The sequence below is a fragment of the Physella acuta genome, unplaced genomic scaffold, assembly GCF_028476545.2.
Source record: "Physella acuta isolate Inbredline_101_S28 unplaced genomic scaffold, ASM2847654v3 ptg000045l, whole genome shotgun sequence".
In the NCBI taxonomy this organism is placed as follows: Eukaryota; Metazoa; Mollusca; class Gastropoda; family Physidae; genus Physella; species Physella acuta.
Window position 1 is genome coordinate 1 of NW_026731565.1, and position 54,560 is coordinate 54,560.

Consider the following 54,560-nt stretch of genomic DNA (forward strand, 5'->3'; position numbering starts at 1 on the left):
TATTTGCTGTAACAAAACTCTATTGTTACTAGATCTGTTTACATTAAGAAAAAAATTGATTGTTCCTAGATCTATTTGGGCGTCGGTGTCACAGTCAGATGAGTCATGAACACGAATTGAACGTTACCGCCCCTAAATGACGTCACGCAAATGGCGGTACTGGGGTGGATTGACGATCTACAGTTGAGAGGCGGGGCTTGGCCGGTCATGTGACGTGCTCACATTTTTGTCAATTAGTACGTGGTGCGGTTAAATTTTGTGACGTAATTTTTAGGACGGTTTTGTCATTTTGTGGCGTCAAGATGGGGGGGGGGGGGAGGAGGTCTGTGGTGTTATGTTACGACTGTACCCAACCAAAATCTGCGTAGTATCAAACCTATTTTTAAAGAGCCAGATGTAGTGTTAACCTCAGCACTTTGCTTCGCGTGGAATGATCAGCATACAAAATAATTTAAAAATATAGTGTAGTACAACTGTTCCTTGGCAAATGAATCAACAAGGCCAGACGTGCTTTCAACTCAGTACGTGCTATACGCAACTTCACAACGTTGTTACTCCTGAGCAAGACAAGAATCTTCAGCACAAACGTTAATTAAGCCGGTATTGCTTGATGGCTCTCTGACCTATGGCCCGAAGACTTGGAGGATTTTTATATCCCCCCCCCTCCCCTCCGTCACACATCGTCACTAAAAGCCAGACCCCCTCCCTAAAATGACATCACACCTCAGCCTACACCCCCCCCCCCCCTAAAAATTGCTGTTGAATTTTTCTTAAAACATCGATATTTTTCCAAAATCTTGTCAGAACTCTGTCAACATACAGTATTTTGATCGATTCCTGTTACAATTTATTAAAACTGTTTTTTCTACCATAACGGCTAAAACTCTTTTTCTAACATTGCTTTTCTATAATGCAGCAAAAGTGTGACGTCACAACATCTAACCCGCCCCCCCCTCCCCCCTCATCACACACCGTCACAAACTTAAGGACCACCCCTCCCCCTTCGAATGTGACGTCTTTTATGGGTGACCCTTACTACAGATTTTTAAAATAAGATGGTCAGACAAAATATTAAATCAACACCTGTGGCAAAATACAAACAACAGTCAATAGATAAGGATATCAAGGCCAGTAAATGGGGATGGATTGGACGCACACTAAGAAGGGAAGACGACAATATTGTAAAGAATGATAAGGACTGGAATCCCCAGGAAAAAAGAAAAGTGGGTCGGCCAAAGAGATCGTGGAGAAGAACGGTAGAGGAAGAGACAAAGACAGCTGGGTTCACGTGGGCACAGGTAAGGGGAGCAGCCCAAAACAGAGTTCGGTGGAGAGGTGTGACTGCAGCACTTTGCTCCCCCAGGGGCCACAAAGGGGAAAAATGATGATGATGCTAAATGGCTTAGAAATCTGAAAGGTTACCATGTTAAATACCAACAGACTTCAGTCGTTAAAAAACAGACATCTACGAGAAATACTTAAGATAAGTTGGCCAGGCAAAGTGTCCAACGAAGACCTGTGGCAAACATTTAACAAATAGCCGTATGAAAGGGATATTGAAGCGACACCCCGCACCTAAAAATAATAAACCGGAGTGACAATAAGCAGATAAAATTTGAATTAATTAGGTCTTACTATGTAACACAGCAAGCAGTTGTTGTTACATATGAAGGAGATGACGTGCGTGACCAAATAATAATGTAATATAGTGACAGACACACAGGTAAATGGCCAAAGTTTGGTGGAGGTGTAATCCATCAAGTACATAGGTACCATCCTATCTAATAAGTGGTACCATCCTATCTAATAAGTGGTGCCATCCTATCTAATAAGTGGTACCATCCTTTCTATAAAAGGTACCATTCTATCTAATAAGTGGTACAATCTTATCAATTAAGTTGTACCTTCCTATCTAATACATGGTATCATCCAATCTAATAAGTGGTACCATCCTTTATAATAAGTGGTACCATTCTATAAATTAAGTGGTACCATCCTATCTAATAATTTGTACCATCCTATCCAATAAGTGGTACCATCCTATCCAATAAGTGGTACCATCCTATCTAATAAGTGGTGCCATCATATCTAATACGTGGTACCATCATATCTAATACGTGGTACCATCCTATTTAATAAGTTTATACCATCCTATCCAATAAGTGGTAAGATTCTATCAATTAAGTAGTACCATCCTATCTAATAAGTGGTACCATTCTAACTAATAAATAGTACCATCCTAGCTAATAAGTAGTACCATCCTATCTAATAAGTTGTACCATACCATCTAATAAGAGGTACAATCCTATCTAATAAGTAGTACCATCATATCTGATAAGTGGTACCACCCTATGTTATAAGTGGTACCATTCTATAAATTAAGTGGTACCATCCTATCTAATAATTTGTATCATCCTATACAATAAGTGGTAAGATTCTATCAATTAAGTAATACCATCCTATCTAATAAGTGGTACCATCCTATCTAATAAGTGGTAACATCTTATGTAATAAGTGGTACCACCCTATGTAATAAGTGGTACCATTCTATGTAATAAGTAGAACCATCCTATCTAATAAGTGGTACTATCCTGTCTAGTAAGCGGTACTATCCTATCTATAAGCGGTACCATTCTATCTAATAAGTGGTACCATCATATCTAATACGTGGTATTATCCTATGTAATAAGTGGAACCATCCTATCTAATAAGTTGTACCATCCTATACAATAAGTGGTAAGATTCTATCAATTAAGTAATACCATCCTATCTAATAAGTGGTACCATTCTAACTAATAAATAGTACCATCCTATCTAATAATTGGTACCATCGTATCTAATAAACGGTACCACCCTATCCAATAAGTGGTACCATCCTATCTACTAAGTGGTACCATCATATCTAATACGTGCTAACATCCTATCTTATAAATGGTATCATCCAATCTAATTAGTGGTACCATCCTATCTAAAAAGTGGTAACATCTTATGTAATAAGTGGTACCATCCTATGTAATAAGTGGTACCCTTCTATGTAATAAGTTTTACAATCCTATGTAATAAGTGGTACCATCCTATTTAATAACATGTACCATCCTACCTAATATGTGGTACCATCCTATCAAATAAGTTGTATTATCCTATCTTATAAGAGGTACCATTCTATCTAATAAGTGGTACCATTATATCTTATAAGTGGTATCACTACATCTAATAAGTGGTACCCTCCTATCTAATAAGTGGTACCATCCTATCTAATAAATGGTACCATCCTATCTAACAACCAATTATTTAGATCTCAGATCCACCAATTATTTAGATCTTAGATCCACCAATTATTTAGATCTTAGATCCACCAATTATTTAGATCTCAGACCCACCAATTATTTAGATCTTAGACCCACCAATTATTTAGATCTCTGATCCACCAATTATTTAGATCTCAGATCCACCAATTATTTAGATCTCAGATCCACCAATTATTTAGATCTTAGATCCACCAATTATTTAGATCTTAGATCCACCAATTATTTAGATCTTAGACCCACCAATTATTTAGATCTCTGATCCACCAATTATTTAGATCTCAGATCCACCAATTATTTAGATCTCAGATCCACCAATTATTTAGATCTCAGATCCACCAATTATTTAGATCTCTGATCCACCAATTATTTAGATCTTAGACCCACCAATTATTTAGATCTCTGATCCACCAATTATTTAGATCTTAGACCCACCAATTATTTAGATCTCTGATCCACCAATTATTTAGATCTTAGACCCACCAATTATTTAGATCTCAGACCCACCAATTATTTAGATCTCAGACCCACCAATTATTTAGATCTCAGACCCACCAATTATTTAGATCTCTGATCCACCAATTATTTAGATCTTAGACCCACCAATTATTTAGATCTCTGATCCACCAATTATTTAGATCTTAGACCCACCAATTATTTAGATCTCTGATCCACCAATTATTTAGATCTTAGACCCACCAATTATTTAGATCTCTGATCCACCAATTATTTAGATCTCAGACCCACCAATTATTTAGATCTCAGACCCACAAACTATTTAGATCTCAGACCCACCAATTATTTAGATCTTAGATCCACCAATTATTTAGATCTTAGATCCACCAATTATTTAGATCTTAGATCCACCAATTATTTAGATCTTAGACCCACCAATTATTTAGATCTCAGATCCACCAATTATTTAGATCTCAGACCCACCAATTATTTAGATCTCAGACCCACCAATTATTTAGATCTCTGATCCACCAATTATTTAGATCTTAGACCCACCAATTATTTAGATCTCTGATCCACCAATTATTTAGATCTTAGACCCACCAATTATTTAGATCTCTGATCCACCAATTATTTAGATCTTAGACCCACCAATTATTTAGATCTCTGATCCACCAATTATTTAGATCTCAGACCCACCAATTATTTAGATCTCAGACCCACAAACTATTTAGATCTCAGACCCACCAATTATTTAGATCTTAGATCCACCAATTATTTAGATCTTAGATCCACCAATTATTTAGATCTTAGATCCACCAATTATTTAGATCTTAGACCCACCAATTATTTATATCTCAGATCCACCAATTATTTAGATCTCAGATCCACCAATTATTTAGATCTCAGATCCACCAATTATTTAGATCTCAGATCCACCAATTATTTAGATCTCTGATCCACCAATTATTTAGATCTTAGACCCACCAATTATTTAGATCTCTGATCCACCAATTATTTAGATCTTAGACCCACCAATTATTTAGATCTCAGATCCACCAATTATTTAGATCTCAGATCCACCAATTATTTAGATCTCAGATCCACCAATTATTTAGATCTCAGATCCACCAATTATTTAGATCTCTGATCCACCAATTATTTAGATCTTAGACCCACCAATTATTTAGATCTCTGATCCACCAATTATTTAGATCTTAGACCCACCAATTATTTAGATCTCTGATCCACCAATTATTTAGATCTTAGACCCACCAATTATTTAGATCTTAGATCCACCAATTATTTAGATCTTAGACCCACCAATTATTTAGATCTCAGATCCACCAATTATTTAGATCTCAGATCCACCAATTATTTAGATCTCAGATCCACCAATTATTTAGATCTCAGATCCACCAATTATTTAGATCTCTGATCCACCAATTATTTAGATCTTAGACCCACCAATTATTTAGATCTCTGATCCACCAATTATTTAGATCTTAGACCCACCAATTATTTAGATCTCTGATCCACCAATTATTTAGATCTCTGATCCACCAATTATTTAGATCTCAGACCCACCAATTATTTAGATCTCAGACCCACCAATTATCCACCACCTTGACACCAAAGTTTGGTTTGGCTTGACGCCCTTTAGCCCTCCATATAACTTTAACTCAATGTTGACAATTTAGATTGATTAGAGTAAGCATTTTTTTAAAATAAAATTGTTGACCATTATCTCGATTTAGCTGAAAAAAACACAACTCACTTTCAGCTGAGTGACCAACATTTAGATATAACTCAGTGACCATCAATGTTATTTAGCTGAGTGATTGCCACTTCAAATCAGCTCAGTAACCAATAATATGATCTAGCTGAAAGATCACCAATTAGATATTTTGAATGAGCACCAATTAAAAAACAACAATTATCGCAATATAGTATGTATGTATGTATGATATATATATATATATAAATATATATAATATATATATATATATATATATATATATATAATATATATATATATATATATATATAATATATATATATATATATATATACAGAATGTGTCAATTGAATAACTCACGTTGTTATATGCTGTACTACAAAAGCCTTATTCTCAACTTTCTTGAGATCTGAATCTACATGTTGAAAGACCTGCTACTCAGTCCGTGGGGTAAGATGTGCACTTGGGTGTCTGGGGGCAGGTAGGTGATTTCATGTCACAAAATGGCGGAAAAGGGGTAGGTGACGGGAGCAGAGGAGGGGGGGGGGCTGCTTGATTTATGTTTATGTGTCTGTCCTGCTTGAAATGGGTCTTTAAATCCGAGACAAAGGGGAAACTTAGCTAAGATTTTATTTCGTCTGATCACTGTCTTGGGTCGTTGTCGTGGACAGGTAGAAGACAAGACTAGGGGGGTCATACTGCGTCATGTGACTGTAGAGGGGAGGGGGGGGGGGGGTCATACTGCGTCATGTGACTGTAGGGGGGGGAGGGGGGTCATACTGTGTCATGTGACTGTAGAAGACAAGACTAGGGGGGGGGGGGTCATACTGCGTCATGTGACTGTAGGGGGGAGCTGGGGGGGGGGGTCATACTGCGTCATGTGACTGTATAAGACAAGACTAGGGGGTCATACTGAGTCATGTGACTGTAGGGGGGAGCTGGGGGGGGTCATACTGCGTCATGTGAGTGTAGAAGACAAGACTAGGGGGGGTCATACTGAGTCATGTGACTGTAGAATACAAGACTAGGAGGGTCATACTGCGTCATGTGACTGTAGAAGACAAGACTATGGGGGTCATACTGTGTCATGTGACTGTAGAAGACAAGACTAATGGGGGGGGGGGGTCATACTGCGTCACGTGACTGTAGAAGACAAGACTAGGGGGGGGGGGGTCATACTGCGTCATGTGACTGTAGAAGACAAGACTAGGGGGGTCATACTGCGTCATGTGACTGTAGAAGACAAGACTATGGGGGGGGGGTCATACTGCGTCATGTGACTGTAGAAGACAAGACTATGGGGGGGGGGGGGGGGGGTCATACTGTGTCATATGACTGTAGAAGACAAGACTATGGGGGGGGGGGGTCATACTGTGTCATGTGACTGTACAAGGCAAGACTATGGGGGGGGGGGGGGGGTCATACTGTGTCATATGACTGTAGAAGACAAGACTATGGGGGGGGGGTCATACTGCGTCATGTGACTGTAGAAGACAAGACTATGGGGGGGGGGGGTCATACTGTGTTATATGACTTTAGAAGACAAGACTATGGGGTGGTCATACTGTGTCATATGACTGTAGAAGACAAGACTATGAGGGGGTCATACTGTGTCATATGACTGTAGAAGACAAGACTATGGACTGCGTCATGTGACTGTGTCCAAGAACAGCACACTTACAGTATTTGACTGACAAAATGACATCTTGACTATATACCTGGACAGTACCTGTTGACCTTGATATACCTGGACAGTACCTGTTGACCTTGATATACCTGGACAGTACCTGTTGACCTTGATATACCTGGACAGTACATGTTGACCTTGATATACCTTGATATACCTGGACAGTTCCTGTTGACCTTGATATACCTGGACTGTACCTTTTGACCTTGATATACCTGGACTGTACCTGTTGACCTTGATATACACGGACAGTATATTTTGACCTTGATATACCTGGACAGTACATGTTGACCTTGAATACCTGGACAGTACATGTTGACCTTGATATACCTTGATATACCTGGACAGTTCCTGTTGACCATGATATACCTGGACTGTACCTGTTGACCTTGATATACCTGGACAGTACCTGTTGACCTTGATATACCTGGTATGTACATCTTGACCTTGATATACCTGGACTGTACCTGTTGACCTTGATAAACCTGGACAGTACATGTTGACCTTGATATACCTGGACAGTATATGTTGACCTTGATATACCTGGACAGTACCTGTTGACCTTGATATACCTGGACAGTACATGTTGACCTTGATATACCTGGACAGTACATGTTGACCTTGATATACCTGGACAGTACATGTTGACCTTGATATACCTGGACTGTACCTGTTGACCTTGATATACCTGGACTGTACCTGTTGACCTTGATATACCTGGACAGTACATGTTGATCTTGATATACCTGGACAGTACCAGTTGACCTAGATATACCTGGACAGTACGTGTTGACTTTATATACCTGGACAGTACCTGTTGACGTGACTTACTCACAAAGGTCTGGGCTGCAGATAAATCCTGATTGCCCCCCCCTCTTCTCGCCCCCCCCCTGCTCGCTCACTTCACCTGGATCAATCGAATAGGTGGTATTGTGTAGGCTGTGAGAAAAGAAATAAATTGAGTTTCATGTTGGAGGGGAGGGAAGCGCTTAAAGACAGGGGATATAACTTTAACGTTTTTTTAAAACTCATTTTTTAAACTTTCACTTCAACAACCAGCCAACGCTATACGGTCCCAAATACTGTTTCTCTAAGCTGTGCGATCGCGCAGTAGTTATAAACCTGTACCACAGCCATTTTGTAAACAACGACGTATACCCTTGTGTAAATACTTCTGAGTACCGCGCACACAAAATACACGTTACACAGGAGCATTTGCTCCTTAAGGAGAATGTTGGTTTCAAAGCGGTGGGGTTTCAGTTTGTCCATTTAGGGCTCGTCTAAAACTTACCTCAACTTGTTTTGACCTCTCTTGCCTCCCTCCGCCTCCCCATCCTCACATCGTCACGAAAATCCCGACCCTCACCCCTAAATGAGATCACACCTAAGCCAATGACCCCCCCCCCCCTCGTTTATTAAAACATCGAATATTTTGAATACATTATCTGTTCTTTGTCAACATTGAGTAAATCAATTAATTTCTACAACACTTTACTATAAAAGCATTTTCAAAACGCGAAAATTAATTAATTTCTATTAAAAAAAACGCTAAATTCCGACCCTTCAGCCCCCTCTCCCCCCCCCCCCCCTGCCGCACACACACACACACACACACACACACCTAAGAGTGTGACATCGTTAAAGGGCGATCCGACCCCTATTGTTAAGGTAACGTTTAGCCTAGAACCAGCTCTGTTAATCAAGGTCAAAAAAAAGTTCTTTGAATGCATAGAAACGGTTCTCAATTAAGTCGATCGTCGCTTATGTTGGAACTCGTAAATAGGTGACGTTTCTTAACTGTTGGAACCCTGGTCTCTCTGTAAAACCCAACCTCCGGCAGCGTTCTACTGTAACCTGCCTATTGGACAACTCCTGTCCATTCGTCATCAGATTTCTCCAGGATAACTATAAGGAAATTTTAAGGTTTTTTAGGTACAACAATTAGACTTCAATGAAAATATTTAAAACATTGAAATCTTAGTTTATAAACATTTAGGGCCTCATCAAAATTTTTGTTTCAAATAGATGAATAGTCTAGTTGAACTGAAAAATTCTGAACCAAATTATAGTCTAGTTGAACTGAGAGAGTCTAAATCAAACTATAATTTTGTTGAACTGAGACAGTCTAAAACAAATTATAGTCTAGTTGAAGTGAAACATTCTAAACCCAATTATATTCTATTTGAAGTGAGAAAGTCTAAAACAAATTATAGTCTAGTTGATCTGAGAAAGTCTAAACTCGGTTTTCTTCAAATGGTCAAGTGTAATTTTTTCTTCTTTGTGGTCGGCATGGGGGGTGGGGTGGTGTGTGTAAAGGAGGTTGCGGGGTGAAATTTCAGGTAAGGTGCGGGTGAGGTGTGATTGGTTGGGGGAGGTAGGCGGCGGGCTGTGCGTATATCTTTCTATCGGTTTATTTTGCGAGGCATGTTTTGAATTTTAATTCGTGTTTAGCACGCGAGCATACTTAAGGTTAGGGTAACAAAACATTCTTGCTAAACATTTTTATAACATGTCAACTCTCATTTGAGTGTCCTACCCATTTAATACCATAGCAACCATATTTAACTTTAACAGTTTGTTTTCTTTTTTAATTTCGATAAGTCTTTCTTAATCACGAAAAACCACATAGAAGAAAACTCAGTTTTAAAAAAAAACATGAACAACTAAATAAATAAAAAATACGTAACTACTTAAGCTTTAGTAACATAGTAAAGTGAATGTTTGTAATCTTTTGTCGAACGATATAAGTGATTAGTTCATTCAATCATGCTAGTAAGTAGTAGTAAAGTTTCCTTTCAAACCTTACGGTCTATAGGGCAAATGAAGTAGAGTTCAGTTGTTTCTGTGAAAAATTAGAGACGATCTACTGACTTGAACCAGGATTCGAACACGAGACTTACGAGCTAACAGCCCAGCTGTCTAACCCTAGACCACTCCGTCACCAAATATGCTAAGGGTCTGTCTAAAACATTTGTATTGCAATGTGTCGGACTTGGTGAAAATAAAGTTAAAAAAAACAACAACACCAAAGACATATATTTTAAAAAATGTTAAAATACACCTACACACACTAAACGCAAAAAACAGCAGATATATATATATATATATATATATATATATATATATATATATATATATATATATATATATATATATATATATATATTTATTTATTTATTTATTTATTTATATATTTTGAAGGTAAATTTTGAAGGTAAATACACTGTTTCTTGCTTTGCATTATCCTATTTAATGTTATAAAAAATATTTGTAATGTAATAATATTTGTAATGTATAAATACACTTTTCTTATTTTAAAAAGTGTAACAAAAAAAAATGGGAGATGAAACGGATTAATAGCATTTCAATTAATTTCAATGGAGAAAATCGCCTTGAGTTTCGAGCAATATGGATACGAGCAATGCTACGGAACGAAGTATACTCTAGCTACCACTGTAATCGAAATAAATTATGTTTTCCCCAACTATTTACAAGTAGTAAACGGCTTTGTTAAATGGTTAAATTTTCTGTACAAAAAATGTTAAAACGATTTAGCTATAAAAACCTAAAAAAAAAAATGGAGAAATTACTTTCAAACGTTCCCCGCCAGAGAGTTTTATAAAGAAAATATATACTTTTACCAGCGTCCGTCCCCAGCAAAATTGTGTGCCCCCCCCCTTCCCCCCCCCCCCCCCCCCCCCCCCCCCCCCCCGCTTCTCCCCGTTGTTGAAAAGGTTGGTGGCGCTTTTTACCACTCACTATCCCGTAACGGTTTTCATTATGTCGCCACATACTTGATGTAGAAAACGGTTTAAATCAGTGTGGAAAGCCTTGTAGCCGTTTATTTTCTGAACTTCGACGGTTTATAAGACGCTAGTTTAAAAATAAGCTTTTTAAATTTGTTACTACCCGTTATGGCGTCCCTTTAGGGTTGGCGCCCGATGGGGCACCACACCCGCCCTTCCCTAGCTGCGTCTCTACAGCCATGTGTGTTAAATTTAAAGAGACGAAAATAAACAACCACAGGACTAGAACAAAATGGTATGCCAATAGGAGAGGTGGTCTTTCCCTGGCGACGTTCACTACTAGCTAAATATATCTGGTATAACATTATATATAATTATAAATGTAAATTAAATTATATCACGTGCAAACGGAGTGTGGCTTGTTGGAGGATACACGGGTTCAATGACACGTGACTGGTCAATAGGAAGTCAGGACTGTCCCACATTAAAGGAGTGTGGGATTGGGGGGACGCGGCGGAGGATACACGGGTTCAATGACACGTGATTGGTCAATAGGAAGTCAGGACCTGTCCCACATTAAAGGAGCGTGGGATTGGGGGGACGCGGCGGAGGATACACGGGTTCAATGACACGTGATTGGTCAATAGGAAGTCAGGACCTGTCCCACATTAAAGGAGTGTGGGATTGGGGGGACGCGGCGGAGGATACACGGGTTCAATGACACGTGATTGGTCAATAGGAAGTCAGGACCTGTCCCACATTAAAGGAGTGTGGGATTGGGGGGACGCGGCGGAGGATACACGGGTTCAATGACACGTGATTGGTCAATAGGAAGTCAGGACCTGTACCATATTAAAGGAGTGTGGGATTGGGGGGACGCGGCGGAGGATACACGGGTTCAATGACACGTGTCTGTTCAATATGAGGCTATTTGAGGGGACGGCGTGGTCTAATGATGGTCACATGCAATGTTTCTTCCAGACCTTTTTCTCCGGGGGGGGGGGGGGGGGGGAAGGGTGGGAGCACTTGAAATATTCGGGGGAGGGGAGCGGTAGACTTTCTTCGGGAGGGCGGACACTGTTAAAAGCAGTAGCGTAGCGAGGGGGGGGGGGGCGGGGGGGGTATATGTCCCCGGGCGCCGACCTTAGGGGGGGGGGGGCGCCAAATTAAAAGTTTTGAGGGGGGGGGGTGCAAATGAAAAGCTCGAGGGGGGGGAGTGCAAATCGAAAGTTGTTTGAGGGGAGGGGGGTGCAAATCGAAAATTTGCTCCCAATGGGGCGCCAAATTGAAAGTATGTCCCCCGGGCGCCGGGAAGGGTCGCTACGCCTCTGGTTAAAAGTATATATTATCTATATATATAAATATATAAATTTCATTTCGTTCGGGGGGGGGGGGGGGGGGGGGAAGGGCGGTAAAAATTTTTCGGGGGCCGAAGAGATGCCTGGAAGAAACTCTGGTCACATGTTATTTATTGAAGGTTTTTTAATGCTCTAATAACTAATATAAAACCTAGGAAATTATTCATTTCAATCTAGTAGTGTAAAGCTGAAATGGGACATCGTTGTCTAATAATGATCACATTTGGTTTATAGAAAACGTTGTTATAAAATTCTCTATAAATTGAATATAAAACCTAGTGAATTATTCTTTTCAATCTAGTAGTGTGAAGCTGAAATAGGACTGCGTAGTGAAATGGTAAGAGCTAACGACTGCTAATCCGAAATTCTCCGGAGTATCGACTCGAGTCTGTATGACGTCCCAGAGTCCACCCAGCTCCTATGGGTACCTGACTCACGTCAGGGAAAACTAAGGCGGTCAGAAATAGTGCTGACCACGCTATCCCTCGATGTCATTAAAACAGATGAACTCTACTTCACCCGCCCGGTATGTCTTCTGTCGACGAACGGAAAAAGATGAATATGAAGCTGTTTGGAATACAATAATAGACGTGGCCTAAAACGTCACCACTTTAAGTTACAGCCTTGATCAAGTGGACGTTGACAGCAGTGTTTCTTCCAGACTTTTTTCTCCGGAGGGGCACATGAAATTTTCGTGGGGCGGTAGACTTTCTTCGGGGGGGGGGGGGGGGCGGACACTGTTAAAAGTATATATTTTCTATATAAATTATATAAATTTCATTTCGTTCGGGGGGGGGGGCGGTAAAAAAAATTCGGGGGGGGGGGGGGGGGGGGGGGCTTCACCCCCACTGGAAGAAACTCTGGTTGACAGGTTGTGGATACGAGTTTTTAAAAACTTTAATGGGCTTGTGAGGCAGGGGAGGGGGGGGGGGGTGTGCACTGTCCAGTGTTTCTTCCAGACTTTTTTCTCCGGGGGGGGGGGGGGGGCACTTGAAATTTTCGGGGGGGGCGGAAGACTTTCTTCGGGGGGGCGGACACTGTTAAAAGTATATATTTTCTATATAAATTATATAAATTTCATTTCGTTCGGGGGGGCGGTAAAAAATTTTCGGGGGGGGGGGGGGGGGGGGGGCTAAGCCCCCCCGAAGAGATGCCTGGAAGAAACTCTGGCACTGTCTGAAACAAACTTAATTTATTGATTTAAACTGAACGAGCCGGCCCGCGGCATAACATACGCCGCTATTTAGTTGTTTCTAATTTTCAATAATTCATAATTTGTGAATTCGACAGTACCAACGCTGACACTGAAAATATTTCTTTAAAACACTATAAGTAGCTCGTTAAGGACCATACCCCCCCCTTTCTTCCCTCCCCCCCCCCCCTCCTCCCCCCCCCCCTACGTTTAAAATCGTTGGCTCTGCTTGTAAACATTTAGAGTGAACACAGCTCACTAAAACCATGTAGGGGTGGGGAGGTAGGGAGAGCGTTTGCAGCTTGTTTTCTAACGGCTCGAAGAAGAGAATTATATATATAGATTGTCCTGTGTGCTTCACGCATATCAACGGGTGGTTGTACGTGTTCATTGCTGGTGGCCAGATTTTTCCAGCACTACTAGCCATGCCAGGTATTAGACTTCATGATTGAGGCAAAAATTTTGCAGCACTACTAGCCATGCCAGGTGTTAGATTGCCTGATTGTGGCCAGATTTTTCCAGCACTGCTAGCCATGCCAGGTATTAGATTGCCTGATTCAATATTTAACCAAGATATCCAAGTTGCCAGGCACGTTTTTTTTTTGTTGAGTGGAAGTAAAGGTTATAGAAGAAAGGCTTGTCTTTTTTTATAGAGGGTAAAAACTTTGGAGAGTTATTTCCCTTAAGAGTTCTCTAACTTCATAGGGGAGAATTAAAGCTGGTATTTAAATGAATCTTTTTCAGGTCAAGTTGGACGATTGGAAACTACTTACGTTCATTACTTCTTCCATTATTTCTCATAAATTTAAAAAAATTACAAATAAATTAAATTTTACATATTTAATAAATAATTTTAGTCACCCCCTTTAATTTTCTTATATGCTGTTAGAGTCATCAGTATTATTTACAAACCCAGAATTTGAACAAGGTACTTTAAAAAGCTGGATGAGCTCAAATATATTATACAGACTTGACCTGAAGTCTAAAAAAATTGTGTGTTCCACTGACAGCCAACCTGACATCCTAAATCAGGTAATTTATAGAATCAATCACATACAATTTAAACAAAACAAGTGACTGTTATAAATTAGAATAAATCACATACAATTAAAACAAAACAAGAGACTTTGTTACAAACTTTACACTAGTATTTATTTCAACGGACATCCTAAGGTGGCTCTTTGTTGATCTGGCCGTTAGAGACTAGAAAGTCGTAGAGCTTCCTGGTTTTGTTGACATCAATCTTGATGAGAGTTCTAGCCTGGGCTAGTCGCAGGAATCCACTCTTTGCACACTCAGATATTAGAAGTTTGGAGAACTCCAGGTACGCATCAGGGACCAAACGAGCTTCTGAACAGAGCTGTAGATTCGTGGAAAAATGGTTTAGCTAAACAGTCAAATATCTTGCAAGAAAGTAAAAAATTCTATATTTAATATATGTTCTCAACAAGGTTTGGTGCCAGCGAAGTGATCAAAATTATGCATTCAAAACAAAATTTAAAAAAAAGACTGAGTTTATCAAGCAACCCAAATATTTCTGTTTGGTGTAAAATAAACAAACATAAACAAGACTGCTACAAGAGTTAAAATACTGAGTCCACCCAGCTGTGAAGGGTGCCTGACAAAGCCAAGAGGGGGGTAGTAGTAATGATCACAATATATTCCGTTCATAAAGTGAGAATCAGAAAACCATAAACAGACGGAGTGGCCTAGCTGTAGAGAGTTGGACTGATAATCTGTAAATCTCAAGTTCGAATCCGTGTTCAAGATAGTAGACAGTCCCTGAGTCCACCCTACTCTGATGGGTAAGTAAAGGCAGCTGGGCGTAGTGCTGACCACACTATCCCTTCATATGCCAAGAGGTCACACAAAAAGGTGAACTCTACTTCACTTGCCCCATAGACCGTCAGGCTTGAAAGGGAACTTACTTATTGAACAGATGATTACTAATTCTCCTATCTCGCTAACCTTCAGGTCTAAAAGTAAACTTTACTTTAAAAAGCAAGAAACAGATGATTAAATTTTTTTCTTTTTACCCTCAGGTAAAAGTATACTTTACTTTAAAAAACAAGAAACAGATGGTTACTTGTTTTTCTATCATATTAACCTTCAGGTCTAAAAGTATACAATCAAAACAGGAGCTGTATACCTCTTTCTCTGCCTCGTTAAGTTTGTCATACCCAGGTAAGCCATCAATCTGAAGACGCTGGGCAGTTCTTTTGTTTAAAGGTGGAATGGCCATGTTCAGACCTTTGTTGGATCCTTCTTTGGCCGCTTGCTTGGCCAGCCAGTTTTGGAAAAACATTTCGTCCTGGAATAAATAAAGGTACATCTACAAGCATCAACACAGATTTATTAATTCAGTTTCAAACTAGCCAACAAAATATTTGCATGTCAGATAAAAATCACATATTCCCTCTTGGCTGAAATTTGTTACCCAGAACAACAGATAAAAAATAGTCACTAGTCAAAATTGTATGATTTATTTAAACAGTATTAGTATAACTGTGTATTTTAAGCTATAGCAAGTGTTTTCAAACACAAATACTATCTTTTTAGTAATATTATAATTTTTTAAAGAACATGAGAAATACAAACACAAAATAACTGCTATTGTACTTAAGTAAACAATAAAGTTAAGAAAATGAAAAAACAAGTTAATAAAAAGTCTAGTGACAATTTAAGTGCAATTTCCTTAATTAATTTGTTAAAAAATGTGAAAAAATGATTAGGCCTAGCGAAACAAAACCTTGTAATTGTAACTCCCTATCACTCTCATATAAATTATAAATAAATTAATAGGGTACAAAAATAACGTTTGAATTAATAAGTAAAAAAAAAAGACAACTATATTAACCTATATCAACAGAAATAGTTTTATTTTAACGAGTAGGCCTACAAGATGCTCAGTTTAAAAAAGTAGTAAATATCATCCTAGGCCTACACGATGCTGAGTTTAAATGTTCTTAATTAATTTTTTGTGACCGAACGAAAGGATATTTTTGAAAACTTTCTTCGGCAAAATTGTTCTAAATTATGGCAGGAATCGATTGGTAAATGTTTCAAGTCGCTAAGTGGTCTGGTTGCAGAGATATGGACCAAAAACTGCATTTGTTCGAGGTTTTTTGGCTTTTCTGGGAAATCCAGGAAGGAATTCCGGGATACTTTTGGCCCACAATCATCCTTGGAACTTGCTTAACATATTTGCTTTTGGAACTAGTCCTCGATATTGCTTCGTTGAGGAGATACGACTTAAAGCTGCGGACACGCTGCGGACACACATCCATCCAGAAATGACGAGTTAATAATCGCAATTGTCCGTATGGAAATTGCGCTAAAAAGGATGTAATACATTGAGTGACAGCAATTGACCAGTTTAGATGAAAACCAAGCACATGAAATTCACACGAGTTCTAACCTTGACATGATTAAGAATGTCCGTCAAGAGATTCTTCCTTGCCCTGGTGTCTTCCCTCCTTTGTTTAAGTACATAGTATTGTTTTACAGATCGCAGCTTCGTAATCCCGTGACGCCTGTACTCCTGCAGGCGAGATATCTCTGATTTTAGCTGTTTCTCATCTACAGAGATAGAACACAACCACAGAAACAAGATTATCAACCAATTTACTTCAACATGAATATCCCTGATTTTAGCTGTTTCTCATCTACAGAGATAGAACACAACTACAGAAACAAAATTATCAACTAATTTACTTTAACATTAATATCTCTGATTTCAGCTGTTTCTCATCTACAGAGATAGAACACAACCACAGAAAGAAAATTATCATCTAATTTACTTTAACATTAATATCTCTGATTTTAGCTGTTTCTCATCTACAGAGATAGAACACAACCACAGAAACAAAATTATCAACTAATTTACTTCAACATTAATATCTCTGATTTCAGCTGTTTCTCATCTACAGAGATAGAACACAACCACAGAAAGAAAATTATCATCTAATTTACTTTAACATTAATATCTCTGATTTTAGCTGTTTCTCATCTACAGAGATAGAACACAACCACAGAAACAAAATTATCAACTAATTTACTTCAACATTAATATCTCTGATTTCAGCTGTTTCTCATCTACAGAGATAGAACACAACCACAGAAAGAAAATTATCATCTAATTTACTTTAACATTAATATCTCTGATTTTAGCTGTTGCTCATCTACAGAGATAGAACACAACTATAGAAACAAAATTATCAACTAATTTACTTTAACATTGGCTTGATGAAAATAAACATGCCGTAAGAGGATTTTTAAACATTAAAAAATTTAGGGAGTTTATTTATAAAAATTAACAGTTAAATAAAATTTCAATATAAATTTTAATTTTAGAAACAAATTTTGGATTATGGGCTCAATATGCTTAAGATAAGATTAATAATTAGGTCAATCTGGTTAGTTGATTTTTGACTTGATTTCTATGTGAAAATGTGAAAATCTAAAAAAACCATGGGCAGAATTTTTTAATGTGCTGTGGGAATATAAAAGCAGTCTGGAATACAACGCTTATCCAATGTTCAGGTGTAAAACTATCATTTAAAAAAGTTAATTAAAAAGCATTAATCGTAACATAAAGAAAAGAAAACTATTATCTTATAAGTTAAAAAACAAACAACTTACACAACAAACTTTCCAAATATTTGTCAAACTGGACACAAGGGAAAAGTTTCATGAATGGTCGAAAACAATCCAAAGCAAAGTTGAAATCATAGCGCCGTCTGAAATAGACTACAAATAAAGAAACAGTAAGTCTCCTTTTGCCCAACACTGACAAAAACTGGTAGGATTTGATGGACATTAAGTGACAGCTTAACAGGTCAAACTATTCATAACAAAAAAACTTATTGAACAAGTTGATCAGCTAGCTTATGAAACATTTTATTTTACATGTGTAAAAAATTGATTCTACTCATTTGAACAATGCTATAGAAAAAAAATACAAATATAGTAACATTTGTCTATAGAAAAAAAATCACAACAGTGGTTAAATAGTATGTGCACAATAAAAAATTACAGGCAAGTAAACCAATACTTTGCATAAGCATCAATGGTTTAAATAAGGATTATTTGCTTGTACAATTTCAAGTAGAATGTGATAAAATTTTAAGTAGGATTTGATAAAGTTTTAAGTAGAATGTGATAAAATTTTAAGTAGGATGTGATAAAATTTTAAGTAGAATGTGATAAAATTTTAAGTAGGATGTGATAAAATTTTAAGTAGGATTTGATAAAATTTTAAGTAGAATGTAAGTAGGATGTGATAAAATTTTAAGTAGGATGTGATAAAATTTTAAGTAGGATGTGATAAAATTTCAAGTAGAATGTGATAAAATTTTAAGTAGGATGTGATAAAATTTTAAGTAGAATGTGATAAAATTTTAAGTAGGATGTGATAAAATTTTAAGTAGAATGTGATAAAATTTTAAGTAGAATGTGATAAAATTTTAAGTAAGATGTGATAAAATTTTAAGTAGAATGTGATAAAATTTCAAGTAGGATGTGATAAAATTTTAAGTAGAATATGATAAAATTTTAAGTAGGATGTGATAAAATTTTAAGTACAATGTGATAAAACTTTAAGTAGGATTTGGTACAAAATTTAAAAAGTATGCCAGGCAACATATTTATTGTCAAAATAGAATAACTAGCTCATGAAAATGTGTGGCCCGATTAAGTTATTTAGAGAATACATCAAGTTTCTAACAAAGCGGTAGAGAGCTAGACTGCTAACCAGAGAGTCTCGAATTCAACTCCGAGTTTAAGTCCGTAGAACATCCCTGAGTGCACCCTAACTCACATTATGTAAACAAAAACGGCTGGGCTATCCTTCATATGCCTAGGTCTTTGAAGCAGATGAACTCTACTACATCTGCCCCATGTGTCTTGGGCCCATCTATGGCCAAATTATTATTTAAAAGAAAAAGTACGTCTCAATGTGAAGAGACATTTTACACAAGAAATATTTTATCAGCTCAATTCTGATGTTCAAATAGGAATGGCCTTTTACTTACAGGTTAATAGTACCCAAGTTCTAAAAAATGTAAGCTTATTAAAGGTTGTAAACTACTTACCATACCATTTTCTTAAGTTGATCAAGCCGTAATCTCTGATGATTCTGTGAAATAAAATAAATTACACTTTAAAATGTCAAAATTTGACTCCTTACAATATATTGAAAATCTGTAACAAAAAGTGCAATCTATTTCCTTAATCTCATGTAAATCAATATTACTGATGAGATTTAGTTAATATTTTCCTAATAATATAAAACACAATACAAAAAATAACTAAAAAGAAACGCATGCCGATTCTTAAATTTTACTAAGGTATTCAATATATAATATAGGGACCCACATTTTTCTTTTAGTTATTTGAATATTTATTTAAAGAAAATAATTAATTTCTTCTTTTTAGTGCAGAATTACATAAAAGCTTGTTAAAACAATTTTTATAAAAAAATGTTCAACATATTTAAAATTTCTATACACTAGAACAGCAGGACTAAAAAGGATTGCATATTAAATGAATGTGATGCGTGTATAGTAACCTTGAAAATTAGTTCTTCATATAGGAAACTAATTAATAATTTAAAAATTAATTTGCATCTAATTAAGTCAAATGTTTCGTAACATTGCATTTTCATCGGGTCTTGCCCTATATATAAATTTGTGAAAGAATTTCTCCTTTAGAAGTGGTTGAAATTTTGCTCGCTCGTTTGGACCCATGACAAGGACAAAAGCACCACAGATAGACAGAGGACGCAAGTTAAATAAAAGCTTGTAAAAAACAGCATCAACTTACTTTTTTCTTCTCTGTCGCTCTAATAGGCTATTTCTGTATACATCCAAAACTGCCAAGTTTAGGTCTAAATATAACAAGAGAAAATTTTCGTTATACACATTTTTAAAATGCATTATTTTTAAAAATTTGATGAACTGAATAACAATGAGGCTAGTAAAAAATCTACACAAAATTTAGGCACTATTAATTTTCTAGCAAGAAATCATACAAGTGTTAGGTGTTTAGAATAAAAAAATAACATATTTAAACACTGCAAGCTAAATGAGTACAGAGGACATAAACTGCACTATGAATAAAAGTGTAAGAAATCAAATGGACATTATAAAATAATACTCAGTATTATAAAGGTGTGACCAAACTTTAAGAGTAAAAACCAACCTTTGTAAAATATTTTATCTTCCTCTTGCATTTCTTCACCCTCCTCTTCTGCCTGCACGTCCTCATCGTCACTGAAACTGATCCGGGCTATGTCCATTTCAATATAATTATCATATTCATAATTAAAGTCACTCCTTGCAGCGGAGTATCCACCCAGCTCCACCCAGGTGGATGACCCTTCAGGAGGCCGAGGTGGGTTGTCCGACACTGTCAAGTATTTACATATAACATATGATTACTAATTTTAAGTACGCGGTTTACTGTACTTATAATTATTTATTTTTGATAAAATAAATATTTTTCTTCTTGGTGTGGTAATAGTAAAAGACTAAGAGCAACAACTGCTTGGCAGGACTGACAGTTGTATTATGAGAGTATGTTGGGCAAACTTTTGAGAAAGGTGAAATATCTATAGAATTGGGCAAAAATCTTGTGTTAACTTTTGACAAAGGTGAAATATCTATAGAATTGGGCAGAAATCTAGTGTAAACTTTTGACAAAGGTGAAATATCTATAGAATTGGGCAGAAATCTAGTGCAAACTTTTGACAAGGGTGAAATATCTATAGAATTGGGCAGAAATCTTGTGTAAACTTTTGACAAGGGTGAAATATCTATAGAATTGGGCAGAAATCTAGTGTAAACTTTTGACAAGGGTGAAATATCTATAGAATTGGGCAGAAATCTTGTGTAAACTTTTGACAAGGGTGAAATATCTATAGAATTGGGCAGAAATCTAGAGTAAACTTTTGACAAGGGTGAAATATCTATAGAATTGGGCAGAAATCTTGTGTAAACTTTTGACAAGGGTGAAATATCTATAGTGATTATAGGACAGAAATCTTATATCACTGACTACTGAGTGTATGTTATAGCATATAGCAGCTTTAAAAGGTGTTTGAGTTATTTATACTCTTCAGGATAGCGTTATTTGAAAAAAAAAAAGGCTTGCAATGCTTAAAGTTTGGAAGATAGTGGGAGGCTTAGAGTAAAAGTGTAACGTAATGTTTGAGCATTTCATCTGTGACTTAAACATCAATTAAAAAACAAGTTAAAATATAGTGTTATGGCTAGGCTAATTAGAACTGAAAGAGGCTATTAAATAATGCTAGAGCTTAAAATTAGAAATAAGAGGCCTACTTACATTTAAACGTAACAGGAGCTCCGGTGGTATAAATATCACGATCTTCAAATTCTAAAATAATATAAAGATGTACACAGTTTCATTTCTGAAATGCTTTTGTATTTAAAAAATACTTTATTAATTTAATTTTTGATACTTTAAATATTTTATCACTTGCACCATACAGACGCTTCAAATAAAAAAGTATTTTAAATTTAAAGATAATGAGAAGTAAATTAGCAGCTCTATGTTGCATAAACTGCTGTGTGAGAAGTAAATTAGCAGCTCTATGTTGCATAAACTGCTGTGTGAGAAGTAAATTAGCAGCTCTATGTTGCATAAACTGCTGTGTGAGAAGTAAATTAGCAGCTCTATGTTGTATAAACTGCTGTGTGAGAAGTAAATTAGCAGCTCTATGTTGCATAAACTGCTGTGTGAGAAGTAAATTAGCAGCTCTATGTTGCATAAACTGCTGTGTGAGAAGTAAATTAGCAGCTCTATGTTGCATAAACTGCTGTGTGAGAAGTAAATTAGCAGCTCTATGTTGTATAAACTGCTGTGTGAGAAGTAAATTAGCAGCTCTATGTTGCATAAACTGCTGTGTGAGAAGTAAATTAGCAGCTCTATGTTGCATAAACTGCTGTGTCAGAAGTAAATTAGCAGCTCTATGTTGCATAAACTGCTGTGTGAGAAGTAAATTAGCAGCTCTATGTTGCATAAACTGCTGTGTGAGAAGTAAATTAGCAGCTCTATGTTGCATAAACTGCTGTGTGAGAAGTAAATTAGCAGCTCTATGTTGCATAAACTGCTGAGTGGGAAGTAAATTAGCAGCTCTATGTTGCACAAAATGCTGTGTGAGAAGTAAATTAGCAGCTCTATGTTGTATAAACTGCTGTGTGAGAAGTAAATTTGCAGCTCTATGTTGCATAAACTGCTGTGTGAGAAGTAAATTAGCAGCCCTATGTTGCATAAACTGCTGTGTCAGCCCAAGGCCACAGACTAGGTTAGCACATATAAATGGAAACAAATTTTTTTTACTCTTTAAAACTGTAATGACGCACCCAGTAACCTATCATATTTTCTCTATTTAATTCGTTGTTTGTCCTGATCCAAGTTTTGAATTGTAAATCTACTAGGTCATGCTATTGCTAGAGCAGCTATTTTTTGTTGCATTTACTATTTGTAGTTTTTTTTTGTTGAGTTGATTTTTGTATTTTATATAGTGTTTTTTGTAAAATCACTAGCAAAAATGAATTTTGCCTAACACTGCGGAACGCTATTCAGTGGCCACTGTATGCTGCCACATTACAAAATGAACCAAAATTGAGGTATTTTTGCTAATACATGGTTTTTGTAGAACAATGAACTCACTTTCATTTTCTATGAAAATGAACTCATGGAAAATAATTCTTATAATTAATTTTCCTGACAGAAGCGTATTTTTCCCCACGAAAAAAAATCAACTCTTCTTTTTTTTTTTAAAAAAACTAAGTAAATATTTTTCTCCAATAAATAAATAATTGCCTAAAATTAAAATTAGTGTGTAGGGGCATTCAATTATGATTAATTTATATCAGTAATGTGTGGGTTTTAAATCAACGGATAAAAAGAATTAAAGATATGAGTCATTTTGCTGCATAGGTACTGAAAAAAATTTAATGAAAAAGAAATAATTCAGGTGAAACGTTAAAATAATTCTGGGCTTAAAGAGTTAACAAATAAATACAATAATATTTTATACCAGGAAGAGGCGGTTGGGGTTTGTCTACATAACAGCTGAAGTAATGTCTTTCACTTTCTTGAGCGGACTTTGTTCTCATTCGATTGCTTACTGCAGGCCTGTTGAATATAAGTTAATTTGGTCACTTCAAATGAAGTGATATTTTTATGTTCACATTTGATAGTTTCAGAGAAGCAGCAACATAGATTATTCTAATAGAGTATGATAAAGAACCAAAATGTCTGTCGATGCACCTATTTTGATTACTAAACAAAGTAACAGCTCTACCAATTGCCAAGGCCATATTCCTGAATGGCATCCAGCAAACGCAGTTCTTCGGCTGCAGTCCAGCTGGCTTCAAACAGTGGAAAATCCAGTTTCTGTCAAATATAAATGTTGACAGATTAAACCAATCTGATACAATACCACAAATGAAATTGTTTTGTTTTTTTAATTTGAAATCATCTGTAACCAAAATAAAATAATCTATTATTAGGCCTACTTGTTGATAAAAATATTCTGCTTCTCTACAAACTTTTTAAAAAAAAGACTCAAAACTACAAAGTTCAACTTCATGGGTAGACTAAGTGGGCAATGTTTAGCCATACAATCTGTAGCCACAGGCTATAATACTTTCACTCTCACTAGTTTTTAATGGTTTTTTTTTAATATATCAGTTTTCTCAAAATTTAAGAGCTCAACCAATATCCCCTTTTAGACTTATTTTTGCACTCATGCGCAACCATAATAAAGTTGCAATAGATTTTATAAAAAGGCATACGAAATTTCATACAAGACTATTGTGTAACCTGGGGCTTATAAATTATGAGATAATCTAACATTTATTGAATCAACTTTGACAAGCAAAAACACAAAAATCTATTTACCACAACTGTGTAAGGGTGATCACTCTCATGTTGACCAATCTCTGCCCCATATGAAAAACAACGAGTACAAATGTCCAGATTAGGTTGACACTTGACACAGCGAATCCAAGGTACTTCAAGTGCAGCGCTACATACTTGGCAGCTGGAGTAAAATGATTCTGGCCCACTGTCATTTTCAACAGAAGCCATCTGTGAGAAATAATGTTGATTTTAATAATTTAGAATAAATTGATTGTCTATGATTGTCTAAGAGAAGAGGCATTAGCCTCACTAGGTGGGGTATCACCTGGTGTGGCATATATATATATATATATATATATATATATATATATATATATATGTATATATATATATGCCTAAATACTATTTAAATATATGCTATACACATGTCACATGTATACACACAAGTATGTATATAAGTATGTGTACATGTATTTTTATATCTTTTTTTTTTGGTGGACATTTCTGATCAGTACATCGTTTGTCTGTGAAAGTTGCAATTAGCGTGTGTGTTAATTAGTAACGATTTTTATCTCTAACGGGTTAATAATACAACTGGATGTAGCATTGTTTCCTCTTTAGTTAGCAAATCTACGTCATGGTGTCCATCATCAATTTGTATTTTAAAACTACTTAACTTAAATTAACCATTAATTGAACTGTAAATTGTGCCATGTTTTGCCTTGACGTCATGCCATTGGTGGTATCACCCGGCGTAGTCCTAATCTCCCAGAACTCTTTGCTAGATATTCCAACTTCAAAAACTACGCCATTGGCATTAGGGCACGTATTTTATCGATAATAGGTAATGCTGTGTTAAACAGACGACATGGCGTTGTCAAGGCCGAAGCGCTAGCTCGGGGATTTGACATGTATAATAACTCGTAAACAGATGTAGTGAATGCCATAAAACCGTTATTATAATACGTTTATTTAATGGAGACTTAAAGCTAATGGCAAGACACTTAGAATGTGTTTAATACGTAAACTTATTTAAAATGTGGCAGCACCATACGGGACATGTTTGCGAGATAAACTCATTATAATCGTGCGATCATTTTTAGCTTTAAGATTGTCATAATGGCGGTAATCGAAACATATAATACGACTACACTAGAATATCTGTATCGAATATTTCTAAAAACTCTATGCTAAAAGTGATGTTCTGCATTCTTCGGAAAATGGTGAGTTTTTATAAAGGCTGCATCAAAAAGTCCGGATGTGGAATACCGAATCGAAACAGCGGAAGTCGATATGCCTATACTTAGAAATCTACTAACTAAAGTAACTAAACTAGTAGATCTTAATTAATAAACTTACTAAACTATTAAAACTAAGCTAAGTTTGTAAATGTAGTACAGTACTAGTAGTAGTCACACTAGCTATGTTACTATATATTGTTACCATGTAGGTCCTATGTAGGCCCTATTATCAATTATGGATTAATTATTGGTAATCTATCATTTTAGGTATGTAAAATCGCCCGCAACTAGTAATGTGAAAAACAGGCGACTCCTTAAACTTTAAAAATTATTTCACATTTCGAGGATGATTTATTATGTTTTGAAAAATACAAAAATTTTTCCTTGTTTCATTTATGTACCTGGTTTTAAACAACTGAATTAAAACTTTTCAGTAATAAATGATAAATGAAGACTAGCGAATTTTCCAACAGATGTAGCCATGCTCATTTACTATAGCAGCCATCTTGTTTATTTTTTTTACTGTGTACTTATAGCGCAAGATTCAGGGGAAGCCACTCTAACTTACAGTTGGCCGCTTTTTATATAGCAAATCCTGCTTGCAAACACTGCTGTTTAAAGTTAATTTCTTGCCTATAGCATATTGATATATTTAGCTATTGATTTAGGTTTATTATTCATTTAGGGCCTATCTATAATATTTGACACAAATATATCACAATATACTAGATCAGGGGTTCCCAACCACGTGCCCGCGGGCACCATGGCGCCCGCCGAATGATTCGTATGAAAGGTTGAAGGGGGGTGGAAATTGAAAGTTTGAGGGGGGGGGGGGTGCAAATCGAAAGGTTGAAGGGGGATGGAAATTGAAAGTTTGAGGGGGGGGGGGGTGCAAATCGAAAGTTTGAGGGGGTGGGGGTGCAAATATAGAAAGTTTTGTCCCCGGGCGCCGGGAAGGGTCGCTACGCCTCTGGAAGGAGTTTGTCGATTTAAAATAGGTGGTGCCCGCCTCCCTACCGATATTTTAGAATGTGCTCTAGAGTAAAAAAAGGTTGGGAACCTCTGTACTAGATCTATATACTTCTATTAAAGCCTTGACAATGAGGTAACTTTTTCGTACATTACTACTCCGCGGGCGATTTTACTTAGGCTACCTAAAACGATAGATTTAAAGATTACCTTAATTATTAGGCCGATTCTAGTCAGAATAAGATACGCATGCGATACGCATGCGCAATGGAGAGAAACTACGACTTAGCTGCGATGTTTTCGATGGTACTGCGCATGCGTGTTTACAACCGCAGAACCCTAATACTGGCTAATACCAACCCTAATCCTATCCTTAACCCTATCCCTAATCCTACCCCTAACCCTCATTCTAGCCCTAACCCTAGGTCACTGCGCATGCGCAGAACTATCTTTTGCCGAAAAATCTTATTCCGAGTAGACACTTCGTAATTATTTTAATAAAATACTTTATTAGTAGTGTATGATATGATCATAATTGTACTACTACTACTAATTAGATATCTACTATCTAGTAGATCTAGTAGTTTTGGATATTTTTTCTATATCAATAATAATATTAATAATAGTAATACAGTAAGTAATAGGATAATACTTTAATTAAACGAATCTTTTGTAGATCTAGAGATCTAGGTCTATGCCAGAACAACTAGAGCACAAGTAAACAAAAAGTTTGGAATCTAAGCCTAATGAAGTTAACCAGTGACTTTTCCACACAACTTAGATATAAACAAATATATTAAGTATGCAAAAGACAGTTAGCGTTGCATTAAATCTATAGAATATAGAATCTAGATCAAGATTTAGATCTAGATTGTAGATTTGGATCAAAGTTCGATAAGACGAAAATAAAACAGCCGATGAAGCATTTGCTAAAATGCATGTTTGTTACAACATAAATAAATAGCCAATACGGCAATAACAAAAACACTTATTTTTCCATATGTTTAGAAACAATTAATTATTACTATAAAATAGATAGAAAATAAATAACTTGAGTAAAATAATTTTAGTGCTATAATGTTAAAGTATTTGAAATAATTTACATATTTAAATTTTCTACAGTGCATTATTCGGTGTATTATAGATTAAATATTAATAGTTTTCTAGAATTTATTTTTTTAAAAACATTGACCATAGCGACAAAAGACGCCAATATGAATGGAACCCAGAGTCGGCAAACTAATAATTTAAAATGTAATATACAATAAAATTAATATAGATTAGATCTAGATCTAGCCTTAGAATTAATATTTATATATATATAGAACTGGTGAAGACAATTATGAAACTAATTTGTAAGCAATGTTATACTGCTGTCTTAAAATTTGCTTGTCTAACTCTAAAAATCTAGTTTAGACGTCAACCCCCCCCCCTCCCCAAAACAAAATATAATTTATAGGGGCCTATTGAAAATATATACTTTTACTTTTACTAGTTTCGGCCCCCCCCCCCCCCCCCTACGACTATATATTCAGTATCAATGTGCAGTAACAACGTGTATAGTATATCTGAGTATATCAAGATTAAATCTGATTTAAATGCTGATTCTGGATAAAAATCCATTTTCAATCAAATTTTTTGTTTACAGTTGAAGTGGTGATTTTGTTGTCGGTTTAGAGAAAAAGACAACACTATCAACCTTATAGTGCCCATTGTATCTCAACAGCCATTTATCTCATCAATAACAATACTATATTTATTACAAATTATTAGACTTGTTATTCATTATTGACATTGCAGTAGTCTACACATTTTAATTTATGATTATGTATTTTGTATTTTTTATCTATGTATTTTTAAACTTTATTCTGACAGAAAATAATAAATAAGTTATTAAGTAGTTTACTCTACTTAAAAAAAAAGCTGGGAAAAATGAGTGTTTCAAAAGGTGAATCATCTGTACGTGTTGGTGTAACACTGGATCTTATTTTAAAAACTTTGATCGCATCATCTGACTTCACATCTCTAGACTGTAAAAATTGGGAAGCAATCTCAAATTTCATACCTGGGACAACAGCAATCCAGGTATCCTATGACTTTATTTCGTAGGACAAATTTTGTCATTATCCCTACATATCTTCAATGAAGGGTAATTGCTGTAAATAGTAGTCTAATATAATTTTTAGGACTAACAATTGCATGCTTTTTTTTAACCTTACAGTTTTTTTATTCATTAAAAATAGACTCATGACTTATCCTAAGAATCCTTGCCAATAAAGCACTTTGTCTAGTTTATATATAAAGTGTATATTTAAGCATATTAATGTTTTTACTGTAATTTTTTTCTTCATAGTGTGCACGTAGATATGAGGAGTTGTTATCAAGTGGGGGTGGCATTGCGTTTCAGCATTTGACAAACACATTAAGCACTAGTGGACTTCGAAACAGTACAAGTGTGGCAAGTCTGACTGATTCAGAGAGCAGTGGGCGTATAACAACCATTAGCAGACCAAATTCTAGCAAAACCAAAGGTAAGACCAGATAAAGTTTGTATTTCAAGCTGCTGTCTCTTGCTCTAATTCCATTTAGCCCCCAGCGAAGAATAGGGCAGAGACAGCACCTCACCAGTAATACAGTTAGTGGCTACATATCCTAACCCAAGCCATTAAATCTACTTTTTTTCTGGGTTTTCTAGTAAGTTACAGTTGAAATTTAAAGAGTTAAAATAGGATTATGCTTTAGTTTATAATGGGTTAAAATTTGTCCATGAGGTAGTCGCTATTCAAAAGTCTAGATCTAGTAAGCTCGTTGATGGTACGTTACAATTAGATAAGCTATTGAATAAAATGATTAGGAAAAAAATTTCTAATTCATGTGGACTGATCAAAATATTCTTAACTTAATTATCAATTACTTTATTGTTTTTTACTTGCAGAAATGCTCAAATGTTTCATTAGCAGAAGTATAGATCAAAATTTAATTTTTAAGCACATTTTAAAAATGAACAATTAATAGAAAATTAATTATATCTTGAATATTACAGGGACAAGAGAAGACAAAGACAAAGCTAGTGCTAGCAAAGATGGACAAGCACGAAAAGATCTTGGGCATAAAGGGTATATTTTTCCTATTTACTTTTAATTTATTTTTGGACCTTAGTAGCTTTTTAAAACTGTCGATTATTTATATCATCTACCGCATTTGAAACAAAAAAGTCCTTTCTTATAGCTTAATACTAAACAAAAATATATGCACATAGACGTTCATACACTTACTGATTTTTAAATGATTTTAAAATCTTAATTTTCTATTTAAAAACAGACCTATTATGGTGATTCATGTTTGTGATGAGGGAAAAAATTGTAAGTTTTGTTTCAAATATTGTTTAAAATTAAATTTGGATTATTCTGAACATCACCCATAAACAAAATAACAAATAACACAAATTAATGATACTGTGTGATGGAACTTACTGTTTTTTCAATTTAATTAACAAATTAAATAGTATAAAAAAGTATATTATTTATGGGATGTAGCTATTTCATGTTTGGCAAATTACATTTCTAGTAGCCTGTGATTCCTGTAATAGAGACCAATAATTTAAGATATTCTCCGTTTTAAAATAAGCTAAATAAAAAAAAACCCAGATATACTTCTGACTTATTGGACATACACAGTAGTTAACACACGTAAAAATCTGTTTTCAGTAAAAAAAGATTTCCAGTGTCCAAGAGATTTGCTGGTCCAGGAGATGAAATATTTTGCAGAGTATCTGTCAACTGACGCCCAACGTTGGGAGGAAGTGGACATTTCCGTTCATTGTGATGTGCAGATATTTGATTGGCTGATCAAGTATGTCAAGCGTGGAACAAAAGAGGTCACAGAGGAGCCAAAATTAGGTAAGCCTTAGTTAGCGTACCCGTAAATCTTGTGTTCGAATCTGGTTAAGTCAGTAGACCGTCCCTGAGTCCACCCAACTCTGATGGGTACCTAACTCACGTTAGGGAAAGTAAAGGCAGATGGGCATAGTGCTGACCACACTATCTCTTCATATGCAGTTTACAGAAACAAGTGAACTCTACTTCACTTGCCCCATAGACCATCAGGTTCGAAAGGGAAACTTTACTAGTTAGCTTAGCCACATAAAACCTATTAATGGTTACTGTATAATTTAGATTTCAAATCGTTAATTAAAATAATTATATGGCTAATAATACAAATGTAATTTTAAACATCAGACAAGACATCAAACTCTCCTTTGGCGAATAATAAATGTAGCATAATAATTGCTTCCTATTATAGAAGCCAACTATGTTGTTTCAATACTGATATCATCAGATTATATGGCTAATAATACAAATATAATTTCAAACATCAGACAAGACTTCAATCTCTCCTTTTGTTGATAATAAATGTAGCATAACAATTGCTTCCTTTTACAGAAGCCAACAATGTTGTTTCAATACTGATATCATCAGATTTTCTAAAGATGGATAATCTGGTGAGTAATCATATCAATTTTTATCTTACTGATCATTTGTGTGTTGAAATATTTAAATAATGCCCTAATGTGTGTCTTGTGTGTTTAATTTATTTACACAGGTTCAAGAATGTGTAGAGTTTTGTCATAAAAATATGAGTGCCATTGTTGCAACACCTTGCAATATGGGTTGTATTAATGACAGATTGCTTACAAGGTATGGTTCGCATTTGTGGAAATTTTCTTGTATCAAATGTGGTCATTTTTATAGAAACTAAATAGCAGTTGTTTTTATTGTTGTTTCAGAATAGCTGAGCTGTTTACTCATAATGAAGCTGATGAAGTTAAAGACAGGAAAGACAAGTTCAAAAGGTTGGCAACTAAAATTTTACTTTTGTTTTGTTTAGAAAAGTAACCTTTTAACCCTATTGTTCCTTTGGGCAGATGAAGTAGACAGTGTTTCGGGGGAGGGGGAAGACGACCAAAAATTCATGAGGGGGTGGGCGGACACTGTTAAAAGTATATGTTTTCTACATACATGCTATTTTGTTGGGGGTGGGGGGAGGGGGGCTTAAAGAGATGCCTGGAAGAAACATCGGAAGTAGAGTTCATCTTTTTCAGTGACCTTGTTCTATTAAGGGATAGTGTGGTTAACATTATTCACATTACTTTCTGTTAGATGAGTCAGGTACCCATTAGAGCTGGGTGGGGAGATCTTACAGCTCTAGCTCGGTGGGGAGGTCTTACAGCTCTAGCTCAGGATCTGAATTTGTGACTTTTGGGTTAGCAGTCGATCACTCTACCATTCAACAATGCCCTCCACTTTTTCTGCTTACTACCTGAAAATAGTTTTTGCTGTTAAAAGACTTCATCAAATAAAAATAATACTCCAAACCTTCCACAGCAAACTGTTCTCCAAAAAGATCGAGAAACTTTTTGAACCTGGGACAAAAAATGGTGACTCACCAGAGCTGGCAAGCACACTGTTCAAGTAGGTCACAATGTGTACACAATGTGTAAATGTGTCTGAATGTAGATCACTCTAATTCTCAACTGTAAATAATGTATCTGAATGTAGGTTTCTCAAATACTCAACTGTAAATGATTCATAGATATGTCTGAATGTAGATCACTCTAATACTCAACTGTAAATGATGTATCTGAATTTAGGTCACTTAAAATACTCAATTGTAAATTACACATACAGGTGTCTGAATGTAGTGCTTTGGGTTTTTTGAACTTGTATTTAAATGGGAACAGGGCATTCCCCCCCCTCCCCCCCTGTCAATTACCTTGGACATTTCCCCCCCCCCCCCGCGACATTAACCCCCTGGAGTAATTAATTATCCCCCGCCCAGTAGGAAATTACCACCCCCCTCCCCCCTGGACAGGGTTAGAGTTAGGTTTAGGACTATGTTTAGGCTAGGGTTAAGGTTAGGGTTAGCGTTGGTTTTGGTTTTGAGTTAAGTTTTAGGCCAAGGTGAATGCTTAGGTTTTGGTCTTTTTCGTAAGGTTAGGATTAAAGTAGTGTATAGGTATAGAAATCTAGTTAGAGTTAGGATTCTAACTTGAGGGGGGGGGGAGGGGGTAATTCCCCAGGGTGGTAATTGACAGGGGGGTAATTGCTCCAGGGGGTAAATACGGGGGGGGGGGGATATTCGGGGGGGGGGGGGGGTAATTTCCACTAGGTTATGTCCTGTAGCCATTTAAACATATTACTACCTAGTGCTAAACATGTCAAAATCTTATTAGGCCTATTCCATTTCTAATCCTAAATGAAATCTTTTAATCTCTCATCTAAATAAAATCGGTTTTTGTTTCATTTCCAAGAAGACAAGAGCACTCTCACTAACCCCATCATTTAAAGCAATTTAAATTTTTATTTAATATATTAATTCAAGCTTTGAAAGTGTCTTTCAGTTTTAGTAACTCATTTGAAATTTTAATGTTTGAAAAAATTAAACAAAAACCATATTTAATAATAATTGCCAAACAGTTATCACTGGGGTTGTCCCAGTTATGCTGGCAGAAGGTTTCATTTTGAGACCACTACCAAACTCATAACCTTTACCACTGAACAATCAGAAAGAAGATGATAACTTGACATAAATTACCAGTGTCATTTCATGCTGGTTTTATTGCATGCTTATGAATAGAAATTTCAAATTTTTAAAAATCTAGACTGGACTTGACTTGAATATACATGGGGTCGTCCATAAACAACATCATACTCGGTGGGGGGAGTGGGGGTCCTATATTTTGTGATGATGAGTAGGGGAGGAGGGGGTGGGGGATCGGATAGTGTGATGTCACACTTTTGCATTTTAAAAAAGTAACGTCAGCTACTAGTTTGCATTTTAGAAAACTGTTTTAATAAATTTAATACAATTGACTTAAATTATATTTTAGAAAAAAGTCGATGTTTTAAAAATATTCAACTGCAGTTTGAGGGGGGTGGGTTTTAGGCTGAGGTGTGATGTCATTTTAAGTGGGGGGTCTGACTTTTTGTGACAATGTGTGACGGAAGGGAGAGCGGAGGAAAAATTTGTCAAAAAAAGCATGACGTCATTTATGGTTGAGACCGATGTACATAAAGAAATGACCACTGTATACGATGACAAGACAAAACATTCTTCATCCTAGTACAACAATACAAAGAATGCACTATCCTTCTTCTTCATCAACAACAAGCATACTCCAAACCTTCACAAAGTCATCATATTTTATTCATACCAATTCCTTCCAAAAAAACGAATTCTCTCTAAACCCTTGCCATATTGACCATTCACTTCCCAACACACAGGTGCAGTGTGTGTAAGCGCCTCTTGACTAAAACTCTGAAATCAAAAGTAAAATGCATGCCAAGTAGGTAAGTATATGTTTATTGAACTTAAGCTTTTAATTATAAGCTTAGTTGGGGTGGCTTAGAGGTAGAGAACAAGACAGCTAACCCAAAAGTCTCTAGTTTGAATCCAGGTTCAATTTTAATAGCCTATTTAAATCTACTGTTTTTATTGTGCTAATCCCTGTCCAACCAAGACAGCTGAACAATGGCCGGAACAATGAACATAACATTTATATGACAAGAAAAAAAAGATCAGTGTAGTGCTGTTTTGTAAACATATGCATGCGCTTCTTCTAGCTAGAATTGGCTAAATCCCAGTAAGCTCCAGGAAAAAATCTCAGTGGACCCACTGGAAAAATCTTGGTTGGCCCCCAAGGAACAGTGCTGAAGTAATAGTCCTAGTAAAAAAAGTTGATTCCTCTTTAGAACTAACAACCCATTGGGCAGTTGAAGTGGAGTTTGTATGTTTCTTGACCTTGTCACATAAAGGGATAGTGTGGTCAGCACTATGCCCAGCCACCTTTACTTTCCCTAACGTGATTAAGTAGCCATCAGAGTTGGGTGGATTCAGGGATGTTCCACTAACTTGAACCCAGATTTGAACTCGAAACTAGCGGGTTAGCAGGCTAGCGCTCCACCGCTAGGCCACGCCATCCCACAATAGTCCTAGTAATGGTTTTATTTTTTAAAAACAATTTGTTGGTATTTCTTCATTATACCAGTTCCTCTCCTTCATACCAAGGCGTAAAATCCAATTTGATGGGAAAAAAATCAATCTAGTTGGGGTCCTTTTTGAAAATTTCTCGGCTCTTGGACACAGCTAGTCCACCCCTGGCTATGGCGGATTTTAAAAATTTGAAAAAGCTGTTTCATAACACTTAATTTAGTTTCCATTCTCCCTAGGATGACCATAGACAGGAGTGGGCAGATGACCTTCTCGCATATCCCTGACCTTGCCTTTGATGTGAATGACCACATCCTGGAGCTGAAGACGGAGCTGAAGAGCTGGAGAGATGTCTACTGGAGGTTGTGGGGGACGGTCAACAGCTTGACCTGCGGCCGGTGCGAGCAGGTGTTTCCCCTGACTGAGTTTGGTCACTGCAGGTAAAACGATACAAATGTACACCAGGGTCATAGGTCAGTGCTACACCTGGGTGTTATGTTATAGGTCAGTGCTGCACCTGGGTGTTATATGTCAGTGCTACACCTGGGTGTTATAGGTCAGTGCTACACCTGGGTTTCATATATATATATGTGTATGTATGTATATATATATATATATATATATATATATATATATATATATATATATATATATATATATATATATATATATATATATATATATATATATATATATATATATGTTATATATACAATTGTATAATCCAAGGAATTCAAGTGTTTCTGTTTATTCCCTTGTAATCATAAAGCTACCACCCTGAAGCGCCAGTCTATGACAATGAGCCAGGTGCTGTCAGCTCTTGTGTTGGCATGTACCCATGTTGCCAGGAAACATCTGTACGGTTTGATCCAACTCAAATCAACAAGGTTTATTTATTTTTTTCTAAACTCAGACTAGCATAAACTTTTGTTTATTTTTATAGAATTCATACTAAAAGTACACAAAACAACATCATCAAAAACAGCATTTAATTTTAATTTAAGGACTGCACATATGAATAAAATAGTAAAAGATAAAAAAAGTAATAAAAAGCTTAAATAGGCATTAATAAATAATTAAAATACTATTTACAAAGACTGTTAAATTTCAACCTGTGTTGAAAAAAAAACATAAATAAATAAATTGTATAAAAACAGCTTGTAAACAAAAGAAATGATCATATAAATGAATATTGACATGAATACAGCTTTTAAACATTAAAGAAAATGTCATTTAAATGAATATATGGCATGAGTACAGCTTATAAACACGAAAGAAATTATCTATTAAATCAAGGGTCTCCAAACTTTTCAGTCCGAGGGCCGCATTTACTATCAAATTTCAGTTCGGGTGCCAGTTTCTTCCTGGCATGTCATTGATTTTTCTGGGCAAAGTTCCTCAGCCATCACCAACAAACGTTTTTTCCGTGGACAAAAAGATCGCCGCGGGCCGGATGAAAAGTTTTTGCGGGCCATAGTTTAGAGACCCCTGATTTAAATGAATAAATGGCATGAAAACATGAAAGAAAAGATGAAATAAATGAATAAATGGCATGAAAACTGAGCTTATAATCTCCATGTAGGGATGTAAGGTCAAAGATCATGTGGTCAATCTGCCAGCGTTGGCTGAGGGGGACAAAGCAACCAAATCCCAGTCCCAAATTCTCTTGAACGATCTCCTTGCCAGGAGAGATGTTATATGTGTACCACATCACAGGCCGCTAGAACCAAGGTAGAGCTGTCTCTTGTTTTTTTGTCTTTTTGCATTCTCATATTTGTAGCGTTATTAGTAAACCTAAAATAATTTTTTTTAGAATACAACCAAATTATTTTTTTTTTTAGAATTCAACCTTAAATATTTGTTTTTAGAATCAAACCCAAAATTTGTTTTTTAGAATTCAGCCTAAAATATGTTTTTTTTAGAATTCAATCTAAAATATTTTTTATAGAATCCAGCCTAAAATATTTTTTTTTTAATCCTGCCTAAAATATTTTTTTAGAATCTAGCCTAAAATTATTTTTTTTAATCCAACCTAACATTTTTTTTTTAGAATCCAGCCTCAAATATTTTTAAAAATTAAGTTGGGAGTCTTTATTATGCTGTTGATTAAATCTACTAAATTAACTGCTTAGGTTTTTTTCCCCACATGTGTTCATCTTAAATATTGCTGCAGTAGGATTGATCACATCATTATCATGCACTTCACACTAATGTAAAGATTCCTCTTTAGATTAAGCGATCTATTGGCCAGATGAGGTAGAGTTCATTTGGTTTTTACCTCGACATATGAAGGGATATTGTGGTCAGCACTATGCCCAGCTTTTTTTACTTTCCTTAACATGAGTTAGGTACCTATTAGAGCTGGGTGGGCTCTGGGACACTTCACTGACTTGAATTCAGATTCGAACTCGAGACTTGCTGGTTAGCAGTAAAGTGCTCTACCACTATGCCATGCTGTCCCTCCACCGTAATGTGAGACTATATAAACAGTTGTATTGTTTTCTACTTTGGCAGTGATATGGTTATAGATGTGTTTGGCAATGAGCTGTTTGCGTGCCAGACTAGAACATCGGGCGTACAACTCCCCAGTTTAAGTGCTGTGGGTTCTGATGAGAGCAGAGTTGAGGTACGTCATAGCTACATCATTTGTACATGGGTCTTTCGGGAGGGAAGGTGATGTATGTCATAGCTACATTTGTATGTGGGTATTGTGGGAGTGATGGTGATGTTTGTCACAGCTACATCATTTGTATGTGGGTCTTTTGGGAGGGAAGGTGATGTATGTCATAGCTACATTTGCATGTGGGTATTTTGGGAGTGATGGTGATGTATGTCATAGCTACATCATTTGTACGTGGGTCTTTTGGGAGGGAAGGTGATGTATGTCTTAGCTACATTATTTTGGTGTGTTTATGTGTGGTCAATTTTGGTGTGTTTGTGTTTAGGGGTCGGGGTGAATCCTAACTACAGGCAATTTTTCATTCTGATAAACATTATGGCTAGTCATAGCTGTACAAGAAAAATCTATATTCTAAAGACAATTCCATTCTGTTGCATTTAATTTACACATTACTATATCTTAATTTTATTACATTAAAAAATGTCTGAGAGTTCATTAGATAAATACCAATGGTAGCTGCAGTGAGATTAAGGCAATTAGTAATAAAACAGCTAGTGTTAATTATCTCACAAATTAAAGACAATAACAATGGACGTTTTGACCCAAGATGTTTGTCAACACATAACTGTAACGAAATGTCCATTGTACCTGCAGTAGTCTTTAATTTCTGAGGTAACTAACACTACATGTTTTATTACTGATCGTTCATTAAGTACAATTTGACTATGGGTTTGTTCACTTGTGCTGCTCATAAAAATACGAGTGCTTCATCACAAACTATCACATATAAATTGTATTTTGATTAAATATGTATAGAGAAAGTAGGCCAATACTATTTTTTTTTTGTAGAGATATTTCATCATCATTCATTCATTTTTCCTTTGTAGCCACTGGGGAGCAGAGGGCAGCAGTTACACTTTTCCAGCAGACTCGGTTTTGGGCTGCTCCCTTTATCTGTGCCCACGCGAGCCCAGTTGTTTTCGCCTCTTCCTCTACCGTTCTTCTCCATGATCTCTTTGACTGACCCACTTTCCTTTTTCCCGGGGGAATATTTTCCTTCTTTCCGTTCTTAGCGTGTGTCCAATCCATCCCCATTTACTGGCCTTGATATCCTATTGGCTGTTGTTTTGTATTTTGCCTTTGATATTTAGTCCTCTAGATATTTTCTCTTGTGAACTATATTTTTCTTAAACTATTTTTCAATCTGCAATTATTCAGCTCTCCCCACTAACTGAAATTAGTAGTAAAAAAAAATGTTTCTTCACAGGTGAAGCCGAGGTTGCAGCCCTTGACTATCGAGAAAGAGGTTTCTTTTTTTATTGACAGCTTTGGTTCAGAGAGCGATGATGAACTGGGAGATGATGAATCACAAAAAGACAGGTCCAACTCTGGTCAGTTAACTTTTTAGTTTTTCTTTAAGACATGTCTAACTCTGGTCAGTTAACATTTTAGTTGTTCTTTAACATGTTGAACTCTGGTCAGTTAACTCTTTTAGTTATTCTTTAAGACAGGTCCAACTCTGGTCAGTTAACTTTTTAGTTGTTCTTTAAGACAAGTCTAACTCTGGTCAGTTAACTTTTTAGTTGTTCTTTAAGACAGGGCTAACTCTGGTCAGTTAACTTTTTAGTTGTTCTTTAAGACAAGTTTAACTCTGGTCAGTTAACTTTTTAGTTGTTCTTTAAGACAAGTTTAACTCTGGTCAGTTAACTTTTTAGTTGTTCTTTAAGACAAGTTTAACTCTGGTCAGTTAACTTTTTAGTTGTTCTTTAAGACAGCCAAATTTTTAAAGAAGTTCTCTAGATTCTGCTTAGCTAAGTTTTTAGAAGTTCCCTTACAAGTAATCTTAGACGTTCTTAGAAGTTCTTTTAGAATCTGATCAGCTGATGTTTTAGAAGTTCTTTTATAATCTGTTCTATGTTTGTATCAGTATATGTAATGAAGGATAGTTAGGAATTATAAAAGCCATACCTTACAATTTCTTTTAGCTTTAACAAGCAGAAGAGAGAAAAAAGGTTTGAAGAAATCTCTGGTAACTGTTGAACCCCAAGCCATTCTGCTGGATGCCCCTGAATTTGAGTGAGTTCCCCTGCAGGCTATTTTTAGATGCTTTTATTTAGTTCACAATATTTGTTTGTTTGTTTGTGAGATGTGGTAAATTTTGTAACTTAATTTTGACCAACTTCTAATGCAGCGATTTAGTTCAAACTTTCCAGACATGTTAATCCTTGTTGACAATGCAAGAATATCTATTTTTGAATCTAATTAGATATTAAGTTAGTCATTAAAATGGCATCCTACTAAAGCCATTACATTTTTAATCCTACACCACAAACATTTTGATCTGTTTTCCCATCTGGATTTGAACCCAAACCTTGTTTTCTGTGCAGTCCTAACCATGATTGTTGTCTTGTCTTCCCTTATGTTGATCAGCTGTTGAGATTTCATTTTCTTGACAGCCAGATGAAGAAGTTGACGTGGGACACCCAGCGTTCCATCAGATACAACCAAGATGCTCAGAGACAGGAAGGTACAGGACAGCCCACACCATCACCATCACTTCTACCCCGCCCAGCAGCTCATTGCATTGCCACTAAGACCCCCCCCCCCCACAACTTATTTCATTGAACACTTCACCCCTCCATCCAACCTTCAACAACTTTATTTATCACCCCACCCTCTACAACTTCAGTGATTACTTTGTAACTAAGACCCCCACCACCATCCCCACCACCACCCCCACTTGAACACTTTACCCCCCCCCCCCCCCCCCCCCCAAACAACTTATATGTAATTAATTAGGTCACCCACCACTGCCCCAATTTAACTGACATAAATAAAACACAATTTTTTAAATTTATTTTTTCCATGAAAAAATATCTTATGCACAAAGCTACATTCCCAGTTACATAACACATCTCCCACCAGTTCACCTTATGATCTACTTCTAGATAACCTTAACACATTTTGTACTTCATACAAAAAAAAGGGAAATAATAGAGACTTGGAACAAAAACATCAGAGTTATCCTTTTGTTCCTGTTCTCCCGTAGATGCCAGACAGATAAAAGAAATTCTAGATAACCTTAACACATTTTATAATTTTTAAATTTAAAAAAAGGGAAATAATAGAGACTTGGAATAAAACATCAGAGTTATCCTTTTGTTCCTGTTCTCCCATAGATGCCAGACGGATGAAAGAAATACGACTTTTTCTGACACGACTCAGACTCACACCTGAGAAGGTGGACAGACCAAAGAAAGAGGTGACAAGTTTTGTCTTTTTAGTAGAAGAAAGGTGGGGTCGGTGTGGTCAAGTTGGTAAAGTTCAGGGTTTGCGAAACTAAAAACTCTCAAGTTCAGGCAGATGATGCTTTATAGCTGGGGACAGCAACCCATCTAGAAGAGACAACTCCTAAATCAAACAACTGCTGTCTTGTAGTTTGTTTTTGGTTGGACAAAGGCTATGGATAGAAGCAAATCCAAAAAAGAAAAGCAGGAGACAACGGCCTATATGGTGCATAACGGGTTGACATGAAATAATTAAGTGAGTTGGAAGAAATCTCATCCAATGTTACAATTAAGAACAAAGAAAAAAAAATTCTTTCTGCTGTTAAAACTTTTCTTATTTTGCTGTTTACAACTTTACTCCTGCCTCAACAAGTGTTTTATTACTGGCAGTAATAAAACACTATGCCAGTAACAAAGTCAAATCTATGTTCAAACTTTTTTAGGTTTATTGTATACTTGATTTTATAGAAAACAGATTATACAGTCTAGGGGTAGGGAACACAGTGGTAAAACTAAAATCCTTGTATTTTTTTTTGTGTATGGAGGCTGTTACAAATTTTGAATTTTTAAAATTCTTGACTTTAATTTCTTGCAAGCCTATATGTATTAAAAAGATTTTATTGTGACAGCCATTAAATCTTCGTGTATCTGTAACCCACATTTTTTCAAGCAAAGCCCAATAAAAATTGAAAAGCAGTATGTTATGGAATATAGCAATATAAGAACCATGTTATATACTGTGGTAGATTTTTCTGTACATTTTCACAGCAAATAACTTACTATGGATTTAGTGTTGACAAATTAATTTACTGATTTAGTGTCATTTATCTGTTTTAGTGTATGATTTTTCAGAAGCAATGTTATAAACATTATTTAATAATAATAATAAAAATTTTATTTAAAATTTTTTTTTCCCCTGTCATTTATCTATTTTAGTGTATGATTTTTCAGAAGTAATGTTATAAACATTATTTAATAATAATAATAAAAATTTTATTTAAATTTTTTTTTCCCCTGTCATTTATCTATTTTAGTGTATGATTTTTCAGAGGCAATGTTATAAACATTATTTAATAAAAAAAAAATTTTTCCCCTAAACCTGTAGTATCTTGGAGGTATCTTCAGCAAGTTGGAAGCCCAATGGAGAGTCAACAATGTACAAACTATAGTCAAACAGACTTTGCCTGGGCAGTTTAGGTAGGCAACTAGTTTCAGACAGCTGGGAATCATGGGACAAGGGAAATAAAGTTAAAACACATATAATAGGCTTGAAAGAAAAGTCTGTGAAATCATACTAAATTTTTAAAAATCTTTTTAAAAATATGAAAGCGATAAAATTATAGTCACATTTTTAAAAATCTAGGCTTCAGTGAACCTTCGATTACACCCATTTTCATATTTTTGTATTGAATATAAGCTGTTGAAAAGCAGTTTTCAATTATTTTATCAATTCAATATTTAAAAAAAAAAAACCTCAACCCCCTCCTTAAAGTCAACCAGAATAATGAGGAAAGTAAAACAATGAAAGACACAAACATTGTTTTCCATGATAAAATACACTACAGCGCTTAATGGGGTATAGCCGGGTAGTTTATATTAAATAATATAACATCCCCTATCACCACAACACCCTGACTCTACTAATCCAAATTTAAAAAAAAAGTATTTGCTAAATTACTATTATATTACTAGAATTATTTTTTTGAATATTTCTAGCCTTAATAAAATCGGAAGTCCTTGGACTTATTTTCACAAATGTTATAAAATATTCAACTTTGGTTGAAAAATATGCTTTCTGGCAACAACCATTTGGAACCAGCTTTTTAAGCCTATTGTCAGCACATAGAGCACACAAAGGGAGACAACTGCCTCTTTATAGTAGAATTGTTATCACTATCAGTCAAACAGGATAACAGCTGGCAAATTAAAATAATACCTTAAATTAAGCTGGCCTTTTTTGGAATACCAAGGGGAAAAAAATTGTTATTTGTAGCATTTTAAAATTAAATTTTTAAGTGTTATAAATAAAATCGTATGATATATGGCATGTTTTAAACCCAATTTTTAAGTACTATTAAATTTATTTAATTCACATAAAGAGCTTTATATTTTTAATGTTGGACATTTGTTTCTTTGACAGAGCTCGACCTAAACCTTTGGGAGCACCAAAACAAGTCACCACTTGATGGGATCACCACATGATGATCACCATTTGATTGTTACACTGTTGCTAATCATTCGATGATTCTTATATATGATCACAACCTTATGCTCACCACATGAAAACCTATTTATTAGTGTGTACAGAACATGACCAAACCAAAACAGACAGCATGAAAATATTGTGTACAATTGTACACCTGTGTTTGCTAATCACTCGATGATTCTTATATATGATCACAACCTTATGCTCACCACATGAAAACCTATTTATTAGTGTGTACAGAACATGACCAAACCAAAACAGACAGCATGAAAATATTGTGTACATTTGTACACCTGTGTTTGTCATGTTCACAATTTTCTCTGACAAGGTATAAAACTAATTTCTACTTTACACAAACTGACTCAACACTTACTATGTAGAAATGTTTTATATCTTTTGTCCAGTTATGTATTTTGTTTAGATTGAAGATGGCCATAGAGAATAGAAAAACAGTTTGACATATTTTGTTTAGATTGAAGATGGCCATAGAGAATAGAAAAACAATTCGACATATTTTGTTTAGATTGAAGATGGCCATAGAGAATAGAAAAACAATTTGACATATTTTGTTTAGATTGAAGATGGCCATAGAGAATAGAAAAACAATTTGACATATTTTGTTTAGATTGAAGATGGCCATAGAGAATAGAAAAACAATTTGACATATTTTGTTTAGATTAAAGATGGCCATAGAGAATAGAAAAACAATTTGACATATTTTGTTTAGATTGAAGACGGCCATAGAGAATAGAAAAACAATGTGACATATTTTGTTTAGATTGAAGATGGCCATAGAAAATAGAAAAACAATTTGACATATTTTGTTTAGATTAAAGAGGGCCATAGAGAATAGAAAAACAATTTGACATATTTTGTTTAGATTGAACATGGCCATAGAGAATAGAAAAACAATTTGACATATTTTGTTTAGATTGAAGATGGCCATAGAGAATAGAAAAATAATTTGACATATTTTGTTTAGATTGAAGATGGCTATAGAGAATAAAACAACAAGTTGACAGAGAACAATTTGTTCTTAGTTATGTTTTCACACACATTTGAAGACTTAAACAACTTACTAAAAATAAATTGTGTTTTATTTTACAATCCGATGTAAACCAAAGGTACAAGCATCTGATAGTTTTATTTTTTGGTCTTTGTTTCTGCTGGTTGTGATATAATTTGTTCGATATAATTGCATTTGAAAATTTAAAACAAATTGTTATAGTCCTTTTTTTATATGAGGTCAGTCATAAACGACATCATGCAATCATAGGATGGGAGGAGACGTAAGGGGGGTGGAGGGGTGGTGAATGTTTGGTAACTTTTCATTCACACTTGCATTGTTAATAAACAACTGTTGACATTTATGGGGTGGGGGAGGAGGGAATGTGTGTTTGTTTTCTTTGTTACGAAGAGGGGGAATGTAAAATCTTTTGAAAAGCACGCTGTCATTTATGTATGAGCCCTAACTACTTACTGAAGACAAACACCAATTTAATGAAAATATTTTTAAAAAGAATATTGGTGAAAAAGCAAACTTGTTTTATACGGGTTAAGTAATCTCAGTTTTAAGCTGTAGGAGATTAGTTTTATCTGGAGCTCACCACGTTTTACTACACAACATCTTCATAAATTTATCAAAGACAAAACTATGTTTAAAAATTAGAAATAGGCATAACCATCCCAGAAACATCCCAGTGTTTGTATAAGTATCACAAAAAACATTCATTAAAATATACATGATAATTCTTTTACATTAAATTTGCCATTTAAAAAATCTTTAACCTTTGTTAAAAAAAACAGTTGCAACATAGGATGGGATTGTGGATCACAGTAGGTAACAGTTTAAAATATGTTTCCTTCATCCCTCTACTGACCCTCCCCCAACCATCTTAAAAGTCCAGAGCAAACAACTGGAGCAAAGGTCATGAAGTATTCCTTCTCTTTTGCGCTTTACTTCATTGATAGACAATAGGAAGAAATGAACCACCACACCAAAAAAAAAAAAAGCGTCTAGAAACACATGAGGGATATCAATGTCATTTCAGACGTTTTTACAATTCCCATTATTTACCAAACCTAAAAGCGACCACAGGTTTAAAATGTGTATTGCTGACCACTAGATAAGCAGTACAAATAAACACTTGAGAATGTCCTTAAGTGACCCCTTGACCAGTAGGTCAAGTACCTGGCAGTACAAATGACCATTTGGAAGGCCCACTTAACTAGAAAGACAGATGACCAGTTTAGAATGACCACTTGGCATACATTACAAATGATCAGGAGTACAAATGACCAGTTTAGAATGACCACTTGGCATACATTACAAATGATCAGGAGTACAAATGACCAGTTTAGAATGACCACTTGACCAGCAGTACAAACGATCAATTGACCAGCAGTACAAATGACCAGTTTAGAATGACCACTTGACCAGCAGTACAAATGACCAGTTTAGAATGACCACTTGACCAGCAGTACAAATGACCAGTTTAGATTGACCACTTGACCAGCAGTACAAATGACCAGTTTAGAATGACCACTTGACCAGCAGTACAAATGACCAGTTTAGAATGACCACTTGACCAGCAGTACAAATGACCAGTTAAGAATGACCACTTGACCAGCAGTACAAATGACCAGTTTAGATTGACCACTTGACCAGCAGTACAAATGACCAGTTTAGATTGACCACTTGACCAGCAGTACAAATAACCAATTTAGAATAACCACTTGACCAGCAGTACATATGACCACAGCCCCTGTTACTGATCCAACTGGAACCTCCATTGTAAACCACAATCCTGCAAGTGGACCAGTTTCTCTTTCAGCACTCCATCAAACAGATCATTGACCTCTGCTGTGAATTCGTTTCTCCAGTCTCCAACCAAGCCTAGAAAATAGAACACAACAGTCGTCCATAAATGAGTTCACATATTTTATACCTCCAGCCTGTCTTAGACCGTCATAAAGTGTCAGACTCATACAAAAATATCAAACATTACTCCCCCCACCTTTTTTTTTCCTCTCCGGAATATTTTTTTAGACAAATTCCTTTCCATCATACCATCATGTTACTAAGATGAGCTAAGATTGAGTAAAATACATTTGTTTTAACAATTTATGAAAAAAAAATCATTAAAGAAAACTGACAACCAGCGTTACTTCAAAGCCTAAGGCACACAATATAGTTACTAGTCAGCGTAAAATAACGTCGCATTACCACCCCACCACATGTAGCCAGAGTTTCTTTCAGGCATCTCTTCGAAGAAAGTCTACCGCTCCCACCCCCGAACGAAATGGAATTTATATAGAAAACATACTTTTACCAGTGTCCGCCCCCCCCCCCCCCCCCCACACGGAAAATGTTGACCGCCCCCCGCCCCCGAAAATATCAAGTGCCCCCCCCCCCCTCCCCGGAGAAAAAAAGTCTGGAAGAAATACTACACGTAGCAACGTAGTCCAGATTTCTTTATCAGTTACTTTATTTTTATCTTTCATTGATTCAAGGTAACAACGGAAAGGTATTCATTTTTGCTTTGTTTTGATAACCCATTTGACACGCACCTGTAGGTGACGCGAGATGGTTATAATATCGAATCGATAGTGTCTCTTAGTTGTGTCTGACTCCAGATTTCAAACAGGAACTATAGGCGGCTGGCTATAATACCTGTCATATAATACATGTCATATAGAGAGATAGCAAAAAACTACCGTGTGGATCTAAATATCATTTTCTAGTTGGATGGAGTGCGATCGATTTTAACTTAGATTTTTCGAGCATCCATTCTTTTGGTTACCCGATCGCGTCACACATACATACTCATGTATAAATATAAACATGTAGGTATGTATATATATATATATATATATATATATATATATATATATATATATATATATATATATATATATATATATATATATATATATATATATATATATATATATATATATATATATATACTCACCTTTTCTGTACATGATGGAAAGTCCTTGAGAGTCAGCATACAGCCCACCTTTGCGCTCGCGCATGCTATTTATAGAACAGGCCGAGTTGATCCGAGCAACGAGTTCTTCTGTGGGCGAGACGCCAAGGAAGGACGCGATCTGACGTATCTTCTTCAGTGGGTCCTGTTGGTCAAAGGCTGAATGGTCAAACTATAACAGTGGGTCATGTTGGTCAAAGGCTGAATGGTCAAACTATAACAGTGGGTCCTGTTGGTCAAAGGCTGAATGGTCAAACTATAACAGTGGGTCCTGTTGGTCAAAGACTTAATGGTCAAACTATAACAGTGGGTCCTGTTGGTCTAATGACTGAATGGTCAAACTATAACAGTGGGTCCTGTTAGTCAAAGACTGAATCGTCAAACTATAACAGTGGGTACTGTTGGTCAAAGGCTGAATGGTCAAACTATAACAGTGGGTCCTGTTGGTCAAAGGCTGAATGGTCAAACTATAACAGTGGGTCCTGTTGGTCAAAGGCTGAATGGTCAAACTATAACAGTGGGTCCTGTTGGTCAAAGGCTGAATGGTCAAACTAGTGGGTTCTGTTGGTCAAAGGCTGAATGGTCAAACTAGTGGGTTCTGTTGGTCAAAGGCTGAATGGTCAAACTATAACAGTGGGTCCTGTTGGTCAAAGATTGAATGGTCAAACTATAACAGTGGGTCCTGTTGGTCAAAGGCTGAATGGTCAAACTATAACAGTGGGTCCTGTTGGTCAAAGGCTGAATGGTCAAACTATAACAGTGGGTCCTGTTGGTCAAAGGTTGAATGGTCAAACTATAACAGTGGGTCCTGTTGGTCAAAGGCTGAATGGTCAAACTATAACAGTGGGTCCTGTTGGTCAAAGGCTGAATGGTCAAACTATAACAGTGGCTCCTGTTGGTCAAAGGCCGAATGGTCAAACTATAACAGTGGGTCCTGTTGGCCAAAGACTGAATGGTCAAACTATAACAGTGGCTCCTGTTGGTCTAAGGCTGAATGGTCAAACTATAACAGTGGGTCCTGTTGGTCAAAGACTGAATGGTCAAACTATAACAGTGGGTCCTGTTGGTCAAAGACTGAATGGTCAAACTATAACAGTGGGTCCTGTTGGTCAAAGGCTGAATGGTCAAACTATAACAGTGGGTCCTGTTGGTAAAAGGTTGAATGGTCAAACTATAACAGTGGATCCTGTTGGTCTAAGGCTGAATGGTCAAACTATAACAGTGGGTCCTGTTGGTCAAACACTCAAAGGTGGCTACTGATGATAATGTAACTGTAACAATAACGATAAGTTTTTAAATGTCTACTTTCATTGAGCAATTAAAGAATTATCACTTTTCAGCTCCATCAGGCAAAGCCAATTTGATAACCAGTCCATTAAGTCAACCAGTAGGTCACTATTTCACTCTAGTCACTTTAGGGTACAAACATATTCATTGTGTGTCTCCATCATCCTATTGAAGCGTGTTGGTTTAATACAACATTTGAAAGTAAAAATGTAAAAACCAACACAATGTGAGTCTTAAATATCTTCCTAATAAAAGATGGAAACAACCAGTCAACGATTTACTTGATAGCATGGGGTTCGACTCGATTTGCCGCCTGGGGAAGTCCGCACCCCCGCACCACCCTAGAGACGCCACTGAAACTAAATTACACCACGCATGTACTGTAATGTACAGCTTAACAAAACAAATGAAAAGCTTCTAAAACTACCTCCGACAGATCTTCGTAGTTTACTTCTAGTATATCCAGTTCTGGTCGTTCCTTTAAAACATTTCCCCACGAGCGTATATGGTCGAACCAGGAGCCGTAGTCCACTAGGAATAAGTAAAAAAAATAATATTAGTTCCAATCAGAGGCGTAGCGAGGGCATGGCGGGGGTGACACCAAAGCAAAAAAAAATGCATATATATATATATATATATATATATATATATATATATATATATATATATATATATATATATATATATATATTAAGGCGTACTCACCTTTTCCTTCTAAAAATAAATGGATATAGTCTTCCAACTTCCCGTCGTAGAAGTAGTAGTCCCACAGTTTCCTGTTATGGTGGTACAAGGAGACCGCCGTGTCTTTGGGGTTTCTCGTCAGGTAAATTATTTTCGGCTTCTGGGTCAACACCTCGACCGGAAGTTGATCAAACAGGACATGCGTGTTGAGGACGCGCGGGGAGGGGAGAGCATCCAGCACGGGCTGGGCTGTGTCTTCGATCATGCAGTCGTCCTTCTCCTGGAGTTTGACGTCTGTCGTGTTAGCCAGGAGCATGCGGGTGATCTCCCATACCCAGTGTGTGCCTGCGGGATATAGAGACAAAAGTTTCTTCCAGTCATCTCTTGGGGGGGGGGGGGGGGGGGGGGGGGGGGGGGGAAGTCTACCTCCCCTCCTCCCCCCCCCCCCCCGGAGAAAAAGTCTGGAAGAAACACTGATAGAGAACAAACATTTAATGACTGCTGGCGGTTCTGTATAACTTATGTTGGGTGGTGGGAGGGGGTGTGGGGGTCGGCAATTGTACTATATTCTTATCTACAATCTCCGTGCGTTACTGGTTGTCTGCAATAAAAGACTGACAGTTTAAAAATGAATCACAGTGATACACCCCTACAAAATATTCGTAAATATAATTAAAATTGATGTTTCTCATAATTTTAAACCTCAACTACAAAAGGTATGAATATCAAATTCCCTTCCTCCCTTTCCTCGCACGTAGCACAAGGCCTGGAAAATGTCTGGGAGAATTGGCTTCAACGTCCCCACCCCCGGGATATCCAGACCTCTACTCTATAAAATATACCGCCCGACTCACCAACGTCCCCACCCCCGGCATATCCAGACCTCTACTCTATAAAATATACCGCCCGTCTCACCACCGTCCCCACCCCCGGAATATCCAGACCTCTACTCTATAAAATATACCGCCCGACCCACCAACGTCCCCACCCCCGGCATATCCAGACCTCTACTCTATAGAGTCCTTTCATATGACGTCACGTCCGTTCGTGATACCTACGCCCGCCGCCACAGTGGTGTACATCAGACGTAAACACAATCAGCTGTTCGCCAGCGCTGGACGTGTTCACCAGCGCTGGACGCGTTCACTATATGTAAAGAACCGCACCCGCGGAAAAGGAAAAATATGTTAAAAAACTTGAACTCTTAGGAATTGAAGATCCTTATACTGTTATTGACAGTTTCGTAGATAATATAAATATGTGGACAAATTTTCTAAATAAAAATACTGTTAGTAATACTGTTTGCGTTTAGAGTTAAAGTAGACGAATCTGATCAAATGCAGTTCTCGATACTTTGTTTCAGGTAAGGACAGTAAAATAATAAACTTCATTTTAATTATAAAAGATAACTATTAATAAAACAAATATGCTCGACCTTCACAAATACTTATAGTAAAAGACAAAGTCAAAAGTAATAATAAGAATAATAAGATCTAATAGTAGGCCTAATACCTGGCTCCGCTGGGTAGACATAGAATCTAGAATCTACTTCTTTACTTAAATTTAATTACTTTAGATCTACATTCGATTCAAAATACACCCATAATAAATCAAAAGTAGTCATAATAGGCCTAATAAAGCATTTAATTGTCTCTAAGATCTAAAATCTCGCTCTATTATCTAATCATTTTTTTAGCAAACGAAATTTTCTGAAATTGAAATAGATTGTATGACTAGACTTAGATCTAGAATCTGCTACTTAAATTAAATTGTAAAAACTTTATACAAGCATGTAGTTGATATTATTGTAGTAGAAGGCTTTAATAAATTACTAAGGCCTACCTACTTTGTTGTCTTTTTACAGCAATATGTATCTGATACTGGACTGAGTTTAATTAAATTCAAATTCATATCTAGTAACTGGTCTACTAAGTTTTTGTAGCCTAGTAGTACAATCTAGATCATACCAGCCAACAACAAATAACCACATTATTATTATTTGGTTAATGATTAGGCTAATTTTTTTTTAAATCCACTGTTTATAAAAGAAACAAATCAAGCTAGAAACATTATAAGTGAGATGGTTTAGAACAGGGGTCTCCAAACTACGGCCCGCGGGCCGGATGCGGCCCGCGAGGTCCTCTCATCCGGCCCGCGGAGATCTTTTTGTCAACGGAAAAAACGTTTGTTGGTGATGGCTGAGGAACTTTGCCCAGAGAAATCAAAGACATGCCTGGAAGAAACTGGCCCCCGAACTGAAATTTGATAGTTAATGCGGCCCTCGGACTGAAAAGTTTGGAGACCCCTGGTTTAGAATAATAACAATGGACCCAGTCTACAATTGATACAATTGCAGGTCTACATAGGGCCTACAGTCTAGTAGTTTACAGTAGGCACCTAGTGTGTAGCTAGTATACTAGTGTGTAGCTGTCCAGAGTTAAGATTCTTAATGCCTTAATGCTTTCCCCTGATAAGCCATGTGTGCTATAAATGACATAACCGAGGTGAGAAGTGTTGAGGGGAGAGCAGTGGGACTTTCCCCTTTGTTCTCCCTGCTGGGCCCTGAGGGTCAAAATTATATAAGAAATACTATCTCTGTGGGGCTGGGTATCACGGAGGTGAGACATTTTCAGGGGAGGGCAGGGCAGACTCCTCTTTGGTTTTATTGTGGGCTAGATACAGGTGCAGCCATCATGAGGGTTGAACGTCAGTATTAATGTGTCTGATTACTTTCCTGCTGGATTATAAGGGTCTTAAATTGTATAACATGCTACCCAGATTGGTTATTACCCATGGATTATATTAGCCGTTGTAGTGTGGGTTTTGTAGGAGTTAAGTGGTCTCACGTTTGCTACAGTAGATAACCTATAATATATTACTGCATTTGATCAGCTTCGTCTACTTAAACTCTAAACGCAAACGGTATTACTAACAATATTTTTATTTAGAAATTTTGTCCACATATTTATATTATCCACGAAACTGTCAATAACAGTATAAGGATCTTCAATTCCTAAGAGTTCAAGTTTTTTAACATATTTTTCCTTTTCCGCGGGTGCGGTTCTTTACATACAGTGAACACGTCCAGCGCTGGTGAACACGTCCAGCGCTGGCGAACGGCTGATTGTGTTTACGTCTGATGTACACCACTGTGGCGGCGGGCGTAGGTATCACGTGATTTAGGTCACGTGTTTGCAAGGACTCTATAGAATATACCGCCCCCACTCACCAACGTCCCCACCCCCGGGATACACTACCCGACTCACCAGCCTTGACGTAACCGGCCAGTATGACGTCATCGCTCCGTATCTTCAGCGCGCGCATGTTTTTGATGACGTCATGCGGAAAGGTCGGGAAATACCTGCCATCTACCACCTGTAGCTTGAGCTTGGCCCCGCCCCTGTCCTCAAAATACACCACGTCCATCCCGCCCTCATGGCACCTGGTTTCCATGGTGATGTTACAGGATTTTTTGAAAAAAAAAACTAAAACAACTGAGTTGAGCGTCGTTTAGTGAAATGTGGTCAAAGTCGAGGCAAAGTTCGGGAAATCTATTTTTAGCTCTTGCTGCGGGAAAACCTCATAGATCCACCTATGGACAAAAGTATAACATAAATAATAATTACAAACAATAATAAGACATGGGATTAATGTGTATTGTATACAGTGCGGGTTTAAATAATTACTTCATAACTTATCTTTCTATTCAAACACGCAACAAATATTTTTCGTTATGCCAATGCAATGGCCATAGTTATACTAGTATCGTTCTGATGCTGAAATATATAATAGATCGTTTTATATTTATATGATACTTTACGAGAGTATCGTTTAACTCGGTGATTATGGAGCTGTATCATTCGAGTAGTATCGTTTACCCGATACTTTAATATAGTGGGTTTATTGTGTAAAGCTTAACGTAAACCTAACAAGCGATGCAGTACCATAAAACAATGCCCAGCCGACTTAACTTAACCATGGGCAGATGAAGTAGAGTTCACATGTTACTTGACCTCGACATATGAAAGGATGGTGGGGTCAGCACTATGCCCAGCCACCTTAACTTACTGTAATCTGAGCCAGGTACCCGGCATAGTGTGTTGGATAGCAAAACAAACACATTGGTCAGACCACACAGATCTACTTACACACAGAATAACCTGATGTGTGATTTTAAATACCAAACACAGTCACACATGTGTAGTGTGTAGACCTACGACTAACAAGAATCTACAAAAAAAATATGAGTTTATTAAATAAACAAATCACCACTACCTTTATAGACGTTCATATAATACAAAACAACACCACGGCATTGTTTTCCATTTCAAGAACACACACCCCGCCCACCTACACGCTAATCTTTTCAGCAGTTTACCAGGATCAAAACAACACAGGGAAACCACTCCGCACACCGGGATAGTGGAGGGGAGGGGGGAGGTAATCTATTAACGAGAGGTCTGGCGCGCCGAACGGTTATAAAATGAAAGCCAACCAAACTATTGCCCGCTCTCTTCACGGCTAAACTGTCTGCGGCCCGATGACCCCCGGGATCAATACTGTACGGGAGCGTATTTCCACGCTGACATAATACACGCACATACATTGACGTTCACGCATATCTATTGAAAATACGCACATACATGATATGCATGGCTACACACAATTGTGTACCATTTTATCACGCACACACTTACAGAGGTAAACATCGCGCTTACCGCGTAGCCTACATTATACGTACGCATATTTATTACACATACGCATATTGAACGTACGCATATACACGATACGTACGCACTTGCGTGTCATGTACGCATAATTATTGCACTTACCTCACCTTACTCACGCGAAAAAAAAAACAGCTGAACTAAACAAACGTCTGAGTTCAAATTGATGACGGCGGATTTTACGGCGTTATTGATTTGTTTAAAGGTGAGAGAGACATCGATGAGCAGCTGGGGGCAGTTATAGTTTATCGATTACTTGACTACGTGTACGGAGAATGTGGGGTGACACATCAATACCCGCCTGTGTTGATTTGTCTGGTCCAATATGGGCAACACGATTTATATCGGTATTTGATATTTAGTGGTCACACTCGTAGGGAAGAGGGGGAGGGGTCGGTAATTTTGTGACGATGTGTAATGAGGGGGGGGGGGGGGATTCAGATGGTGCGACGTCACATTTTTTTTCATTATAAAAAAGAGAAATATTAGAAAACGAATTTTACACGTTATAGCGCGTTTTAGAAAACTGTTTTAATAAATTGTAATAGGAATTGATTAAAATACTCTATTTTGACAGATTTCAGACAAGAATTTGGAAAAGTATCGATGTTTTAAAAAAAAATTCAACTGCAATTTTGAGGGGGGTTGAAGGTTATGGTGTGACGTCATTTTAGGGGGATGGGGGTCTGGCCTTTTGTGACGACGTGTGACGGAGGGGAGGGGGGGGAGGTAAAAATCGTCAAAAAAAGCGTGACGTCATTTACGGATGACCCCTTACACAGTGGTGAAATTAAGATATGCAGAGATGGTGGATACTGGCTTAAGTATATATTTCTATAGAAATATTAGATTTGTTTATTTCTCGGGGGAAATAGGGGGGGGGGGGGAGGTTGGACGTGTTTTTTGTGTGGGTATTCTTCCAACCCCACACGGTGAGATGCATGAAAGAAACTCTGGTAAACCGTACAGTAAAATGGATATATATATATATATATATATATAATTATCATATTTAACCTCATCTTCACAGATATAATATTCTGTGGCCTACTACCTACAACACGCTACAACATCAAGGGACACAGAAATGACCTCTGACCTTTTGTGTGTCGCAACCCTCTCTTGTTTACCGTACCGTGTCTCGCGTGTCAAATGTCTCCTCACTTATTTGACTTCTTTCTCCAAA

The 54,560-nt window shown here is 36.5% G+C and overlaps 3 protein-coding genes across 3 annotated transcripts; 1 reads left to right on the forward strand and 2 right to left on the reverse strand.

Moving 5' to 3' along the window:
* Window positions 1-14,620: 14,620 nt before the first annotated feature.
* LOC131944322 (transcriptional adapter 2-alpha) lies at window positions 14,621-27,419 on the reverse strand. Its single transcript, XM_059304880.1, has 12 exons — window positions 27,235-27,419; window positions 24,412-24,600; window positions 23,813-23,904; window positions 23,546-23,643; window positions 21,826-21,876; window positions 20,683-20,889; window positions 20,305-20,368; window positions 19,575-19,618; window positions 18,124-18,231; window positions 16,901-17,061; window positions 15,632-15,793; window positions 14,621-14,842 (listed from the first exon to the last, which is right to left on the reverse strand). Exons 2-12 carry the CDS (start codon window positions 24,598-24,600, stop codon window positions 14,651-14,653), a joined length of 1,368 nt encoding a protein of 455 aa, XP_059160863.1. The 5' UTR covers window positions 27,235-27,419; the 3' UTR covers window positions 14,621-14,650.
* A 349-nt stretch (window positions 27,420-27,768) lies between these two features.
* On the forward strand, window positions 27,769-43,361 carry LOC131944342 (SANT and BTB domain regulator of class switch recombination). The gene is made up of 21 exons (XM_059304901.1): window positions 27,769-27,836; window positions 28,458-28,667; window positions 28,936-29,113; window positions 29,626-29,698; window positions 29,904-29,944; window positions 30,290-30,481; window positions 31,025-31,083; window positions 31,185-31,279; window positions 31,369-31,434; window positions 31,967-32,053; window positions 33,866-33,931; window positions 34,811-35,011; window positions 35,341-35,458; window positions 36,154-36,302; window positions 37,086-37,197; window positions 38,459-38,582; window positions 39,177-39,267; window positions 39,648-39,718; window positions 40,371-40,453; window positions 41,584-41,675; window positions 42,619-43,361. The coding sequence occupies exons 2-21, from the start codon at window positions 28,515-28,517 to the stop codon at window positions 42,662-42,664; spliced, it is 2,097 nt and encodes a 698-aa protein (XP_059160884.1). The 5' UTR covers window positions 27,769-27,836; window positions 28,458-28,514; the 3' UTR covers window positions 42,665-43,361.
* Window positions 43,362-43,534: 173 nt separating this feature from the next.
* Window positions 43,535-52,126, reverse strand: LOC131944331 (sulfotransferase 1B1-like). Its single transcript, XM_059304890.1, has 5 exons — window positions 51,914-52,126; window positions 48,669-48,992; window positions 48,391-48,494; window positions 46,659-46,821; window positions 43,535-45,580 (listed from the first exon to the last, which is right to left on the reverse strand). The coding sequence occupies exons 1-5, from the start codon at window positions 52,098-52,100 to the stop codon at window positions 45,453-45,455; spliced, it is 906 nt and encodes a 301-aa protein (XP_059160873.1). The 5' UTR covers window positions 52,101-52,126; the 3' UTR covers window positions 43,535-45,452.
* Window positions 52,127-54,560: the final 2,434 nt, after the last annotated feature.

Coding starts and splice junctions, on each gene's coding strand:
- LOC131944322 (XM_059304880.1), bottom strand. CDS start 24,600: ATGGCTTCTGTTGAAAATGACAGTGGGCCAGAATCATTTTACTCCAGC. Junction 20,890..21,825: donor AGCTCCTGTTACGTTTAAAT/GTAAGTAGGCCT, acceptor AATACTTGACAG/TGTCGGACAACCCACCTCGG. Junction 18,232..19,574: donor CAACTTAAGAAAATGGTATG/GTAAGTAGTTTA, acceptor CTTTATTTGTAG/TCTATTTCAGACGGCGCTAT.
- LOC131944342 (XM_059304901.1), top strand. CDS start 28,515: ATGAGTGTTTCAAAAGGTGAATCATCTGTACGTGTTGGTGTAACACTG. Junction 31,084..31,184: donor TTCTAAAGATGGATAATCTG/GTGAGTAATCAT, acceptor TTATTTACACAG/GTTCAAGAATGTGTAGAGTT. Junction 35,012..35,340: donor ACTGAGTTTGGTCACTGCAG/GTAAAACGATAC, acceptor GTAATCATAAAG/CTACCACCCTGAAGCGCCAG.
- LOC131944331 (XM_059304890.1), bottom strand. CDS start 52,100: ATGGAAACCAGGTGCCATGAGGGCGGGATGGACGTGGTGTATTTTGAG. Junction 48,993..51,913: donor GGCCGGTTACGTCAAGGCTG/GTGAGTCGGGTA, acceptor TATATCCCGCAG/GCACACACTGGGTATGGGAG. Junction 45,581..46,658: donor TTCCATCATGTACAGAAAAG/GTGAGTATATAT, acceptor TCTATTTTCTAG/GCTTGGTTGGAGACTGGAGA.